The sequence below is a fragment of the Balaenoptera physalus genome (genome assembly GCF_965194825.1).
Source record: "Balaenoptera physalus genome assembly, chromosome: 1".
In the NCBI taxonomy this organism is placed as follows: Eukaryota; Metazoa; Chordata; class Mammalia; order Artiodactyla; family Balaenopteridae; genus Balaenoptera; species Balaenoptera physalus.
Genome location: NC_138882.1, coordinates 51,805,440 through 51,877,528, shown reverse-complemented (window position 1 = coordinate 51,877,528; position 72,089 = coordinate 51,805,440). Strand labels below are relative to the sequence as shown.

General features: G+C 38.9%; 1 protein-coding gene and 1 pseudogene across 9 annotated transcripts in view; one reads left to right on the top strand and one right to left on the bottom strand.

The window, feature by feature from the left end:
• Positions 1–145, bottom strand: part of LOC309662780 (transcription elongation factor A protein-like 8 pseudogene) — a 3,306-nt pseudogene extending 3,161 nt beyond the window's left edge. Inside the window, exon 1 of the transcript in view lies at positions 1–145. This exon is cut by the window's left edge and continues 3,161 nt beyond it. The product of the transcript in view is annotated as a transcription elongation factor A protein-like 8 pseudogene (transcript).
• Positions 146–11,641: 11,496 nt separating this feature from the next.
• SOAT1 (sterol O-acyltransferase 1) lies at positions 11,642–70,932 on the top strand. 8 transcript variants are annotated; one of them, XM_082465532.1, is made up of 18 exons: positions 11,646–11,876; positions 16,457–16,563; positions 23,841–23,969; positions 24,421–24,476; positions 39,189–39,248; positions 57,368–57,516; positions 58,694–58,753; positions 59,479–59,586; positions 60,476–60,758; positions 61,499–61,577; positions 62,147–62,228; positions 62,533–62,578; positions 63,283–63,412; positions 65,025–65,122; positions 66,250–66,348; positions 67,386–67,521; positions 68,136–68,281; positions 69,791–70,932. In XM_082465532.1, the coding sequence occupies exons 2-18, from the start codon at positions 16,536–16,538 to the stop codon at positions 69,845–69,847; spliced, it is 1,746 nt and encodes a 581-aa protein (XP_082321658.1). In that variant the 5' UTR covers positions 11,646–11,876; positions 16,457–16,535; the 3' UTR covers positions 69,848–70,932. The 8 variants fall into 8 exon arrangements, with proteins under 8 accessions (XP_082321652.1, XP_082321658.1, XP_082321656.1 ...); XM_082465526.1 differs by lacking the exons at positions 16,457–16,563; positions 24,421–24,476 and adding an exon at positions 23,321–23,492 and having other exon boundaries at positions 11,642–11,876; positions 39,190–39,248; XM_082465525.1 differs by lacking the exon at positions 24,421–24,476 and having other exon boundaries at positions 11,649–11,876; positions 39,190–39,248.
• The last annotated feature ends 1,157 nt before the right edge of the window (positions 70,933–72,089 follow it).

The following is a 72,089-nucleotide window of genomic DNA, read 5'->3' as shown; positions in this document are numbered from 1 at the left end:
AATCCCCCTTGATCCTGGTGTGTGATCCCTTTAATGTATTGTTGGATTCAGTTTGCTAATACTTTGTTGAGGATTTTTGCATCTATGTTCATCAGTGATATTGGCCTGTAATTTTTGTGTGTGTGTATGTGTGATATCTTTGTCTGGTTTTGCTATCAGGATGGCCTTGTAGAATGAGTTTGGAAGTGTTCCCTCCTCTGCAATTTTTTGGAAGAGTTTGAGAAGGACAAATGTTAACTCTTCTCTAAATGTTTGATAGAATTTGCCTGTGAAGCCATCTGGTCCTGGACTTCTGTTTGTTGGGAGTTTTAAAATCACAGTTTCAGTGTCAGTACTTGTGATTGATCTGTTCATATTTTCTATTTCTTCCTGGTTAAGTCTTGGGAGATTGTACATTTCTACGGCTTTGTCCATTTCTTCTAGACTGTCCATTTTATTGGCATATAATTGTTCATAGTCTTTTATGATCCTTTGTAACCTTATGCCATAATATCTTTTATAACCTAATCTAATGACATTTGATCACTTCTGCCATGTTCTGTTGATTACACAGATTTACTCTGGTACAATATGAGAGGAATTACATAAGACTCTGAGTACCAGGAGGTGAGAATCATTTGGGGCCATCTTGGAGGCAAGGTACCACATAACAGTAACCATGTAATTATTATCTGGATGTATAAAAATGTATGCTTTTTGTAATTTAGTAATACAATCAGACTTCTAAATCTAATAAAGGCTAGTTTCAAAGTACTTACCCTAATCATCATGTTTAATGGCAAAACATTAAAAGCATTCTCTTTCAAACCAGGAAAAAGACAGAAATGCCCACTTTCCCCACTCTACTCACCATTGTATTATAGGCCTTAGCCAGTGTAATAAGGCAAGACAAGGAAAGAATTTGAAAGGAAGACATGACTCTGTAATGCTTTGGTGATGATATGATTCCTACATGAAAAACTGAGAAAGAATCTATGACAGTTAATGAGAGCAGTTAGTAAAACTTATAGATATAAGATTATACCAGCAGCAAAAAAGAACATTTATTTTAAAATGATAGCCTTACTGTAGCAACAAAAACTGTTAAATAATCTGGAAAAAACGTGCAAGATCTTAGTGCAGAAATTTATAAAAGCTTATTGAAAGACATTAAGGAAGACTAAATAAATAGGGAGATATAGCCTATTCTTGAATAAGAAAAATCAGGCAAGAGGGTCATGCCCTACTAGATTGAAAAACATCTTAACATTCAGCTGTAATTATTGAAACAATGTGGTATTGACAAAAAGATTAGTAAGTCAATGGAACTGACAAGAAAGCACAGAAACAGACCATGCTTTGGGAACTTGACATACAATAGAGTTTTCAGTTGAGAAAAGATGCTCTATTGGACCTATTTAAAGTTTTTTCCTCATATCAAACAAAAATAAATTCCACGTGGATGATTAAAGACTTAAATATGAAAAACAAAACTTGTAAAACTTCTAAAATAAATTACAGAAAACCTTCTTTGTGATCCCATGGTGAAAGAATTTAAGACAGAAAAAGGTGAAACCATAAAAGAAAATATTGCTACTTTCTGTCCATCAAAATACACTATAAAAAGAGTGGAAAATGCAATAAACAACCTAGAAGAGACTTGTATATAACTGACAAAGTATTAGTACTCATAATATGTTTAAATTCTACAGAGAAAATCTAATGGAAGTACAAGCAAAAGCCTTGATGTTATGAAAGAAAAAACACAAATGGCCACTAAATATATGAAAATGCTCAAAGTCCCTGGTAATCAGAGAAATTCAATCTAAAACTATAATCATATTTCATATGTGTACCGTACAGGCAAAACATAAAGGGTGATGAAGATGTAGAACAACAGGTACTTGCATTCACCACCAGTGAAAGTTGGTACAACAATTTTGGAAGACAATTTGGTATTTTTCTGGTGTTCTATTGCTGCATACAAGCCACCCCAAATTTAGTGACTTAAAATAACATTCCACAGTTTCTATGGGTCAGCAAATTGGAAGGGGCTTGGCTGGGCAGCTCTGGAATCATTCATTCAGTTCCAGTGGGTCATCTGGGAGTTGGGGCCACTAGGAACTGGCTGGAATCATTCTTCATGTTGTCTCAGCGTCCCTCCTTGGGACCTCTCCACTTGGGCAGCTAGACTGAGCTCATAGCATGGTGGCCTCAGGCCTCTGGTTGGTCAGAGTCCTTATAAGGAAGCTAAAGTCTTTTAGGAGCAAGTATTTGAGCTAACAAAATAGAAGGTGTATGGCCCTTTATGAACTAGCTTTGAAAGTCACACAGAGTAACTTCCGCCATTCTCTATTGACTGAAAGTTACAAAAGCTCACCCACTATCAAAGAAAGGGGACATAGACTCCACGTCTTGATGGGAGATATGTCAAAGTCACATTGTAAAAAGAGCATTTGGACGGAAGATATTTTTGTTGCTATCTTTAGAAAATATTATGTGCCATAGGCACTATTTACTAAAATTTAATTCATTCCTGGATATTTACCTTACAGAAATTCCTTCCCATATGCATCTGGAGACACAACACTTCGTAATTACAAAAAACTGAAAACAACATGGCCAGCAACACTGGAATGGATAAATATACAGCAATACTCTTCATAAGTGAAAGTGAATGAACTCTAACCACATATATTGATATGAAAGAATCACAAAAACAATGTGGAACTGAAAAGGCAAATTGTAGAATATATACATCATTTATATCAAGGTCACAAACAAGTAAAGCTATTTATACTACTTTATGTTATATTGTTTAGGAATATCTACATTTGTGGTAAACTAGTAAGTTATAGAGAAAAGCAAAGGAATGAGTAACATAAAATTCAGGATAGTGGTTTCCTGGAGGGAAAACAAGCAGAAGGAGAATAGTCTGGGAGGGGTATACTGGGAGCTTTAAGGTTCTGGGCTGTTTTATTTCTTAAGCTGAGTGGTAGTTACTTACTGTTCAGTTTAATAATAAACTATTAAGTTTTGAATTTGAATTAGGTTTGAAAACAGAACAGTTTAATAATAATATTTAAAATATATGTATATATTCGTGACAATTCTCACAAAATTCCAAAAATATGTATTTATATAAAGGGCTTTGCCACATGTATAATGAACCTCCTTTCCCAAGAAAGTATATTAGCCAAGTTCAGAAATAGGAAACTTGTTTTCTCCTCTGATAATAGACATTTGAAACATTATTTTTACATAGCACCATTGATATGATAGACTGGTATGCAAAGTTTGCATTCATTTTAAAGATAAAACATGAGATTTCAAAGACATTGAGTGGGGATATGGGGACAAACGCTTAAATTTCTTGATGAATGGGACATTTGAGTTTATTCTTTCTCTGTAAGGAGATATTTTGGCAGAAACGTTTTGAGAAGCTCTGAGTCTCCTGGCCAACTTGATTACTCATTATTTCCTGAACACAACCTGTATCTTTTTTTTTTTTTTTTTTCATCCTGTATCTTCTGACTTCATGCTTTGGCTCCTGCCAAACCTTTCAAGTCACAAAATTTACTTGGTAAAATAGAGGAGGTAAAAAGCCAACTTGTTCTTTTCCAGAACCAGGACGATTCGATCTACATTCTGTGTTCCTACAGAAGGGAAACAATCCTCTAACATTTGTGCAAATCTGCCTTATGACCTAAAATTTGAAGACCTGGATCCATTGTTTCATACTGACTCTGCAACTGTACAAACTCAGCCAATAAGGGCGATTGTTTCCAGCTGATAGCAGTTTGGTGAAATTAATTGTTGCTTGACATTATTTTTGTTATTTAAAATTCATTCAGCCCTGACAACCTATTAGGGAATCTTAGTCAAATTTCTAACAGATGGCTATTTACTATATTGCTAAAACCACCACAATTATTTCTTGAATTTTTACTGGTAATTTCTGCAGAGTTAGATTCCAGTGGAAATTAAAGGTGGACTGTTAGAACATTGCATAGAGGATCTTATATAGTTCCAGAGAGTGGCTTTTCATCCCTGAGTATGAAGTTTAATGTGCTCCTATGTCTTCTTCTAAAACAATATACCGAAAGACATGTCTCATTACCACACATTGCCCAGCCCGACTCTGAGTCAGTGAACCTCTCACCTCCATAGATTGTTCATTGTGTCAAAGGATGTACATTAGTGAAGCAAACTGGGTAAACTTGCTCTCTATTGCATATGCTTTAGAAGTCTTGAAGGCAAAAGTCTTGACTCTTCACACCTATCACTCCTGTCTATTTTTGGATTTCTTAAATCCATGATTTCTCAAGAAATCTCTTGAGGTGTACCTATGTGATTCAGTTAAATTCAAAATCTATTTATTGTTTCCTATACTTACGGTGTTACACACTACACAGGGGAATCAAGAATGGGTAAGACCATCTCTGTTCTTCAGGAACAATAGAGAATTTTGTGTGTGTGTATGTGTGTATGTTTGTGTTTGTGTGTGTATACAGGAAGTTGAAGCAGGTGGTTAAAAAGTATATAGATAACTGTAAATAAGGCAGGTCACACATGCTATTTGTAGGCCCACCAATAACATGTGTGGGATTGAGAACCAAAGAATAAATTGAGGCCCACGTGCCTTATGTTTAAGTCTTTAAAAGTTATAAATCAAGTTCACACAGGACTATCAAATAAAATATATCTTCTTATATCAACAAACAAACCTTTATAACAATCAAATGGGAAAATATATCTAAAGCTATAACTTTTGTATGACTGAAAGAGAAGTAAAATGTCAAATATTACAATTTAAATATTATTGCATGTGTCTAGATTTTGGGCTGATGATCCAATGATATTTGGATGGGGAATAAAATTAAAACATATGTAATTCATATATTATCATGTATTTATTTCATAACTTTTATCTTGCCATCATCAACAAAATCATTAATTATGTTATTATCATTAAGATTTTCATTTTTTGTGCACTATCTACAGTAATGATTCAAAGTATTAGTATACAAAATGTAGTAGAATTTAAAGTGTACAAAAATTGAATGTGTTGAATATATTTTCATTAGGAAAGTACATGTAAAATGTAAAATAAAAATTATTTTAATATATGTCTTAAAAGTTATTTCATTTATAAAATATTATATTAAAATTAAATGGAAAAATTAAATATAATTAATACCAATATTTTAAGTCATATTATTTAAATAAAGCTGGCATTTAAAAATGTTTTTCTTTTTGTCTGATGTATTACATGTAGTGAAGTACACAGACCTTAAGTATATAGTTAGAAGAACTTTTACATTTGTGAATACCCATGTAATCATCACCCAGATCAAGACACTGAATATTTCTAACACAGCAGCAGGCTCCCTCATGCCTTCTCTCAACTGATAAGTTGGCAAAAGGTAACCACCATTCGGACCTCTATATTAGTTTTTTCTGTATTTAAAAATTACTTTATTTAGATATAATTCACATACCATAAAATTCACCCACTTAAAGTGTACAATTCAATAGTTTTTAGTGTAGTCACAGAGTTGCGCAACCATCACTACAATCAATCTTAGAACACTTCCATCACCCCCAAAAGAAACTGTATCTCTTAGCAGTCACTCCCAATTTCCACTCAATTCTCCCAGCTCTGGGTAACTACCAATGTTCTTTCTGTCTCTACAGATTTACCTATCCTGGACGTTCCATATGGATGGAATCATATAATATGTGGTCTTCTGTGACAATCTTATTTCCCCTTAGCATAATATTTTCAAGTTTTATCCACGTTGAAACATACGTCAGTACTTCATTTCTGTTTATGGATGAATCATATTCAATTATATGGATATACTATGTTTTATTTATTCATTCATTAGTTGATAAGCATTTAGTTTGTTTCCACTTCTTGGTTATTACGAATAATGCTGCTATGAATACTTTGCACAAGTTTTTGTGTGGACAGATGTTTCTCTTGGATATATACCTAGGAGTGGAATTGCTGGGTCATATGGCAATTATATGCTGAACTGCTAGGCTGTTTTGCAAAGTGGTTGCACCACTTAAATATTTTTACTGTAAAGTCTGTTTTATCCGATATTAATATAGCCACTCCAGCTTTCTTATGATTGCTTTTTGAATGATACATGTTTTTCCATTCTTTTAATTTCAACCTCTGTGTATCTTTGAATCTAAACTGCTCCTATAGATAGCATATAGATGGATTTTGTTTATTAATATATTCTGTTCAATTCATTCACACAATGTTATTACTATCGATATAGTTGAATTTATGTCTGCCATTATAATTTTTGTTTTCTGTGTCTCATGTCTTTTTTGTTCATCTCTTCCTACTTTACTCTTTTTTTCTTTAATTGAATATTCCTTAGTGTAACATTTAAATTTCTTTAATGATTTTTTCCCTATATTTTTTTGGAGTTATTTTCTTAGTGGTTTCTCTAGGCCTTACCACATTGTCTTAACTGACCAGAATCTTCCTCAGATTTATACCAACTTAGTCCCAGTAAGATAAAAAAAAATCATCTGGTGATTCAGGAAATCTTGAGGGTGTTTTCTTACGTGTGTATATTACCTGAACTATTATTACATCTATGGCAGTGTCTAAAATGTAATACTTTGCTATTTAGAGCTAGAGGCAGTCTATCGAGTCAAGCTGCAGTCTACTTAACAGGGATAGGTGGCACTCTTCCTTGTATATAAAGAAATCTGTTTGTAGAAAAACAAGTGATGTCAGCATGCAAGATGACTGAATCACTAAGAGAAGGAATGAAGTTGTGTCTGACCTCTCATTAGTTTGGGATCTGCCCACAATCTTATATTTCAGTTGGCTTCGTTAACTCATTCAATGTATTTTTCAGGTGGCTCTTACATATTTTGCTGGATGCTTCCAGAATACATAAAAAAGAGAGGAGTCCAACTCTCCAAGAGTTTTCCGGGACATACCAATCAAGGTTGTCCTGATTTACACTCTTGCCTCATACTGACTTAGTCACAAAACCTTAACTCCGGATGAGTCTATGTTTTCACTACGCCTGAGTGCCAATGGAGAAATTACACATATTTGAAATGGGATAAAGATTTGTTGCTTGTTTGGTATCATTAAGGGAGATGTGACCCTTTGAAGAACTGAGATGTTGGACTTCCCTGGCTGAACAGTGGTTAAGAATTCGCCTGCCAATGCAGGGGACACTGGTTCGATCTCTGGTCTGGGAAGATCCCACGTGCCACGGAGCAACTAAGCCCATGTGCTACAACTACTGAGCCTGCGCTCTAGAGACTGCAAGCCACAACTACTGAAGCCCGCATGCCTAGAGCCGGTGCTCCGCAACAAGAGAAGCCACTGCAATGAGAAGCTTGCGCACCACAATGAAGAGTAGTCCCCACTCGCCACAACTAGAGAAAGCCAGCAGGCAGCAACAAAGACCCAGTGCAGCCAAAAATAAAATTAATTAATTAATTAATTAATTAAAAAAAAAAAAACCAAAACCTTTCTTAAAAAAAAAAAAAGAACTGAGATGTTTGTATTTTAAAACCCAATTTGGTTCCTGTTCAGTTTCCCGTTCTGGCTCCCTGTAGACCCCAGTGTCTTCTTGTGATATGGCTCAGTCCCCAGGCTCAGGCCACTGTTCTCTTCCTTCCCCACATCAAAGTTTAGCTGCATCCCTGGGTGGTAGGACTTTAGATGGCTTTTATCTTTGTGCTTTTCTGTACTTGATTTTATTTTCTGCAGTAAGTATGCATTATTGACACAACCAGCAAAAAACGTTAGAGCTATTTTTATTGTAAAATTAAACAAATCTTGATTGCTTCTTGTTCAGTTTCTTTAGGTCTCAGTTGGAGATGGACTAGTGCAGCTTAAATATTAACCCGAGTACAGCTTATTCGTCCTTCTCCAGGAAGCATTTTCTTACTTCAGTCAGCATTAACTCCAGCCACCCAGCCTGCTATGCTGAAAATCCTGGATACATCCTGAACCACCACATCCAAACACTCTCTAATTCTGTTAATTGTCTGTTTAAATCTCTCTCAAATATGCCCACCCGACTTGCTACTGCCCTAGTTTAGGCACTTATCATCTCTCATCCATAGTACTGTAATGCCCTTCTAACTGGTCTCTCCACCTTCAGTTTCATTTCCTCTAGTACAGTACAGTCTCTTAAATCATGACTCTTCCCTACTTAACATCCTTTACTGGCTCCCCGCTGTCTATGGGAGTCTGAGTCAGAATGTCTCAGCATGGTCTACACATTTCTTTTTTTTTTTAAGTTTTTATTTTATATTGGAGTATAGTTGATTAACAATGTTGTGTTGGTTTCAGGTGTACAACAAGGTGATTCAGTCATCCCTATACATGTATCTATTCTTTTTCAAATTCTTTTCCCATTTCTTTTTTTTTTAATTTTTTTTATTTTAAAATTTATTTATTTATTTTTGGCTGTGTTGGGTCTTCGTTTCTGTGCTCAGGCTTTCTCTAGTTGCGGCGAGCGGGGGCTACTCTTCATCGCGGTGCGCGGGCTTCTCATTGTTGTGGCTTCTCTTGTTGTGGAGCACAGGCTCTACACGCGCAGGCTCAGTAATTGTGGCTCACGGGCTTAGTTGCTCCGCGGCATGTGGGATCTTCCCGGACCAGGGCTCGAACCCGTGTCCTCTGCATTGGCGGGCAGATTCTTAACCACTGCGCCACCAGGGAAACCCCTTTTCCCATTTCTTAAGCCCTGACACCAACTTTATCTCTCGCCACTTCTCGGTAAGTAACCTACACTTCAACAATACTCAACTACTTTCCAGTCTCTTGCATAGTTCTGGCTCTAGTTCTGGCTCCCTCTTGCCTTGTTAGCCTTTGATCTTGTTTTTCTTTTGCTTAGAATGTCCCTCCTCCCTTGCCTGCCAATTAAACTTCTCTTTCTTCCTACTGGTTCAGAAAGCTAGAGTCAGGTAGACTTCCACCATTCAACCTTCCCTCTCCTAGAGTAGCAGGCTGTGATAATCATTCCATCTGCTCCTACTGAATCCAGAAGATAACAACATCAAAAATAATGATAAACCTCAGTGTAGAAAAGTGTAAAATAACTGTTGATATTTATTGAGCACTTCTATATGCCAGTGTCTGTACTTGGAGCTCTGTAGGCATTGACTCATTGCATCCTTACAGTGACCCTGTAAGGTAGGCACTTAAAAAAAATTTTTTTTTAATTTTAATTTTAATTTTTTTATATCTTTACTGGAGTATAATTGCTTTACAATGGTGTGTTAGTTTCTGCTGTATAACAAAGTGAATCGGCTATATGTACACATATATCCCCATAGCCCCTCCGTCTTGCGTCTCCCTCCCACCCTCCCTATCCCACCCCTCTAGGTGGTCACAAAGCACCGAGCTGATCTCCCTGTGCTATGTGGCTGCTTCCCACTATCTATTTTACATTTGGTAGTGTATATATGTCCATGCCACTCTCTCACTTCGTCCCAGCTTCCTTTCCCCACCCCCCCACCCCCACCACCAAGGTAGGCACTTTTATTATCCCTTCTTATTATAATACTTGTCCTACTTGTCTTGAAATGGCTAACTTATTATCAATCTCCCCAATAGACAGTTGTTTTTATTCATCTTTAGATTCCTAGCAACTAATGTAAGTTCCGTACATGTGGTTTTTGGAGTGTGATAAAGCCAACATTCATATTTAACCAAGCCTTGATCCCAAGGAGTGAATGATGTGAGATTTTCAGGTCAGTGGTGGGAGAGGCTTGGAGTTTGGGCAGAGGCATTTAGGGTCCCTCCAGTCATATTAAATGATCTTTCCCCTTGAACTAAATGGAATCCTCCTACTTGCTTAAGAAAACCACCTGGGAGTCACCTTGTTTACCACCTTTCTTCACACCTGCACCCCAGGAAAATATCCTGAGATCCTTCAACTTCTGTTTCTATAGCAACCACCCTAATCCAGGTCACCATCATATATCACATGGATTTGTCCAATAGCTCTCTATCATTCTCTGGCTTCTCCCTGTTCCATTTCTAACCCCCTGCAAGTCATTCTCTACAAAACAGGTTGACTTAAAAAACAAGACAAGACATAACTTAACAAACAAAAAATCCAAACAACAGGATTAGCCTTCTGCTTAACTTGCCAACCTCAGTCTCATACCCTCCACACAAGGTGTTTCAGGCCTCCTGGCCTTCTGTTCCTCAAACAAGCCAACGTTGTTCAGCATCAGCACTTCCGCACCCATGTCCCCGGTCTAGAATGCTCTTCTTCCCCATAATTGGCATAGCTGGCTCCTTCTCCTCATTTAAGGCTTAGTTCAGATCATTTCCTCAAAAAGTCCTTTCTTGACCACTCTGTTTTGTTTTCGTCTTAACACATCACTACCTGCTATTATTTTATTTACTTTTTAAAAAAATTTATCTTTTCCACTAGAAACAGAAGCATCTGAGTGCTGGGCTTCTGTAATATTCACTCCTGTATCCCTAGCACCAAGAACAAAACATAATATTTTTTGAATGAATAAACAAAACAAGGGAAAAAAACGAGTCTTTTTAGTGTGTGTATATAGTGGTGAGCAGTCTTAAAGAAAGGAGTCCCTGTGTCCCTACTGCTCTTAAACTGGTAGGAGGGGAGAGGTGATGTATCAGATCCTATTGTCATCCAGGTGGCAGAATTAGCAATTACAACTGTAGAAGAGGTAAACTGGCTGCGCCCGCCAATGACTGCCAGTCCTGAATTGACTGAACGCTGAAGCCAGGTTCTGCTTCAGGGTGAACAATGCTGGGTGCTCTGGGCGGCCAGGGGAACTTATACAAATCTCCTTGTTAAAAGGTCCACCGAGAGTAGTCAGTTTAGGTAACCTTGATCCATTCGTTCAGGGAAGCCTGACCAGGTCATGGGTGGCCATCTCAAACTGATAGTGTAGGGTTGGATTGACTAGACAGGCTAGGTTAGCTCGTACTGGTTTGCAGGCTGAGAGTGTGGCCCTTCAGTCCCTGTTGCCCACATCATTCCCTTTTCACCTACCTTTACTCTAAATTTACCTACATATTGGCCTTCATAAAATCTAAGCGATCTAAACAGATACAATCTAATTGTATCTAATCTGTGTCCTAATCTCTCTGCATCATTATTTTCTCTTTAATTGTGAAGCCCCCTTTTAAATTACTTCATTGCCCCGGTATTTCACTTACCTTACTGTCTCCTTATCTAGTTCGCTGAAGGACACAGTTAAGAACAATTTTCAAAGCATTAAAGCATCCCATGACAAACGCTTCTGGCTAGCGCTTCTAGTTGTCCTAGGGGGTCAGTTCAAACTGCAATAATCCACAGTTCTATAGGCGGATTCTGCGAGTCTCTGGAAGAGGCACCAGACTCGTCAGTCCTGCGCTACCATGCAGGGCTCCTTTTCGGACAGGCAGCAAGTTGCCTCGGTCCCATTTCTGCAGAACATTGGATCGCTGGGGTAGAAATGGAAAGCAAGGTACTGTCGCGGGAATCAAGGTCTGCTTGCGCAAAGTTTCCCACTTACTGGGCCAAGGCCAGCTAGGGGCTCTCGCCCTGGGAACCCCGCGCACTCGGGAAGGGGCCGGGGCGGCCGTGGGCGGTGGGCGGAGCCTGACGGTGGGCGGGACCACCAATGAAAGCCTCAGCTGGCGCTGGCCGTGCGCATGACGCTGCGTAGCGGGCTGCGAGGCTGGGGGCGGAGGGGCTGGGGAGTTGGGCGCGTTATATTCGTTTGCTGTTGGGCTGGCGGCGTTGCCGGCCTGGGGCAGCCGGGGATCGAGCGGTCAGGAGCCGACCTTCCTGCTAGCCGCGCTGTGACGGCTTTTCGGCTTTGCCCTCCTTGCTGAGGTCCCCGCTGCCAGGCTCCGGCCCCAGGTAATGCCCATGCTCCCCAGTCCCCTCCTCACTTCCTGCCAGGGTCCACCAGCCTCTGCCGGAGAAGGGGAGAGAAGTGGCGGCTGCAACTCCGGCGGCGCGGGGGCCTGGCCTTGTCCTGGGCTGAGGTGGGGGTGGGGGGAGGCTCTGCGAGTCCTGGGCAGTTTGGGGGATGGGGCGGGCGGGAAAGTTACCTTCGGGCGCCGGTATGGCTGGCAGCCTTTTAAACCTTGGAGGTTTGTTTGGTGTCCCCCCAAATCCTGTGACATCTCTCAAGCCAGTAGTAAAGAAAGTTATGAATTAGAATACATTTTATTCCTTAAAAAGCGAAACCAAAAGCGCCCTCAGGGTGTCAGCTTCTGACTGATTTTAGGGGGAAAAAGTGTGAAGGGATAGGTGGTACTTCAAGACATCGAAATCTGGGTACCAAAACCTTTAATCAATTCATATTTTATTTTGAAGTATTAGGATGTGATTAAGTTTCTGTCATTCTTAAATGTTAATAGCCATGCAGTTTAAATGATATGTATATTTAGAAGTTATTTGTAAGCGAGAAACAACTATAAGCCCTCTTTTCCATGTTTATATATGAAGTTTACTGGTCACTTAGTATTTAGGTGGGTGCTATCTGTTTAAACTAATTTTTTTCCAGAGTCCCTTGAATTTGAGTAGAATTCTACTCGAAGCATTCTTCTTTTTTTCCCCTTTAAGGTGGGCGGTATCGATGTTAGGGAAGTTGTGTGTTGTCTAGGCTTGAGGATGGATTTTGGAAGGAGCTCTGATGCTTGCAAGAGTAATCCTTTAAAAATGCACGTGTCTCATTGCATCATGTGCTGAGAACTCTCAAGATTTCACATTTTTAGGATAAAGGTCAAAACACTGCTGCCACTCTTATCTCCAGTTCAGTTTGAGCTCTCTGGGCTCAAGCCACACCGGTTTTATTTTTGTTCTTCTAAGAAAGCCTCTTTCTCTTTACTATCTCCTGGTCTTTAGGGGTTTCCTTCAGCTCTAATTCGCTCATTTCCTCTAATATCAGCCCAAATATCACTTCTTCAGGAAACCCATCCTGTGGGGGGTTAAACCCTCCTAGCACTCTATTTTTATTAGCTGCAGTTAATCATCGATTGTAATGAGCTGCTGCAGTTAATCATCGGTTGTAATGAGCTGCTGCAGTTACTTAGATGCTTTGTTTCTTCTACTAGCATGTAAATTTCATGAAGGCTGGGCTAGACCATCTTATTTAGGTCTTAGTTCTCAAAGTCTGGCCCAGCACCTGGCACAATGAAAGAATGAATGAGTTGGAGGACAGAGGAGGGAACTTTTTTTTTTTTAATGATTGCTTTTATTTATTTATTTAATTTTTGGCTTCATTGGGTCTTCGTTGCTGTGCGTGGGCTTTCCCTAGTTGGGTCGAGCAGGGGCTACTCTTAGTTGCGGTGCACGGGCTTCTCATTGCGGTGGCTTCTCTTGCTGCGGAGCACGGGCTCTAGGCACGCGGGCTCAGTAGTTGTGGCGCACGGGCTTAGTTGCTCCTCGGCATGTGGGATCTCCCCGAACCAGGAATCGAACCAGTGTCCCCTGCATTGGCAGGCGGATTCTTAACCACTACGCCACCAGGGAAGTCCCAAGGAGGGAACTTTTGAATGAAAAATATTAGCTAGAGATTACCTGTTTCCTTTGGGAAGGAAAAGGGAAAATTTTTTAACAAAAGCCAGTTAACAAAATTTATTTTTGGAATTTATCACATAGGATAAATGATTATAGTGACCATACAGATGTAAATGAGAATTTGTGTTCTTTAGTTTTGCTAATTGATTAATGACCCAGTTCTTTGATATGTAAATATAGGGTTGTACTAGGGCAAACCTTTATCTGGAAAGAAGAAAGGGAACGTTTATGTTTTGAATTGTATCTGTAAAGTGTTTCTCTTTACCCCTACTGAACCTGGGAGTGATGTAGCAAAGTCTTCACCTAGAGTAGGTGTTCAGTGTTGCTTTGTTTTATAGATTTAAAGGTGCTTTTGAAAGCTTTATTAATAAGGAACACTGCAGGCAGGCTAAAGTGAACACTTCTTTCCAACGTGATTCATTTCAGTGGTTCAATCCAATTCTTTTTGTTTCACTTTCTTAAGGCAAGTTAGATACTACCACACTGAACATTCCAAAACCAGTGAACTGGTTGGATTCTTAAGAAATAATTGTTCAGTGTGTTGTATTTTTAAAATAGCTAGTCAGCTTTATGCCACTTTGGGTGTAAATGTCTCTACTGCCACTTACTGTCATGTGACTTTGAGTTTAGTAATGTTTCCGAATCTTTTGCATCTTTTAAAATGGAAATTTTAAATGAGGAATGTGATGCACTGACCCTGGCGCCCAGCATTGTAAATGTCACTGGCATGATAAACATGAGTGCCTATTTCCTTTATTGCTGGACCTCTTGTGAGACTAGTCTTATGATCATGATTTTCACTTCCTCAACTCATTTTGCAACCCAATTCAATATGTTTCTTTATCCTTCTTCCTGAAACTAACTATGCATGTAAATTGTAGCTATTAATGTCCCCAAATTGTGAAATATTCAGTGCCCCACGCTATTTTTTTTTTTTTCCTCCTGTATTTTTTTTGGTCCTACCTGAATTTTCCATGATGTTGACCATAGGTTACCTCTTGTATCTTCTAACTTGATTTGGAACATTGCTTGGTCCTGGTTCTCCTCTAATCTTTCCTAGGCCTTGCTTTTTTACGGTTCTTTAATTGCCTTGTAATATTGGGAAAATGTTAACCACTTCTAAAATGGGATAATAGTGGGAATTCCCTGGTGGTCCAGTGGTTAGGACTCTCACTGCTGTGGCCTGGGTTCAATCCCTGGTCAGGGAACTAAGATCCCGCAAGCCATGTGGCGTGGCCAAAAGAAAAAAAGGGATAATGGTATCTGCCACATAGATTGTTGTGAGGATTAAATGAGCCAAAGTAAGTACTAGGCAAATGTTAGTTTTATTTCCTAAGTAATCTCTTCTCTTGACTTATGGTCTCTCCCTGAGACTTCCTTCCTGTGCTTGGCCTTAGCTGCTGCCTATACACCGATGAATCCCACATCTCTCTCTTTAGTCCAGATTTGTATATTCATTTGCCTGTTGGCCGTCATCACTTGGCTGACTCACAGGTGTATCATATTGAACCTATCTACTCATTTCTCCTGTAGTTACTTAGCTTAATGGCACACCTGTAGGCTTAGTTAGGAAACTTGCTTGGGATCTGTATTTCCAACTGCCTTCTGGATGTAGGCACCTGGATATCTCATAGATGCCTCAGCTTAATGTTTGTAAATTTATCTGATCTCTCTTATCTCTTCTTCATGAAATCATTTGTCCATTTAAGAAATACATGTCATTTGAGCCTTACTTTAGGCCTTTATCATTTGTGAGATCTCATTGTTCTCCCTGTGATCCAGGAGGGCAAAATTTCCCCCTTTACCCCTCTTGAGTTCTCTTTTTTTTTCCCCCCAGTATTTGCTTTTTTATTCTGATAAAATATATATATCATAAAATTAACCTTTTTAAAAACAATTTTATTCTATACTGGAGTATAGTTGATTGAACCCCTCTTGAATTCTTGATACAAGGTAGATTAACAGGAGAAAAAAGAATCTTTGATTCATGTGCATGGAGGTCTCATAGAAACAAGACCTAAGAAGTGGCCAAAGTAGGCAGCTTTTATATGTTTTAGACCAACAATAAATTAGAGAGGAATTGACAGGACAAAGAAGCTTAGGTTTGGGTGCTTAATTAGTAAGGAACTTAAGCAAAGTTTGGGCTTGGGTAGTAAATTAGCAAAGAAGTGGCAGGTGTTTCCTTATACAGGCCTCTGGGCCTTGAGCTCCCTATCTCTGGTGATAAGGATGTCTTTCTACCTCCCATTGCAGGAAGGGCACCTTTTACATGGGAGATTTATTTCCTGCTTTCAGGGAGACAGAGAGGAGGGTCAAAGTCTCCCCCTTGCAACCGCTGTTTCTTCAAAATAGTCAGTATGCCACTGAGGCATATCGTGCGGCAGCCCGCCCTGGGCCCCAGCACTGTCAATAGCACATCCTCCACACTGCTGCCTGAGTTCTTACTAAAAGACAAATATCAAGTCAGACAGATACCAAGTCACCCTCTGTTTAAAAGCCTCTATCAACTCCTTGTTTGTGTGTTAAGTTCCAAACTCCTTAGAATTGCCCCTAAGGGCCCTTGACCTTTTGTCCTTGCCCTTCCATTTACCCTGTGCTCCAGCCTTTTCCTTCTCTTCCTTTAAGATTTAACCTGGATTTTACCTACTTCAGGAAACCTTTCCTAATTGCCCCTAAACTCTATTGGGCATCAGGCCTGTATTCCCTTCATAATGTACATACATCTCAATTACTGTTCTGTAATACTCCTATAATTATGTTTTTATATCTTTCTCTCACTAGTTTTTCATTCCTTGAGGGCTCAGACTGGTTTAATCATCTTTGTATCCCAGGACCTGGCATGTAGTAGACTTCAATAAAATGTTTGAAATAATGGATCTGTCACCAAGGTCTGCACATGTTCATGTTTTCAGAGTGCTCTTCATCTGGTTCTGTTTTGATGCCTGGCAAACTCCTGTGTCTTCTTTGCACTATGGCTCTAATGTCACCTCCATGAGGACTTATTCAACTTCTCTAAATGGTTGGTTATGCCTTCTCTTGACACCGTGTGTGCGTAAGTGTGTGAGAACAGTTAATGGGGTAGACCTCTGTATTATTTACAATACATCTAACATCATTGTAGAAAGAGGTGCTTAAAATACATGGGTTTTCAGATAATTGACATGTACCTTTTAAGTGTCAAAACTTGAAAAAATTGTTTTTCAAGGCAAATGAAATTTTTTTTCCTTGCCTTCTATTTTTAAAGTACCATAGCCTTTTACAAGATGTGCCAGGATCATTAAAGCATGAACTTCAGGGGAGTTCCCTGGTAGTCTAGTGGTTAGGATTCCAGGCTTTCACTGCTTGGCCCAGGTTCAATCCCTGGTAGGGGAACTAAGATCCTGCAAGCCGCGTGGCACGGCCCAAAAAACCAAAACCCGAAAAACAAAAAAGACAACATGAATTCAGCTAAGGTCAGCAGGTCTGCTTTTTTTTTTTTTTTTCCTTTTCTTTTTCTTTTTTAGCTGCGTCGGGTCTTAGTTGCAGCACGGGGGCTCTTTCATTGCCGCACTTGGGCTTCTCTCTAGTGGCCCACGGGCTCCAGAGCGCATGGGCTCTGTAGTTGTGGCGGCGTGGGCTTAGTTGCCCTGCAGCATGTGGGATCTTAGTTCCCCAACCATGGATCGAACCCATGTCCCCTGCATTGGGGGGCAGATTCTTAACCACTGGACCACCAGGGAAGTCCCTGCAGGTCTGCTTTGATACAATGATGTGTTGGGAGACTCATAAGAAACATAAGCCCTTTAACCCTACATGAAAAGACCTATGCTTGCTTTCTCTTTTTTAAAGTTGATTCCTACTTTTAAAGTTTTCTTTCTTTACTGTTGTCTATAATTATGCTTCTGGTTGTCACTACTTTTTTCTGTGTGAATTGGGGACAGGATTACCTACCTCACAGGGTTATTGTTAAGTTTAAAGGAGGTAATGTACACAAAGATCTTATCAGGAAGTGTAGCCAGTGGTAAGTACCCATTAAAAGGAACTTACCAGCAATTCTAATAATGTTTGTTCTAATTATTTGAATTGTTTCAGGAGAAAAATCTCTCAAGTTTGAGAGATTTTCCAGGGAAGTAAAAGTCATGGCATTTGTTAGCAAACTGTTTTTCAAAGTCTGTTAGACAGCCTGAGTTTATAATTGGGTCCAGAATGGCAGATGCTGATGAAAAGCCTTAAGCTCTAGAACGGATCATTTTTATGTACATCCGTACAACTTAAACCCCAAACTGGGGTCTATATTTATCTTTTAGTGTTAACAGGTAAAGTTAGAAATGAACATGAGTTCCAACTCTCATACTATCCTCTTGATGATTGTTTCATGAATATGTGAAGGGAAGTTGTTTTATTTCCTTACTGTGTGTGAAAATGCTTGATAACTATTCGTTCATTCATGTATTAAGTACAGACTGTTTCAGGCAAAGTTCTAGATAGTTGGATAAAATGGTGAACAAGACAAAATTCTACTTTTCATGGGGATTAGTCTTGTGGGGTAGACAATTAGAACTATAATGTATTGGGAAATAAGTGCACTGAAGGAAAATAAAGCAGGGTAAGGGATAAGACTAACAGGGTGTGAGAGTGTTTATTTTAGTTGGGATAGATAGGGGAGTCCCTGGGGAGGGGACATTTGAGAACTTGAATGAAGTGAGGGGGAAATCCTTGAGGGAGGGTGTCTGGGGGAGATAATCCAGATAGAGGAAATAGCGGGCACCTTTAAGTGGGAGTGAACTTGGCTTGACCAAGAGACAGTAGAAGGCCAAAGTAATGAGAATGAGCAATGAGAATTGTAGTCGGAAGTGGAGGGTTGGGAGGTGAATGGCAGATCATGGAGGAGTTACTAGACAGTGGTGAGGGCTTGGAACAGAATTCAGTGCCTGGAAGGATTTTGAGCCAGGGGAATGACCTGCTCAGATTTACCTTTTAAAAGGGTACTCTGGGCCCTGTGTGACCAGAAGGGAGAAGATGAGGAGAGACCAGTTAGGCTACTACAGTGAGAGGTGACGGCGGCTTAGACTGTGGTGAAGGTGATGGATATGAAAAGTTTAGAATGGGATATATATTTTGAAGGCAGAGTAAAATGGACTTGCTGTTGGATTGAGTAAGGGAAAGTAAAGAATCAAGGATAACCTCGGGTTTTTTGTTTTTAATCTGGGCAAAGACTGACTGCTAGTTCCATTAACTGAATTAGGAAAGACTGAAGAATGGAATTGGAGCGAACATCAGTAATTCAGTTTGGTCATGTTAAAGTTTGAGATGCCTGTAAGACATCTACCTACATAAAGGTGTCCGGTGGGCCTTTGGATAGGAGTCTGGAGCTCAGGGAAGTCTGGACCTGCTGAGGAAAGGAGGGTATCACAGTAAGTGAACTGGTGGTGATCAGAGGGTTAGACGCTAGAAATTAAAATTATGGACATGGTGCAGTTGTTGGTAACAGTAAGTTCTAGGGGAAGATGTGACTGGGACATAAGAACAGATTTGTGGAGAAAGGAAGAAGTCAAGGAGCTTGGAGGCCAGGAGGTTGGATCTATGTACATAGATGTTGAAGTGAAAGAAGTGTGGAAGAATTGGTGGAAGGGAGAAAGGGGGAGTGAGTGAGGTGTTCACATCCTCAGTAAAGGAGAGGAGTGATCAGGAAGACAGAACATACAACAAAGAGAAGTATCAGGTGTAATAATCTGGCTGAGGTATTTAAGGAAGGGAACGAGGAACGGTGACCTGGAAGTAAGAGGAAACGAGGAGGATAACTTCCCCTCCTGTGTTAATAGGAGGGCAAGAAAAAACTATGGTACACCTCACATATAAGGGCAGTGATCCATGTCAGCACCTAGAAACCACTTAGAATTAATTACAGTTTGAATTTTTGACTTTGCAACAGTTAAAGTAGTCTGCCTAGCTAGTGTCTAGATTGGTAAGGGGGTGGATTCAGTCTTGAATGAGTGGTCAGAAAGTTCAGGTCTCCTTCATCTCACCTGGATGATTGCAGGAGTCTGCTGGGAGGATGACTGCCAGGGTGTCCCTTTCTTTCGCTCTTGCCCTCCTTGTGGTCTGCTCTCCACACAGAGGCCAAAGTGACCCGTCTGTGTAGAGAAGGAACAGTTGAACTGAGCATTACTGTAATTTCCCTCCATTTTCTGCCGCAACAGCCGTGTGCTGTTACTGACACGCATGGCAGGAGGAGCTCAATTCAGACATCATCTCATAATCTTACGATTTACATGCTATGAGGATTTGGTCAAAATTGAGGTGAGGCATAAGTAATAGTTATCCTTCCTAACATCTGTATGTGTGACAATAACAAAATTTGTTAATGCTTTCTTGGAAGCCACGTGGTGTTTGAGCTGCATTCGAGAAAGTGTATAACTATGGAACTTTATTTACCCTCATCTAGCACATATTAAGAGCAAACACAAGTAGAATTTGAGGGATGATATGACTTTGTGTCATTTAGCATACAGGGCATAGATATGTAGGGATCAGATTCACTTAATTTTTTAAGCTAGGTTGTTAATAGAATATTGGCACTCTAGTGTGTATTATCTTGGTGTGTGTGTGTGCAGTAGTATTTTAAACTTTCTAGATGAAGAAACAGGTTGAGAGGTTGGAGGATTTACCTGAGGATGCAATATGATGGAGCAGAGACGTTAACTTACCTCTTGGTGTTGTGATACCAAATCTTGTGCTTTCCCCGCTGTGTTATGGTTCTCTCTTCCTGCTAATGGAGGAAATTGAGGCCAAATAGCATAGACTATGACATAAAGCTTTTTATGCAGAGTTAGTGTTTTCTTCTTTGGCTCACTTCTAAAATGTCGATGGATCTATGGCAGTGTAATTGTGCAAACTCAGTACCTGTGCTTTAGCTTTTGAAGTCAGGTTTTATTCTGTAAACTAGGTTGATGGTTCCCAATCTCATCACCAAGGACTCCTTTTAATTTTTTCATTATTCTACAGGGTACCCAGGCTTAGATTTTTTGTTTTTTTCCTTTTTGCCTGTTTAACAGCATTTGTTTGTCAAACTTGGTTTAAATTTTTTTTTAACCTCTTTTTTTCACCTTTTAATCAGCAAGAGAGAACTGATTTCTCACTGAGTTGATACAGTCTCAGCCAAAAGCAAAGTAACATTGTTTTAGTTAGCCGGTATTGCTTGCTTAATGTGATAAATGTATAATTGTTTATTTCAGTTACTGAAATATTCAAAGTAGCTTTTGCATACCCTTAGTCTAGGGGGCCCCCGCACCCCCAATTAAGAAGGATTGTTGTAGATCTTATTGTTGAGTAGGAGGTATAAAGCTGTTAACAGTGAAGATGATGCTCATTGGCGTTCTCCCAGCATATATTTTCCTCTTGATTCTCTGAGTTTAGAGAACTTATTACTCAGAATAATTGGTTGTGGTATTAACTGGTACATCACTTTCTGTACTAATATATACCCATCATATTCCAGATATGCCCCACTAGATTTTGGGAATTCAAAGAGAAGATACCATTTAGTCCCTGTCTTTAAGAAGCTTATGCTGAGTGTAAGAGGCAGATAGTATTGCTCACTGAGTATCTTAGTGTGACAGGATGTACAGGGTGCAGTGGGACCACAGAGGAGGGTGAGGTGAGAGATGGTGGTCAAAGAAACCTTAGCAGAGGAGGTGAGTCAAGGCCATCTGGTGATTACAGTGTAGGCTGTGGAATCCAGTAGTTCTGGTTTTGAATCCCTGTTCTGCAGTTGGAGAATTATATGATTTGGAGCAAATTAAATCACCTCCCTAACCTATATTTTTCTCACTTGTAAAATGAGCTAATGCCTACCTCTGAAACTGTAAAGGTTGAATAAGAAAATTTAAAGGATTTAGCAACACAGTGCCTAGTAGGGACAAAACAGCTGCTCATTAAGTCAAAACTGTTGTTATTACTGCTGCTGCTGGGACTGTTTCTTTGAATGGTGAGTAAGATTAGCTAGAAAGGGCAGAGGAGAAACAGCTTTCTAGAGACAGGAAAGAGTGTATGGGAAGACATGGTGACCAAAGACAATATTGGGGGGAATAAAATAGTAGTACCTACTTTAAAGATTATATAGAGATTAAAATAATCATACATGTAAAACACATAAGCACTCAGAAGTAGAGTCCCTATTTTTAATTCCACACTATTAACTCCTGTATAATTCCTTTTTGAAACATCTTGGTTCTTTTTGCATCTTTTCTTTTTCTGTTTTTGTCCCTGATTTCTTTTCTACTTCTTGTTGTCTTACTTGAGGGCATCCCTCAGCTTAGTTGTCAGTTCTCACTTGTCTCATCTTTTCTTTTGGAGAATTAGATGTTCTTCTGGCTTCCTCTCTCACTGTTACACAAATGATTTAAAAATTTACTGGTTGCCCTGACCTCTTTCCTAGGTTCCTCTTTTTAATTGGATCTTATTGGTCTCCTAAAATTTCTACTTGATATAGTCATTTACTATTCCATAATTCTGTTTCATTTGATTTCGGAAAAAAATAGAAGGAAACTGATCTAGATTTGTCAGATTTTTACTTTGCCAAGCAGTGATATTTAAGAAAACAATCAAGCTCACCGTGTACTCCATTTCATACAGAAAAGGAATTTAAACATAACCATTTAAAAAGACCATAATCTTAGAATTTTAAAAATAATGTAGTGAGTACTTCATTATGTTTTGCTTCAGACTACTGAAAACTTCTACAAAGTAAAACACTGCTTTGGAGTAAACCTTGTACTGTCCTGATATTGATCTGCCTAAAATTTGATTTTGATCATATTTTTCAGTGCGTAAAATGTCTCACTACTGCCTAACTGAAAAAATCCTAATTTGTTAGGCCTTTACAGTTTGACCCCAGTTCTTTTTTTCAAGTCTTTCTCCCTCACCACTTTTCTGTTACCAACTTAAAAAAAAAAAAAAATCCAAATAGTGGGTGGTGTTTGTAGTTTGGATCTGACCCAGGTTCAAATCTGACCCTGCCATTAGCTTTGTGGACTTGGGCAAGTTACTGTAATGAGAAGAAGCAAACAGCCCTTGGTGTCCTGGAGCTGCCCTGGTGCAGCCAGCTAGGCCTTGGTGTTGCTGTGACCTAGCCTGGAACTTAAGAGCTAGATCTTCTGGGTATTCTGTTCAGCACAAACGGTTTCACTGAACATCAGCGTCACACAAAGCCATTCTTTGAATATGATGGGTCAAGACAAGAATAAGGCCATGTTATAATCATGTCTTAACACAGGTAAAGACGTGAATGTTGCCCAAGTCACAAAATATCCAACATTCCCCTCTCCAGGCTACTGGGAATGATTGTTGATACTTTACCAGTTACAGCTCTAGCCTCCCTCTAGTCTGCCTCCCCACAGAGATTTGTTGGTATACCCAATCATCAAATTGTCCTCGCTTTCTGCCAGCACTCAAGCCAGAGTGAACCCCTGCTTCTTTGGGCTCTCCCCCAAAATCACTTAGTCAAATCCAAATCCTAAATAAGTCCTCTCTAATATTCTCTCACCAAGATGCCCCACGGTTTCCCATGATGTGCGTTCCTGATAAACTCAACTTGTTCAGCCATTGGTATGTTCCTGGTGTGTGGGTGGAAGGCATTGGCAGTAACTACCTGGAGCCTTATTTTTTCTCATATATGAGCCAGGAGTAATAACAGGTTTTTTGCAGAGTTCTGAATATTAGATGAGAAAACTTAAAGCACCTAGCAGAGTCCTGGTAGTTAGTAATTACTCAACAAAAGCTTGTTTCTTGTCCTCTAGTGAAGTAGTCTGATCAGTCATGGTCCCCTGAACAGGGCTTACAAGGACCTTGTTTTCATCCTTTCTCACCCATGAAGTGCTCCATTCTCGTCCTTCAAGACTCAGGTCACATACCTTCTGTTCTGTGAAACCTTTGCACCTCTTAATGATCTCTTCTGTCTCTGCACTTCAGGTATGTATTGTTTTTACCATTGACTTGACTATTGATTGTGCTCTACCTTGTGGCATCTTTGTACTTAACTTTTATTTAATTCTTAATTTTTCACGTACTTATGCCTTGTTTGTTCAACTAAATTATTCTTTAAGAATGGGGGCTGTGTTTTGAAACCAGCCAATTACTTTATAAAGACCAATTTCTTCGTATTTGTTATAGTATCTTGTACTCGGAAAATGCTTAAATGTGATTAAAGTAAAACAAAAGGAAGAGAATATATCATTTGTTGCCTCCCCTAAAAATATGGTGATATTGTGAAATTTGCCTAAGCCAGATACTTAAAGCTTTTTATATCTTCTTTTCTAGACAACACGATGGTGGGCGAAGAGAAGACGTCTGTAAAAAAACGGCTGTCAAAGTCCAGTAAACATGCTGAGGAAAAGGAAGAAGGCCAGAGAGACTGTACAGAGGAGTCCCAAGAGACACCTAGTAACGGTGAGGCTTTTACTGTTTCTGAGGTGAATTAATGAAATAGGCAACAAATTCAGTGTTCTAGAACAAGGATTGCCATCTCTTTAGCTCTCTTATAAATGGATATGCTGGTAGGCACTGTAAAGTGCAGGGGAGAAAAATAAATTGATTAAGAGAATAGAAAGGAACAATTTGGTTTAGTTGCCAGTCACAGGTGCTTTAGATACTGCTGGTGGCACTGGTGTGTAAATTGCTGCACCTCTCATAGAGGTGAGCTTTATTGATGTAAGTGGAGTTTGCAATGTATGTTTTAATTTAGTTTTATATATCTGGTAACGAAGAAACTAGAAAGTAAGCCCTTTTAAATTAATTCACTGAACATTTTTGGGGTACCTACTATGTTTTAGACATCATTCATTCATTTATTCATTCCTTCAACTACCTAACCTGTCAGTAATTATTGGTGTCCTGCTAGGTGTTGGGGCTACGGCAGTGATCGATACAGATGTGTTTGCCCTCATGGAGCTCCAAGTTAAGTGAATGAGAACCCCTCTCCCGCCATTAGCATAATTAGATTATTGTAAATAAGTGCTACTAATTACTCTTTTAATAGGTGTAATGAGCATAAGGAGAGTAATTAGCAGGGTACCTAACCTAGTTAGTTCAGTACTAGGTTATAAATCTTGGGGGAGTTTTGTTAGTTCTCATGTCCAAGTTTGCTTAACATGAATACAAAGAAGACTATGACACAGTACTTGTTAAGGTCAAGGTTTGTGCTTAAGACTGATAGACCTGTAAACACAACTCCAACTGATGTCATCTATTGCATCAGGCTATTTATTTTTGCAGTGACATTTGTATAGGTTTGATTTCAATGAGGATTTGAAATTTGAGGCTTGTTTGGTTAACAAATAGGTGTGGAACTTTTTGAGACTTCTTTCATAAAGAAAAGCTTTTGCTTTTCCTACTTAAATTTAATTGTAAATTAAATACAGCAGCTGGATCCAGGAATATAAATGTTGCTGGTTAAGTTTGCATAATGTAGTTTATTGATTGTTGGACTCTTAATTAGCTATTTATGAAATATTTATATTGGCATATGGACTAGTTTTAGTGTGATATAAAATGTGAAATTTGTGCAAAAGGGTAAGCCAGCATTGGGTAGAAACTTTCCCCTTCCATGATTTAGGGACTGGGTGCTAATTCACATCGTCTTTTTATTGAAACTTTCCGTTACCAGATATGATTTTCTCACTATGTCCCATTTTTTAAAGAAAAGCTTTTAGACTATTCTGATTTCTACATGTTTTCAGTACTCCTTATGGCCTCAGTTCATTAAGTTTTAATCATTCCAGGTTTTAATGCAGATAATAAAAATTGAATTGTTTAGCCTAAAACAAGAAGTCTGACCTCCTCCTTGGTTTGATGTAAGTAACGCTGATCTGAAAATTGCATGTGTTTCTCCACTTACTTTAACATTGGTTCACTTTGGGGGAGTAAGCAGATGGGTAAAATGTGACCTTTGAGTAGTGAGGGCTTAAAGGACACCACACCATGCCAGTCATCGTGGCCTACCAGCCAGGCCCAGGGGCATCTGCACCACCTGGGGGCCTGTTAGAAATGCCCCACCTCACACTTAATTGAATAAAAATTTCATTTTAATAAGTTCTCAGGGGATTCATATGCAGGTTAAAGTTTGAGACACAGCTCTGAGAGTGGCAGTTCTCAATTGGGATGTGTATTAGTCAGAGTTCTCCAGAGAAGCAGAACCAATAGGATATATATAGATATAGAAAAAGATTTATTATGAAGGGTTGGCTCAGATGGAGGCCGAGAAGTCCCACAGTTTACTGTTTATGTGCTGGAGGCCCACGTACTTCTGAGTACCTTGGCTTTCACCTCTTGGCTACTATGAATACTGCTGCTGCTATGAACACAGGTATTCAAATATCTCTTCAAGGCTCTGCTTTCCATTCTTCTGGATCTATACCCAGAAGTAGGATTGCTGGATTCTGTGGTAGTTCTATTTTTAATTTTTTGAGGAACTGACACACTGTTTTTGCTTGCAGCTGCACCATTTTACAGTTTCACCAGTGGCACACAAGGGTTCCAATTTAACCACATCCTCACCAGTGCTTGTTATTTTCTGTTTTTGTTGTTGGTGGTTGGTTTGTCTTTTTAATAGTAGCCATCCTAATGGGTGATACCTCACTGTGGTTTTGATTTGCGTTTCCCTAATGATTAGTGGTGTTGAGCACTTTTTCACATACCTGTTGGCCATTTGTATATCTTCCTTGGAGAAATATCTATTCATATCCTTTGGCCATTTTGTTTTGTTGGGTTATATGCTTTTTTGTTGTTGAGTTGTAGGAATTTTATAATATTATAATATTCTGGATATTAACCCTTCATCAGATATGACTTGCAGATGTTTTCTGCCATTCCATAGGTTGCTTTTTCACTTTGTTGACTGTGTTCTTTGCACAGAAGTTTTTAAGTTTGATATGATTCCATTTGTCTATTTTTGTGTTTATTGCCTGTGCTTCTGGTATCCAGGAATCTTTGCTAAGCCCAGTGTCATGAAGGTTTTGTCCTATGTTTTCTTCTAGTTTTAGAGTTTTGGGTCTTACATTTAGGTTAATAATCCATTTCGAGTTATTTTTTATATTGTATAAGTTAAGGGTTCAACTTCTTTCTTGGGCATGTGGATATCCACATCAGTTTTGGGAGTATTGCCATATGTGGTAGGCTGGAAAATGCCCCCTCCCCCAAAAGGTCCTAAAACCTGGAACCTGTGAATGCTGCTTTACATGGCAGGAAAAGGGGGCAGAGGGGTCTTTGATATAATTAAGTTGGGAATCTTGAGATGAGATTATCTTGAATATCCACCTGGGCCCTGAATGCAGTCCTGTATATTATAAGTGGGAGGCTGAGGGAGATTTGATGACACACAGAGGAGAAGGTGATTTGAAGATGGAGCAGAGAGAGATTTGTAGATACTGGCTTTGAAGATTGGAGTGCAATGGCCAAAAGCCAAGGAATGCTGCTAGCTACCAGAAGCTGCAGAGCCAGGACTGGATTCTATCTCGAGCCTCCAAAGGGAGTGGAGCCCTGCTGTGACACCTTGATTTCAGCTTGGCCTCCAGAACTGAGAGAGAATTTCGGTTGTTTTAATCCACCAAGTTTGTGGTAATTTGTTACAGCAGGTGCAAGAAACTAATACACTATCTTAACAATATTAAGTCTTTCAGCCCATGAACATGGGACGTCTTTCAATTTACAGACATACCTCGGAGATATTGCGGGTTCAGTTCGAGACCACCGCAATAAAATGAATATCACGATAAAGTGAGTCCACATGAATTTTTTGGTTTCCCAGTGCATATAAAAGTTATGTTTATGCTATACTATAAACTATTAAGTGTGCATTATGTCTAAAAAAAAGACAGTGTACATACCTTAATTAAAAAATACTTTATTGTTAAAAGAATGCTGACCATCACCTGAGTCTTCCTCAAGTTGTAATCAATCTTTTTGCAATAGTAACATCAGAGATCACTGATCACAGATCACCATAACAAATATAATAATGAAAAGTTTGAAGTACTGTGAGAATTACCAAACTATGACAGAGACATGAAGTGAGCAGATGCTGTTTGAAAAATGGTGTCGGTAGCTTTGCTCAGTGCACTGTTGCTACAAACCTTCAATTTGTAAAAACAAAAAACAAAAAAATCCTGCAATATCTTCAAAGTGCAATAAAACGAGGTATGCCTGTATTTAGGTCTTCTTTGATTTCTTTCAACAATGTTTTATAGTTTTAAGTTGATAAGTTTTACACTTTTTTTGTTAAATTTATTTCTAAATAATTTTGTTCCTTTTGCTGCTGTTGTAAGTGGAATTTTCTTAATTTCATTTTCCAATCATTTGTGGCTAATGTGTAGAAATGCAGCTGGTTTTTGTATATTGATATTGTATCCTGAAACCTTGCTGAGCTCTTTTATTAGCTCTAAGAGTTTTGTGTGTGTGTGTTTTGTAGTATTTTCTATATACAGGATCATGCCATCTGCACATAAGAATTCGTTTTATTTCTTCATTTTCAATCAACATGCCTTTTATTTCATTTTCTTGCCTAATTACCCTTGCTAGCATTTCCAGTAAAATGTTGAACAGAATTGGCAAGAGTGGACATTGGGCATTCTTGTGTTGTTTCTGATCTTAGGGAGAAAACTTTCAGTTTCTCTGTTAATTATGTTAGCTGTGGATTTTTGTAGGTGCCCTTTATCAGGTTGGGGACATTCTCTACCTTTCTCTTAATTTACAGGTAGTGCCTATTCTTGACTACCGTTTATTTTGCTGCATTGTTCATTTGATAGCTAATTAATGAGTAAATATGATAATAACCGCTAACAGTTTATCATGTGCCAGGCACTGTTTTAAGTGTTTAACAAATATTAACTTGATTAATATACTTCTAATTCTATTCAATTTCAGTGTTCTTTGAGATATGTACATAAGTATTTGAACAGAGAGAACAACTTGCCTTTTGTAAAAATTGAGAGTCCCTTGGCAAAAATATATGAAAAAAAGTTAATATCATTGTTATTCTGTAATTTAGCCCCTTCATCCAATTTATGCATCTAATCATAAAACTGGCCAGTCCACATAGAGCTTTGATCCACTGAGTAGGTTGAGAACACATTTTTTTTTTCCTTAGAATAAAAGCAAAACATGTTTGTTTTAGAAAGTGCAGGTGAACAAAAGTTCAAGTGTTTATGATTTTTCCTTGGCTACATTCCTAGAAATTGTTTTTAGGTCATAAGATTTTTTGGGTAGGTATTCCCAAATTGCCCTCTGGAAATACTGCACTCCCAGTAGCCATATGAGAGTGCCTGTTTCTTCAACCTTTCTTCAGTCATGGATGATGTGACTTTTTGAATAAACTCTATGGCATTTTGAGAGATGACAGATTCCACTTTACTTGAAAAAGATTTTGTAAAATGAGACATAATTAAAAGCAGCAATAAAGTTATTGAATATTAATTAGTACCTTTTGTAGTTTTTTTTTTTAAACTTTTTTTTTAAAATTAATTTATTTATATATATTTTTTATTTTTGGCTGTGTTGGGTCTTCGTTTCTGTGCGAGGGCTTTCTCCAGTTGCGGTGAGCGGGGGCCACTCTTCATTGCGGTGCGCGGGCCTCTCACGGTCGCGGCCTCTCCCGTTGCGGAGCACAGGCTCCAGACGCGCAGGCTCAGTATTTGTGGCTCACGGGCTTAGTCGCTCCGCGGCATGGGGGATCTTCCCAGACCAGGGCTCGAACCCGTGTCCCCTGCATTGGCAGGCAGATTCCCAACCACTGCGCCACCAGGGAAGCCCCCTTTTGTAGTTTTTAAGGTCAAAAGAATGAGTTTGGATATCTTGGTTCATTTTAGGAAGATTAGTTAAAAGAAATGGGAGTTACTAGCTGATAATTTTCTTTGATAACTTAAAAAAATTTTTTTTTAATTTATTTTATTTATTTTATTTTTGGCTGTGTTGGGTCTTTGTTGCTGCACGCGGGCTTCCTCTAGTTGTGGCGAGCGGGAGCTACTCTTCCTTGCAGTGCATGTGCTTCTCATTGCAGTGGCTTCTCTTGTTGCGGGGCACGGGAACTAGGTGTGCGGGCTTCAGTAGTTGTGCCTCACGGGCTCTAGAGCGCAGGCTCAGTAGTTGTGGCGCACGGGCGTAGTTGTGGCACACAGGCTTAGCTGCTCCACGGCATGTGGGATCTTCCCGGACCAGGGATTGAACCCATGTCGCCTTCATTGGCAGGTGGATTCTTAACCACTGCTCCACCAGGGAAGCCCTGGGTTTTTTAAGATTCAAATATTTGATCCATCTGAAATTTATTTTGAATAATAAGTGAGCTAGGGCTCTAATTTGACAGTTTTTCAAAATGGCCAGCCAGTTGTTTCAACATTATCTATTAAATCTCCTTTTCTGTATGATATTTATATACTGACGCTCATTTCTAGTTCAGATTCCTTTCTCTGTAGCAGTGTAGACATGTGATTAGTAGACAATTTCGAAAGGTTTTTGAGGTCGGTGGAGCAATAGAGGATTTAGATGTATTATACCTTTTTTTAAAAAATTTATTTTTGGCTGTGTTGGGTCTTTGTTGCTGTGCACGGATTTTCTCTAGTTGCAGCGAGTGGGGGCTACTCCTCGTTGCTGTGCACAGGCTTGTCATCGCAGTGGCTTCTCTTGTTGCGGAGCCTGAGCTCTAGGCGCGCAGGCTTCAGTAGTTGTGGCACACGGGCTTAGTTGCTCCGTGGCACGTGGTGTCTTCCTGGACCAGGGATCGAACCTGTGTCCCCAGCATTGGCAGGCGGATTCTTAACCACTGCACCCCTAGGGAAGTCCCTATAGATGGATTATACTTTTTTTTTTTATCTCCCCTTTTGCTTCTAAGGTTGATAAATGATTGATTCTTTCAAGGACTACTCCTAAACCCAACCATCCTTAGACATAAAGGTGGCTTTCACATGACTCTTTTGGATTACTTATATCTCTACGGAGAGCAAGGTGAAGCTGGGATGAAGATCTTCTAAGACATGGTCAATGAGAGTTTTTTAGAAAATAATCAGGGTTTTAAAATGAGTTTGAACTTCTCTAGGCAGTAAAAACCTGCTAGTCAGTGCCTACGCATTAGCTAATTCTGTACTTACCACAAGGAGACAAAGAAAATGCTAGTTAAAAGAAGTGAAACTTGAAAAATGGTGATTCATCACTGCCTAGTACTTCTTAGTCATCTTTAGGAATTTAGTCACTATAAGTAGGCCTTGATTTTTAAAATTTTAATTAATTAATTAATTTTTAAATTTTGTATTGAAGTACAGTTGATTTACAATGGTGTGTTTCTGGTGTACAGCAAAGTGGTTCAGTTATATATATGTATATTCTTTTTCATATTCTTTTCTATTATGATTTATTACAGGATATTGAATATAGTTCCCTTTGGTATACAGTAGGACCTTGTTTATCTTTTTTTTTTTTTTCTTATTTTTAAAAAATTCTTGGCCGCACTGCACAGCTTGCAGGATCTTAGTTCCCCAACCAGTGATTGAACCTGGGCCTACACCAGTGAAAGCCCCAAGTCCTAACCACTGGACCTCCAGGGAATTCCCTATCTTTTTTATATATAATTGTTTGTGTCTGCTAATCCCAAACTCCTGATTTATCCCTCCCTAACCCCCTTTCCCCTTTGGTAACCAGAAGTTTGTTCTCTATGTCTGTGAGTCTGTTTCTGTTTTGTAAATAAGTTCATTTGTATCACATTTTAGATTCTACGTATAAGTGATATATGATATCATCCCACACAGCTTGCAGGATCTCAGTTCACTGACCGGGGATTGAACCCAGGGCCTGTCATTGAAAGCCTGGAATCCGTACCACTAGGCCACCAGGGAACTCCTTGCAGCAAGTTTAATGAGGATGAGGATTTAGAAATTTGGAGGCCATAGTGACTCCAGAAAAGGAAGAGTTGCAGAAACATGATGGGGATGAATTGCTAGTGAGAAAGTGAAGATAGGAAGTACAAACCACTTTTCTAGGACATTTTATATTAAAAGGAAAAGAACAGCATGAGTTGGGTCTTGAAAGATAAGAGGTTCATTGGAAAGGGCTGTTGTTTGTTTCCAAAGGACATTGTTTCCAAAATTTTAGTTATTTATAATTTTGCCATTATCTCTGTACCATATTTTTTATTATGTAATTTAAAGAAAATTTCACTAAAAAGAAGAATCTTCATCCTAAGCAATAAATTCTATGAAGTGATAGTTTGTTTCAGTTACATATTTGTTTCCAAAACGTTAAGTAAATATGTAATACTTCACAGATAAATTTTGAATACCACTTATGACTTCCATATCATAATTTCAGAAAAGTTTTAAAGACTACGTTGGTGCTAAATGTAATGTGGACAATATAAATGGCTCAGTGTGTTGAATGATTTGAGCAGTTTCTCAAAGGATATATAAAGGATCAAGGCAATATAGTTTAAAGGGGTAGTCTTGAAAAAGAGATGGGCTACCCCTTCCTCTGACAAAGGAACAGTGGAGAAGAGGATTAAAGATAGCGAAAATAAAGATAGAAGACATTTCAGGAGTTGGTCCCCAAAGTGATCAACTGAAGGTTGCTTTGTAAGGCTGGGACTTGAAGGTGGAAAATGTTTGGAACTACACTTGGGAGGAATGTTATAGAAATTCATCAAGAGGCAGAGACAAAGATTTCATTTTTATTGCAAGCCTGGTTAACGCTAGACAGCCAGTTTATAGTGGGCCCATTTTCTGTATTATATTTCTGCAGTGCATGGCAGTTTGAAATCAGAGAAAGCAGATAGCAGGCAATATCTGGGATTGGGATGTGGCTGGGTGGATCCAGGAAATTGGTGGCGTTGATGAGGGAAGGATAGAAATAATGACAAAGGGTTAGTGACTCTAGGCTGGGTAAGAAAACTGGGAAAGCAAATGAATAATTTCCATCAGAAGGAACACCGTTTCCCTGTGCCTCTCTTTAGAGCAGTGAAATCTTTCCTAGAAATTGCCCAACAGACTTCTCATGTCTCATTGGCCAGAGCTAGATTACAAGTTACGCTGTCTTCCTTTTACCTCTTTACGCTTTTCTACCCTACTTAGAGTCCAGAGCATCAGCCTCCCCGGGCACAATCAAATGGCTTCCATGCCCTCTGGTTTCTGGTAGGGCTCGGTCATGGTTGAGGTGGGTGGCATTGATAGGAGGTCCAAGGGCAGAGAGTAAGGTGTGTGTTTATAACATAGGTTCTCTCTGGGCTGGGTAACCATCTCTTCTGTCTAATAGTTCTCTCCAGGGAGTTCTCTTTGGGTTTCCTAAACCATTTCCCTCCTTTGCCCTTTCAGGATAGTAACAGCTTTCCTGTTGCTTGTTACTAGCCCTAGAATGCTACACCATCCTTTGTTGCTTTTCTTAAATTTGCCCACACATTTATAAAATAGTCCCTTTACATTCTTCTCAGTAAACCTGAGCGGGCCATCTCTGACTGGTGCTCATGCAAAGGGAATGAAACACATGCCCTTGTGGCGGAAGCAACCAGCGTTGTTCACCACAGTCACGTGAGATTATAAAAAATAATTGTGCATACCTGTCAGTTTTGTCAGCCAGACTCACAGTAAATTCAGCCATCTAGAACAGGAGTTGTCATACACAGCCACTTCCATTCATTTATGGCTGTAGTGCTTTTGGACCATATGGCCCCCAAAGCCTGAAATACATACTCTCTGGCCCATTGCAGAAAAAAATTGCTGACCCCTGATTTAGAACTACACTGTTCAGTCTGGTCCGGTTGAGCACTTGAACTGTGGCTAGTCTGAATTGAGAGAACACCAAAGTTGTAAAATACATACCACTTTGCACCTGTTTTTAAGACTCACTTTGCACCTGTTTTACTTTTTCATGTGGCTCCCAGGAAATTTTAAATTACATAACGTGGTTGACATTATGTTTCTGTTGGGCAGCACTGATCTAGAAAGTAACTGGTAACCTAGAAAGTAAGGAGTTAAAAGCTGCCCTTAGGCAAAAGCCTGTATTAAGTACAGTATTGTAAAGCAAAGAGAGCTTGGCACCTAGAGGCATTTTATCAGTTGAGACAGCTCAAATATTGACTTCCTCTGCAAAAGCTCTCTCCACCCTGATGATCCCACAGCCCTTTTGTGTATTGTAGTTATCAGTGTTTGCATACTTCTATTGAGATGCTAAAGGAGGAGTTTGGAATACATGCCTAGTACCCCATATATATTGGGTTCTCAGAGGGTTTTTATTTAGTGAGTGAGTATATAATTGAATGAATAAGTGCGTTACTAATTTAATAAGCTTGGTTATTTATCTTTTCCTTCTGGGTAACATTGGCAGTAAATTTGGCATAGTAGTGTAAATATAGGATTATTACAGGAATCAGATTTGGTGAAGAGCCGTGAAGAAGCAACCCTAGTAGAAAGGCACAACTTTCTGGAGCTGTTTAGTGTGGGCTCCATTGCTCTCATTTCAGTTCTACTAAAGGTGTCACTATAATAGCACAGTGCAATAAATGATCTTTTATTCGACATAAAGATTATGTACAGTGTCTCTCTCTCTCTCTCTTTTTTTTTTTTTTTTTTTTTTAAGGTGGTAAAGCATGTAATAATTTTCGGAAAGTCTTTATCAAAACTGGTTCAAATTAGATTTTTGATACTTCAAGGAGTAAATTTTTAAATACTCAATTCAATGTTGTAGACTTTACAAGTGTGAGGTAGTGTTCATGAAGATAAATGTCGCAAGCCTGACTTCTTAGAGATAAGAGGGTTAGGAAAAAACAAAATCTAGAGTAGTTTTCTTTAAGGATTTATCTTTGGGTCTACTAATAGTTATTATCAGTTAATGATCAGTTATCAGTTAGTGATATTAATAGATCTAGGCAGGTATTTCAGAAATTGCATGACCCTCAGTCCTGGCTTATCACTATTTCAGGGTCAATGTTTTAGAAATTTAGAAGCCTTGAGTTGACTTATGTGGTTGGGTGTCTGTACATAGTTCTTTATTTCATTTTATTTTATTTTTTAAATTTTATTTATTTATTTATGACTGTGTTGGGTCTTCGTTTCTGCGCGAGGGCTCTCTCTAGTTGCGGCAAGCGGGGGCCACTCCTCATCGCGGTGCGCGGGCCTCCCACCATCGCGGCCTCTCTTGTTGCGGAGCACAGGCTCCAGACGCGCAGGCTCAGCAATCGTGGCTCACGGGCCCAGCCGCTCCGCAGCACGTGGGATCCTCCCAGATCAGGGCTCGAACCCACGTCCCCTGCATTAGCAGGCAGACCCTCAACCACTGCGCCACCAGGGAAGCCCCCAAGTTCTTTATTTTTTAATTTTAATTTTATTTTTATATATTAAAAATTTTTTTTTGATTTATTTATTTTTGGCTGTGTTGGGTCTTCGTTGCTGTGCGCGGGCTGCTCATTGCAGTGGCTTCTCTTGTTGTGGAGCATGGGCTCTAGGTGCACGGGCTTCAGTATTTGTGGCATGCGGGCTCAGTAGTTGTGGCGCAGGGGCTTAGTTGCTCTGCGGCTTGTGGGATCTTCCCAGACCAGAGATGGAACCCATGTCCCCTGCATTGGCAGGCGGATTCTTTTTTAAACTTTTTTTTTTTTTTTTTTTTTAGAGAGGGGTTGTTTGTTTATTTGTTTATTTATTTATGGCTGTGTTGGGTCTTAGTTTCTGTGCGAGGGCTTTCTCTAGTTGTGGTAAGCGGGGGCCGCTCTTCATCGCAGCGCGTGGGCCTCTCACTATCGCGGCTTCTCTTATTGCGGAGCACAGGCTCCAGACGCGCAGGCTCAGTAATTGTGGCTCACGGGCCCAGCTGCTCCGCGGCACGTGGGATCTTCCCAGACCAGGGCTCGAACCCGTGTCCCCTGCATTGGCAGGCGGATTCTCAACCACTGCGCCACCAGGGAAGCCTGGCAGGCGGATTCTTAACCATTGTGCCACCAGGGAAGTCCCTGTATATAGTTCTTTAAATCACTGGATGTTAGCTTTTAGGGCATTATTCTTTTGATTTTTATGACATTTAAGTTTTGGTGGGTAGCAAGAAAGTAATTTTGAATATTGTGTGAGGTTAGTTTTAAGGTGAAAGAAAATGAATTGAATTGGATTTTTAATATATTTTTCTTCGACTTTATATAACTTTACTGTCACTTGGAGCGGGGCCTTTAGAGATTCTAGTCTAAGTGAGAAAAAACTCTTTCCCTGCTTTCCAGTCCCTGCCTCCTCAAAGCCAGTTTGAATGGTGGTTAGGTTGTTTATGGATAGACAGATTCCTTTTGGAAATGATGCACAAGTAGTGAGAATTAATCTTTGGCGTCTTCTTCCCCATCCCCCTATGGTAATTAGTTGAAGGTAAGAAGTTTCTGTATTCATTTATTTATGAAGTAAATAGCTTATTTATGAATCCATGGTCTGATCATAGATAGTAGAGAACTAAATAAAAGTATTTCTACAGTTGATAGAAAAATCAAATGGATATTTGTTTTACCTTCATATTTCTTACCTAATAAGTTACCAATTTGGGAATATTTTCAAAATTTATCCTCTCCTATCCATTCTCAGCGCTATTGTTTTGGCTTATGGCGACATCATTTCTTGTCAGGATTTATTGCATTTCTCTTTTTTTTTTTTTTAAATTAATTAATTTATTTATTTTTGGCTGTGTTGGGTCTTCGTTTCTGTGCGAGGGCTTTCTCCAGTTGCGGCAAGCGGGGGCCACTCTTCACTGTGGTGCGCGGGCCTCTCACTGCCGCGGCCTCTCCTGTAGCGGAGCACAAGCTCCAGATGCGCAGGCTCAGTAGTTGTGGCTCACGGGCCCAGTCGCTCCGTGGCATGTGGGATCCTCCCAAACCAGGGCTCGAACCCATGTCCGCTGCATTAGCAGGCAGACTCTCAACCACTGCGCCACCAGGGAAGCCCTGCATTTCTCTTATGTGGTGATTTCTTCCTCTCCTGCCAGAGAGTGGGATTTTCCAATATCAGATCAGTTACTCTTCTGCTTAAAATTCTTAGTTTCCTCAAAGCCCTTGTTGTGATACACACAGGCTCTCCATGATATGACCTCTAGCCTCCTTCCCAGTCATAAACTTCACTGTTATCAACAGTTGAAGATATTATTTCACTGTTTGCTGGCTTCTATTGTTGGTGTTGATGGGTCAGACAGCATAATGGCAGTTCTCTTGAAGGTGATGTTTTCTTTCTGGGTGCTTTTAAGAGTCTTTTTGTTTTGTGTTTTGTTTTTAAATAAACCTCTGTGTTACACAGTTTCACTATGATATATCTTTACCCTGCTTGGGATTCTTTGATCTTCCTTTGAGGATTGGCTTTTTTTAACACTTCCAGAAAGTTCTCAGCCATTATTACTTCAAATTTTTCCTCTCCTTATAGAGCTTTTATTAGGTGCATTTTGGACCTTCACATGCCTTTTTTCCAAGTAGAATATTGTGAAACGATATAAAGAATCAAAATGTCCAATAGAGGATTAAATAAATTCTATTTCAGCCATAAAAATAGAATAGTAGACCCATAAAAATGATGTGGAAGAATATGTAATGATATACAAAGATATTAACAATATGTTAAATGAAAACAGGTTACCAAACAGTATTCATAATGACTCTGTTTTTATAATATGTTTATTTATAATATTATATTTAATATTATTATTTAATATTTGCCAAAGTAAAAGGACAAATAATATTTACCAAAATGTTAATATTAGTTACTTAAACATCATAGGATAATGAGCGATCTTGTTAGATCTATTTTTGGGGGCTTGGATTTTTAATTTTCTTTTTTTTAAAAAAATAAATGTATTTATTTATTTATTTTTATTTTTGGCTGCGTTGGGTCTTCATTGCTGCGCACGGGCTTTCTCTAGTTGCAGCAAGTGGGGGTTCGTTGCAGTGCGCGGGCTTCTCATTGCGGTGGCTTTTCTTGTTGCGGAACACGGGCTCTTGGTGTGCAGGCTTCAGTAGTTGTGGCACGCGGGCTTCAGTAGTTGTGGCTCACGGTCTTAGTTGCTCCACGGCATGTGGGATCTTCTCGGCCCAGGGCTCGAACCCATGTCCCCTGCATTGGCAGGCGGGTTCTTAACCACTGCGCCACCAAGGAAGCCCCTTTAATTTTCTATAAATGGGAGGGAGGAGTCTGTTTTCATTTCTCTTGTGTATTTACCTAGTGGTGGAATTTCTGGGTTATATGGTACCTCTGTGTTTACCTTTTGAGGAACTTCCAGACTTTTTCAAAAGCATTGTGTCATTTTACATTCTCACCAGCAATGTAGGAGGGTTTTAATTTCTCCATGTTCTGGTCAAAGCTTTTTTCTCCTCACTTAAAAAACTCTGTTTTGGGACTTCCCTGGTGGCGCAGTGGTTAAGAATCCTCCTGCCAATGCAGGGGATGCGGGTTCGATCCCTGCTCCGGGAAGATCCCACAACTTCTCAGTTGCTCCCAGATCTCCGGAGCAACTGAGCCCGTGGGCCACAACTACTGAGACTGTGCTCTAGAGCCCATGAGCCACAACTGCTGAGCCCACGCACTGCAACTACTGAAGCCTGCGCACTCTAGGGCCCGCGTGCTGCAACTACTGAAGCCCGTGCGCCTAGAGCCTGTGCTCTGCAGCAAGAGAAGCCACCGCAATGAGAAGCCCCGTGCACCACAATGAAGGGTAGCTCCTGCTCACCACAACTAGAGAAAGCCCACACGCAGCAACGAAGATCCAACGCAAACAAAAAAATTAAAAATTAAAAAAATAGTAAATAATAAACTCTGTTTTATTTGTACCAAGCTTATAAACATCATTGTTACAAGTGTTTATTAACACTCTCTAATTGTATTACAGAAAAGCTATCACATCCAATCCCTGAAATAATGCTCTTCTCAAAATTTCCTGCTTGTACAGCTCTTTTTCTAGCTTTATTGAGATAATTGACACATAACATTGTATTAGCTTAAGGTGTACAATGGCCAGCACTTATGTGTTTTTGATTATAACCATCCTAGTGAGTATGAAGTGATATTTCTTTGTGGTTTTGATTTGCATTTCCCTGATAGCCAGTGATATTGAGCATCTTTTCAGATGGTATTGACCATTTGTATATCTTTTTGGAGACATGTCTTTTCAGATACTTAAGTTGGACTATTCATCTTTGCCATTGAGTTGTAAGAGTTCTTCACATATTCTGGATGCAGGTTCCAGATCAGAGTTGCAAGTGTTTTTCCCCGTTTTGTGTCTTTTTACTTCTTTGGAGCAGAAACTTTTTTTTTAAATTTTTGACGAAGTCCAATTTATTTAATTTTTCTATTGTTGCTTGTATATTTTACTACTCATAGTTGCAGGATCCATTCACAGAAACTAATTTCCTGTACTGTCAGAATTTCCTATACGGTCAGCATCCTATGATTAATATAGTTGTAAGTACTGTGTGTACATATAGTAGTTCTGTTTTTTTTCAACTTAGCATTTTTATGTATAAATTTCCTTCTATTTATATTGTCCGTGCTTCATTTTTAAGAGTTGTGTCATGTTTTGTGGTTGTACCATAGTTTACATAGTTGTCATTTTTTGCTTGTTTTTCAACTTCACGATTTAAATAATGCTGATAGGTAACTATCTCCATCAACTTAAAAGTTATACTTTTTTCTTTCCTTAGGTCGGATTGATTTAAAACAGCTGATAGCAAAGAAGATACAGTTGACAGCAGAGGCAGAGGTAAGTAACTCCCTCTTCCAGAAACAAAAATGTAGAGTTTTAGGGTAAAGAGTTTTATTCAGTACAATTTTTAATGCTAAACTGTTTAAAGAGTTATTTACCTTTCTTATCAGTCGACATGAAACAGGAAAATAAGGTCTGCCATCTCGTCATCCTACATAAGAACCAGATTGTTTTTTGGTTTTTTTCTGTACTATCATCCATCACTCTCATTTTCTGGCTTTTACCAGTAAAACTCAATTTTAGCAAACATGATACAGTTGAATGCTTGTGTAAGTGCTTGTGTAGGTGCTTTATGAAAGTATCTGTCATGTTTCATAGTAAATAATAGGCGTTCAATAAACATTGAATCTGAATTTAGAAGTAGATTCCCTGTTACGGATGTAGAAGAAATAGAAATATCAACTCACAAACAACATCAAGACATTTCAGGGAATTCCTGGCGGTCCAGCAGTTAGGACTCGACGCTTTCACTGCGGTGGCCCGAGTCCAGTCCCTGGTCGGGAAACTAAGATCCTGCAAGCTGTGCGGCGCAGCCAAAAAATAAATAAATAGCAGACATTTCAAGCAGGGCAAACAGTTCTACAAGTTAGAATTCAGCAGTGCCCTCAGGAAATTCTGGAGGACAAAGAACACTTAAAAAAAACAAAAAAAACCTGGGACTTCCCTGGTGGCACAGTGGTTAGGAGTTCTCCTGCCAATGCAGGGGACACAGGTTCGTGCCCTGATCTGGAAGATCCCACATGTCGCGGAGCAACTAAGCCCCGTGTGCCACAGCTACTGAGCCTGCGCTCTACAGCCCACGAGCCACAACTACTGAAGCCTGCACCACGCCTAGAGCCCGTGCTCCGCAATGGGAGAGGCCACCACAGTGAGAGGCCCACACACTGCAGTGAGGAGTGACCCCCACTTGCCGCAACTAGAGAGAGCCCGCACGCAGCGACGAGGACCCAACGCAGCCAAAAATAAATAAAGAAAATAAATAATTTTATATATAAAAAAAATCTAATACTCTGTGTGCCGAATATAAGTTGACTTCAAATCCAAGCCAGCCTCTCTTTTTCCCAATAAGATCACTTTCAAAATTTCTAAGGTTTCTAAGAGTCTTTGAAATACACCATGTCTATTATTCTTTTTAAAAATTTATTTCGGTAAACGGTTTCCTCCAAGCATATGAATAACTTGTATTAACATAGGCTTAGTGGAAATGCTTGGGTTTTGGAGTCAGACAGACCCACCTCTATACCCTACCTTGTGAACTTAGGCTATTTGCTTATCAGTTTATTCATTCACTGACACTGTTTTGAACACCTTCTACATGTCAGGCTCTGTTATTAGCACTGGGATACATAACTAATCAAAATAAAGGGCCCTTTCTTCAGGAAGCTCACATTCTAACACAGGAGATTAGTCAGTAAATAAACCTGAAAAGCAAATGACTTATATGGTCAAAAATACATAAGTGCTCAGCAAAAGAAAAAAAATTATTGGCCAACTTGAATATATAAACATCCAGTGATGTGGATGAAATAGCCCTGTTTTTATTAATTTAGTTACGTATGCATGCATGCATATATGCATTTATATAGAATACTTTAAATTTAGATATTTTTATCCTGTTTCATAAAACAGTATATGCAAGATTGTTTGCATTCACTTTGATATTAGTGTCTTTGTAATTGTGAGAGCTAGTTTTTAAGTTATTTCCAGTCCTGGGGTATTTTCACTGTCATCTCGTTTGTTGGAGATCCAGCACTTTTTGAGTCCAGGGATGGTGCTCTCACTAGACATTTTACTACAAGTACCTATTTGCTTAACATTGCGATATCTCCTCCCCTTCCCCTCCCCCCCAGTTCTGGAGGTATATATGTGTTTTCTACAATATAAGCACTTTACATTGCTTTATAAAGTGGTATTCAAAAGATATATTGACTATACTTGAAACTGAGAGTCTAGACTCCTAGTTAATAGTGTGTTACATTTTATTTTTCCTGATTCCATTAGGTTACCTGTGTAAGCCTTTAAAACTACAATGATCAAGGCCATTTCTGGTGAATGTCTTTTCCAGTTACTAATTTGTTGTCCCATTATAAGAGATTGAAGACTTGATTATTTGGTAACTTGGACTTCTCTGATGGATAATTTATAATTTTGGCTAACAAAAGAAAACTATTTAGTATGCAGGCATATGTGCTATTTTTAAGGGCCCATTCTTGCAAATTTAGTCATTACAATAAAGAAATTTTGTTTTTATGGCTTACCAGAATATTCCTGACCTTTATTCCTCTAGACGGGCTGGACACCTTCCATTCCTTTTCAGATTCCCTTTCTGTTCCTCTCTTGCTCCTTGTCCCCTTCCCAGAAAGAACACAAAGCCCTTACTGTGCTCTGCTTGTGAGGGAAAGTTTCACATTCGTGAAAGCACAGTCCATCCCTGCTGTCATTGCTATTTATTTTAAAAATCTGAGGTGGGAGGGGAATTTAAAAAAAATATAGCATCAGTAACCCAAAGAGGAAAGGGAATGTGGAATGAGAAGTAAAAGGGGAGGGGAGGGGGGGAATGGAGGGAATGTTTCAAGGATTTAAGTTGAAACTTTGTTTTTAAAGAGAGTATTCTACTTCTCTACTTTATATATTAATCAGTGAATAATATTATATTCTGTAGTTTGGTCAGTTGGAAAGATTTGAAGGAGAGAGAAAGAAATGGATGAAGTAAGGGAACAGAAGCTGAGGGAAAGGTGGAGGTTGGTTTAGCTAGTATTATTTATTACTCTGTGTTGTGCAAGACTTGTTCCCGGTTATTGAAGGAGGGCATGGCTTGAACAGAGGTATGGAGGAAAGAAACTTAAACTGTGTCTTGGAAGTTACACTTGATTAGCATCTGTGCCCCTGGTGGAGCATGATAGAAAGAAAAATAAAATTTGGGCTAGATTGTAAGGCATTTTTTTCCTACCTTCATGCCCTTGTTCATGAAGCTCTTTCTACTTGAAATTTCCTTTAACTTCCTACCTTCACCAATCAAAATATTGTATATCCTTCAAATTCTCACTCAAATGCTGCTGCTTCTAAAGTTTTCTAAATACCCCAGCTTGAAATGATGTCCTCCCTTTTACACTTCTAAGGTCTTAGCAATACTAAGACCTTAATACTCTGTTTGTTATACACTGCTTGTTCTGAATGAATCACCAAAATTCCTTTGGTGAACTTATGGACGATTTGACTTAGGAGTGTTTTAATTGGCAATTTGGTATCTGAAGAGATTGAACATCTTGCCACTGTTAATTAATTGCAGTGTTTTTGAGGGAGATACATTAGGAATGCTATACTGATATCAAAGTTGAAGATACAGAGTTTGGAGACAATGAGACCAGATTGGAAGCTACTGTAATATTTTAGTATTCTAGACTGAGTAAATAGGGGCAGGGAGGAGAAGGGAACTACATTTAGAAGTCCTGTTATGGGCTAGGCCTTATACTAGGTAGGTGCTTTATGTATGCAATCTTATTTACTTAAATTATCCCATTCATAACAGTGATGTCTAACTGGTTATGTGTTTTTGTTTGCTTTGTTAATAACATTTACTGTTACGAAATGACCATTGAGGTGGCAGGTACGTGAATATTGTTCAGAGCCATGAAATTTACTTGTTCTTTTCCCTTGTGGGATTTTAGAAATAATTTTAGAGACAAATGAAAATAAACAATCTTTCTAATCATTGGTAATTTGGTGTCATGTTCCAACCCAGTTGGACACTCTTACCCTAATGTTTAAAGTAAGAACACTGGACTAGTTATCTCCGGGGTACCCTTCAGCTCTAACGGTCTGTGTCATCATTGTGTAGCTAACTTAAACTTTTGCTCCTAATTCTCTACTTCCTGTTGTAAAGGGAATAGATAGACTATAGCTCTTACTGGGCAACTCTTTCGGCTCCATGGCACTAGAGTTGTCAGATAAAATACAGTATGCCTAGATAAATTTGAATTTCAGGCAAACCACAGATAGTTTGTTGGTCATCATGCAATATTCGGGACATACCTAGACTAAAAAAGTTAGTTGTTTATCAAATTCAAATTTAACCAACTGTCCTAAATATATATATTGAGGGGGGGTCTCCTATATTTTTATTTGCTAAATATGGCAACTTACAAAGAATTCAGTGAAAATTTATATATACAGATAGAGGAGCTCCTATTAAGGAGAAAGGTGTGAAGAAGGTTGTCAAGTACTGAGCAAGCTCTTTGGTCCTAAGGGAAGAGAAATGAGAGAGGTGATGACATTAGTGGGTTGAACTGACTGAATTTTTTTTTTTTAATTTATTTATTTATTTTTGGCTGTGTTGGGTCTTCGTTCCCGTGCGAGGGCTTTCCCTAGTTGCGGCAAGCGGGGGCCACTCTTCATCGCGGTGCGCGGGCCTCTCACCATCGCGGCCTCTCTTGTTGCGGAGCACAGGCTCCAGACGCGCAGGCTCAGCAATTGTGGCTCACGGGCCCAGCCGCTCCGCGGCATGCGGGATCCTCCCAGACCAGGGCCCGAACCCGTGTCCCCTGCATTGGCAGGCAGACTCCCAACCACTGCGCCACCAGGGAAGCCCGATTGAATTTTTTAAGGTCACTTCTAGGTCTAAATGCTGTCATAAAAAAACTTTGAAGTACTTAATTAAAAAAAAAATGTGGTGCTAGTGGGGTCATACAATACTATGTATGACCTTTTGAAATCCTTAGAATTGTGTTGTAACAAGCCTTTAAAGGTCTTGGAACAGTCCAAGGAGATTCAAATGATTAGGTTCCAACCAGCTACATCAGAGCTACATTCTCTACATTAGTAGAGAAATTAGCTTTAACATTGTTTTATATTTTTTCTATTGGTTGCAGATACCAGAAACCTACTTTGCCTTATTTAAGCATAAAAGGAAGTGTATTTGAAAGATTAATGTATCTCACAGAATCCTAGGAGAAGTTGAACACGCTCAGGCTTTGGAAAGGATATTTATTTTAATGGCAAGAGTTCAGCTATTTCTGAATTTTTCAGTTAATAAGGTTTCCAGTCACGCTTTCTAAGCTCAGAGTTTCAGGTCTATGAGAGAGAGAATTGAATTTTGTTCAGAAGGGCAGGGCCATATAGTACAGCCCTAACCTGGACATGGGGTGCCTGTCCTCACCTTTGAGGACAGTTTCCAGAGGAAAGTGAGTATGTTGAGAAAAGAGGATATCTTTACTATCGATGTTTGTAGAACTTTTATTAATGTACACAATTTTATAGAGGAAATGTTAGATCTAATGTGAAAATTGAAGAGATGAAAAATTACTTTCTGCTTCTTAAAAATACATATTTATATTTCACTTGCTTCTTATATAGCATTTCTAGTGTTGTTTTTCATATCAGTATCTAGTGCAGTTGCCTGACCATTAAATGAGCGATCTGTAATGAGTACGACTCAAATGGCATGTCTGCAAACGAGGCCTCCTCTTCATGGCTTATCACTTGTTCAAGTAAACTAAAGAAGTTTTTGGATAGTGCCAACTTATTTGATTTGTTGGCAGACTGCTGGAAAGACAAGTCTAAGTGTTTTCTGCCCAGAAATTCTTTGATCATTTGTATAAGTTGAGATTAGCTTGTGCCGTAATAGCAACGCAAGATGAACACAAATAATTGTGGCTTAAACAAGATAGAAGTGCATTTTCCTCTTGTGTCAATGATCCAGAGGTGAGAGGTCCACAGCTGGTATGGTGACTCTGGTCCTCAGCGACTCCTCCTTCTACCTCCCTGCCTCACCATTTGTAGGCTGTGATTTGTCTTCTCATTGTCCAAGTGGCTTCAGCCATTTCATCTGAGTTTCAAAGAGCAGAACTGATGTAGGGGAAGAAAGGCGGCAAGGAACAGGTACCAGCTGTCTTTTAAGGAAGTTTTTCTGGAGGTTTTGTCAAACCGATTCTGCCTGTATCTCATTGGCAAGAACTTAGTCACCTGGCCACACCTAGGTGCAAAGGGAGACTGGGAAATTTATTTATTCTGGGCATTTAGATGCCCAGGTAAAAATTAGGGGTTCTAGTACTAAGGAAGGGGGTGGGAAATGATAGGTTGACAATTAACAGTCACTATAATAACTATCCAACTATCCATTGTAGTTTACTACCCCTGATCTTCTGGTCAAATCTTATCTTCTTTTGGCAGTGTAAGTGTGACTACATTCTTCTATTTCCCTTTCTGCCTTTTCTCATTTTACTTAAATACATAAATAAATGTATTAGTCTCCAGTCTGCTTTGATGAACTTTGGGAAGGTCAGTTCATTGTTCTTTATGATTTCATCACTTATTTACAAAATGAAGAAATGTACCTGCCGCATTCCCCCCTACGAATGTTCAGTCATTTAGTTCCATGAACAACACTTACTTGGTTCCTTTGTCTGTCAGGCACTACATTAGGTGCTGAGATTTTGAAGACGTCGTTTCTGTTCTCATGCTAGCCGAGAATACTATGTATAAAATGGATAAGCAAGGGGAACAGCAATTGAGTTAGATACCTTTAAATTGTTCATTGAAAGCTCTAAGGTGATGTCACTGTTAATTGGTATTCTTGGTAAGAAATTACATGATTTTAGAGCTCTATTGAAGATCTTACAGGTGATGGTTACTCTCTGTTTTGTAATGTCTCTGGAAACAAGAAAACACTGTGCTGTGTAGTGTAATTCACTTGGCAGCTTTTTTTTTTCCATAGTGCCAAACAAAGATCAGTGACATCTTAGATTAGATAAGGTACCTTCTTTTAGAAAAAAAGTGCAAGGTTTAAAAGATTTTATTTTAATGTTTTGATACCATATCACAACAGGAGGATTGTTTGAAGAACAGGAGGAATATATTTTCTTAATTAATGTAGGTTTTTTTTTTTCTGATTATAGAATTAATATAGGCTCATTGCAGAAAATTTATGAGACAAAGTATAAAAAGGAAACACCACCCATATGCCCACCACTTGGAGATAATATTTTGGTTTATTTTCTCCAGTAATTTGTTTTCCTTCTTATATCGTATGCACAGATCCAAGTAGACACATGCAGGCATCTGTGTCAGATACATTAGCAAAATCAGCATCCATTTATATATTCAGTTGTATATTTTTCTTAACATCATTTTGTGGCTTTTTTTGTGTTAAAATATTCTTTGAAAATGTGATTTTTAAAAAATTATTTCATGATAGTCATTTGTACGGATGCATCATTTGGTAACTACTGGGAATGTAATATTTTTACTCCTTTCTTGTTTTCTAGCATTTAATAATGGCTAATGAAGTGAAGGAGGTAGGCAGTGATGATGAGAAACTGTAATATATACCATTTGGATAGTTAAGATGCAGGAGCTACCTAAGTAGATTAAGGTAAATAAATGTGTTTCAGCTCAGTTTAGACTGATAACAATATGATATCAAGAATATTGTAGTCTAACTTAAGTTGGAAAATAGCCCAGGATGAATTTTATTTTAAATAAAAAGGGATTAAAATTCAGAGCTCTGATTTGATTAGTTCCTGGTTTATCTTGAACCTTTGGCTTCCTGTATTAAGGATTATGTAACAGTTACACTCAAGACTTTTTTTGACTATGTAGAAGGAATTTATTACAATGCACCATTTAGGACTTTAAACCTCTTCTACACTGATGCCTTCAGATGAAATGTTTGTAACAGAACTAAGCTAAACAACACCTGTTTACTGGATTACCTACCATTTTCAGGCTACATGTATGTACATCATTGACTTTTTAGGTTTTACTTTTTTGGCTTATGGCGCTAATCATATAGAAGCTATTTTATATAAAGTACAGTGGAAAGCAATATAATGTAATGCGAACTCTGAGGTCAGATAGACTGGAGTTCTGATCCTAGTTCTATAGCCTACAAGTGGTGACCTTGGGTAAGTCACATCACTTGACTTGTTCACGCTTAGATCTCTCATATGTAAAATCGGAATTCTATTGCCTACTTCAAAGACTGTTTTTTTTTTTGTTTTTTTTTAATTTATGGCTGTGTCGGGTCTTCGTTTCTGTGCGAGGGCTTTCTCCAGTTGTGGCAAGTGGGGGCCACTCTTCATCGCGGTGCGCGGGCCTCTCATCATCGCGGCCTCTCTTGTTGCGGAGCACGGGCTCCAGACGCACAGGCTCAGTAGTTGTGGCTCACGGCCCAGTCGCTCCGCGGCATGTGGGATCTTCCCAGACCAGGGCTCGAACCCGTGTGCCCTGCATTGGCAGGCAGATTCTCAACCACTGCGCCACCAGGGAAGCCCTCAAAGACTGTTTTAAGACTAGAAATAATATTTAAAAGCCCCTAAGAGAGTATCTAGCATAAAGCAGTCATTCAGTTATTAACAGCCATTATCAACAATAACAACAGTAGTGATTTTTAGTCCCTTTCCCTTTATAGTTTCCACAAAGAAGTCAGGGCTACGTAGTTTTGTTTTGTTTTAGATATCTACTTTCTGCTTCATAACAGATATCGAATAAAGCAAGCAGTGGTATGAGTAGGGGTTTCGGGGGCAGGAGTTGATATCAAAAGCTGTCTGGAAATATACTTAACACGTACAGTCTTGGCAGTTGTTTTGCTGAGAGGTGACTGTAGAGTGGTTAACAAATAGACATGGTTTTAAAGTCAGGTGGGGGAGGTGGACATTAAGACACCAAAAAATAGAAATATAAAGCATTTCAGATTGTATTAAGTGCAATGATGGAAAAGAATAAGATGCAGTATATGTTAGAGTGAATTGTTAGGGGAGCCCTCTCTTGGGGATTCAATTTAAACGCTGTATTACCTGTTCTGTTGTGTTACTTGCTTTGCCCGAAAAGGTCAGGTTTCTGGTTCCATGCCACTGTGAGGTTAAAAGATTCTCTGTGCAAAGCCAGGTGGTGAATCAGAGAAACAAGTAATTCATGAACTAGTGATATGACCTTGTGAAGTCAGAGTATAATTTTTATTTTTTAATTTTTTTTATTTACTAGATCACCAGTTTATTATAAAAGGATATAATAGCTCAGGAACAGCCAGGTGGAAGAGGTGCACAGGGCAAGTATGGGGAAAGGGTGCGGAGCTTCCATGCTCTCTGAGTGAGCCATTCTCCCTGCGTCACCATGGGTTCACCAACCCGGAAGTTCCACAGTATAATATTTTATACTCTCTACTCAGAGTGTACATGTTTATTTTGTGTTTCTTTCTCTCAGCCTACTTTTTAATTTTTTCATGCCTCTGTAAGGGTTACTTTATCCGTAAACGACCCTGCTCTTTTCTCATTTTAAGACTCAGTCCAAAGTAACCTCTGTTTGGAAGGCTTTTTAGAATCGTTCTCTTTCTGAAGTGCAAATCTGAATATGTTTATAAACCTTGTGCTTAAAACATCATTGGTTTTCAGTTGCCCTTAGGATAAAATGAAAAATTCTTAAAATGGGGGAATTCCTTGGTGGTCCAGTGGTTAGGACTTCTCCTTGCTTTCACTGCTGAGGACCCAGGTTCAATCCCTGATTGGGGGAACTTCCCTGGTGGTCAGGTGGGTAAGACTCCATGCTCCCAATGCAGGGGTCCCGGGTTCAATCCCTGGTCGGGGAACTAGATCCCACATGCATGCCACAGCTAAGGAGTCCACATGCTGCAACTGAAGATCCCGTGTGCTGCAACTAAGACACGGTGTGGCCTAAATAAATAAATAAATAAATAAATAAATCCCCGGTTGGGGAACTAAGATCCCGCAAGCCGAGTGACATGGCAAAAAAAAAAAAAAAAAAAAAACAACCTTAAAAGATCTGTCATGAACTATAGACCCTATTTGCTTCTCCAGCCTCGTCTCTGATCACTCGTGCGTGCCTTCACTGCGTTCCAACCGTAGAATCTTTGCTTCTTGGTGGTTGTTCCCCATTCTTAGAATCTTAGAGGTTGTTTCCTTTAGCTGCTTGTTTTAAAAATGAGGTTCTTTGATAGATTATCTAAGCACCTTGCTTATCTAGTTTCTAGTTAACTGCCTGCCTCCTTCCTTCTGTTGTCCTTCTGTCCATCTGTTGTGCTGGGACAATCATGTAGTCCATGGGCTGGATGAAATTAATGTTAACAGAGATGAGATTGAGAAGATAAGTAAATTAGAAAGCCTATAAGCTTATCTCCTTTTCAGGTTACTGATAGACATTTTCAGGTTACTGATAGACATTTCTAGACAGATTTATTGTGGTCACGTTTTGAAGTTCTAATTAACACAAGTTTCATGCAATAGAAGAACTCAGAAGAAGGCAGAAGTGGAGCACTTCTTGTACTGTGTTTTCCTATATTCCCTCTTACAAAGGGAATGACAGTAATAAGCAGTCACTCTTTATTTCTGTCAGTACTTGGATACATGAAAGGAGGAGGTTAAGGAAACTTAATAGTGTCCACAATAGAGTTCTTCCTTGTGTTCCATTGGTAGCAGCTTCAATCAACTTTAATTCCTCAGAGAAAGAGGACAAAGGCATCGTTGATGAAAAAAATTAGTAAGTCCTTCTAAGAAAGAAGTGGACAATCTTATTCACGCCAAATTGAGGATTATAACCTGGGAACAGCCTCTCAGAAATTTCCAAGAACTGTTCTGCCTATGAGAGGTCATAGACAGTTATATTAAGTTTTTGAGATAGAGGGCTGTACATTAAATGACAGATTATTGACAGTTGACACAATCCAGATCTAGAGGTACAAAGCAGGTAGTAGGTCATGGTCTTTGGGGCCCCTTACAAGATTAAGAAGGAAGGTTATCGCCTAAGGAGTTGTGACCCTTGATGAGATTAAGAAAGAATGTTATCTGCTAAGGAGGTTTGGTTAATGCACATGCACAATACACACTAAAGGGGGGAGGGAGGAGGTCCAAACAGGCAAAGGAAAATATTATGTTTAAATCTTTCTCGTCTTGCCATAAAATGTGAATTTTATATCATCAGCATTAAGAAATGCCTTCATGCTGTTGTTGTCAAACCCAAGTTTGTGTGCCTGGTGCAGTGTGAAACCAAACAACCAAAACATCAGAGTTTGGAGCAGAGAAAAGTTATTGCAAGGACCAAGCAAGTGTTACCCGAAAAACTGGGTTCACTTCTTGGTGGGTGTCAAGCCAAAAGACACAACCAAGGCAAAGAGTGGGAGAAGGATTTATTACTTGGAGAACACTGGGGATCTTTCCCAAAGCATTGTCTCCCCAACAGCAAAATTGGGGAAGTTTTAAGACAAGGGTACATGCATATTCATAGAGGGGCTTGAGCTGAGAAACATAGAATTGGGCCAAAAGTCCACAGAGTCTAAGCTTTAGTTGAAGTCATGAGGGTCAACATCGTTACTCCATCCTCCACCCGCGTGAGGGCCTTAGTTCCTGCTGAACTCAAAGATATTATGTATATCCCTTGAGGAGGAACTAGGACTATTGTTTCTTAACTCCTTTTCTTTTGTTCTGCATTCCCTTACTTCCCTTAAGATCATTAATTATGAGATCTGTTCAAGGGCAAGCATTGTGACCAGGCTTAGATCACAATATTACTTAGGCCAAAAATGGCTTCTCATATGTCAAGAAAGCCATGCCTAGTTTTCTTTCTCTGGGGACCCCCTACCCTATTTGCTTACACAAGGAGAATGAGTGGCTCATGCTCAGAAGACATGAACTCTGGGTGGTTTTCAGGGAAGAGTTTTTAAAGGCAACATTTGGGGTGGCGGCTGTAGGGTGTATGACTTTCTTCTGATTGGTTGGTGGTGAGGTAACAGTGTGCTGTTCCAGGAATCTCAAATCAACCTTCTGGTTGAGACCAGTCTGGGGTCTGAGCCTGCAGTTCCCATCTTCCACCTGGAATTGTTCCTGTAGAACAATTCGAAGATATGTATCAGATTGTTATGTATATCCCTTGAGGAGGAACTAGGACTCTGTTCTATTGTTGAACTATCTTTCTTGACTGCTTTTCCTTTGTTTCTGCATTCCCTAATTAGTAACTGCATGAATCTGCCCTTTAGAACTCTGGGAAGGTCTAGGAGGCTCAAGCTTTTTTCCTACAAACAAGAAACAGGAAACACAGAAAGGCTTTTATACCTGGAAGGGCCATGCAGGTTCCTGCTCAGTTTCACTGTCCACTGAAAGAACAACTCAAAAGGTAAAAGTTGTGAGTTAAGTTTTTATTCAGGAACCTTATTCAGGAACCTCATAGCCCAAGAAATAGCCTCTTAGTGGCTCTGAGGAGACTGTTCAAAAGAGGCAGGAGAGGGCTTCCCTGGTGGCGCAGTGGTTGAGAGTCCGCCTGCTGATGCAGGAGACACCGGTTCGAGCCCTGGTCTGGGAAGATCCCACATGCCGCAGAGCAACTAGGCCCGTGTGTCACAACTACTGAGTCTGCGCGTGTGGAGCCTGTGCTCCGCAACAAGAGAGGCCGTGACAGTGAGAGACCCGCGCACCGCGATGAAGAGTGGCCCCCGGTCGCCGCAACTAGAGAAAGCCCTCGCACAGAAACGAAGACCCAACACAGCCAAAAATAAATAAAAATAAATAAATAAATTAATTAATTAATTAATAATAAAAAAAAAAAGAGGCAGGAGAGGAGCCAGGATATATATGAGATTTTTGCCTGGGAAAAACATGTGGTCAAGCATAGGAGGATTACTGCTAATCACAAAGAATAGACATCTCAAATTAGTGATTTTAGTACTTTTCTATGTACAGGAAGATGCAAGAATCTGGGGCCATTTGAAAATTTTCCTTAGATGTGCAATTTACTGTCTAGGGGTCAGTATATCCAAAGCATGGAATGCTTCCTTGTTTTCTCCATCCTGAATTCCCCTCAAGGGTGGGTGACTGCAGTGGCAGTGGTTTGATCCTTGTAGAACTGGAATGGTGGGCAACATTCTTTGCTTACAGTAGGAGTTTTGGAGTATGGGGAGAAAAAGAAGGGGAAAAGAGAATGGTTTGATTGATGAGGAGGGTGAGGATAAGGAGGTTGCTGTAGGCTGTGGAAATTGCAAGTTTTGGGGCATGTACGGCAACGGCTCATCTGTGGGCGAGTAGTAAGGCACGAGCTTGTGCCGTGAGAAGTTGAGTATTTTTCATTTGAGTTGGGTAGATAAATATCAGCTTTTACTGATATTTTTATAACATTCATTATGGCTTGTTTTTTTCCCATGCTTCTGGTCTACTTAACCCGATACTTAATTGGGAAGGGTGCTAGTTCCAGAGTATGAGGAATCCTAGTTAAAAGATTCCAGGCTTCTTTTTTAATGTTGAATAAAATTTCAATGCACTAATGTGAATAGTGGGTAAAGTGTTAAGACCTTACATGGTTTCGCCCCTCTCCTGCCACCCTCCCCTTCTTTTCTGACCTCAACTCTTATCACTCTTTTGCTTCAACTATAATGTCCTGTTTCCTTGCTATTACTCAAACATTTCAAGGGTGTTCCTGCCTCAGGGCTTTTTACCCTTAACGCTTCTTTCTTCTGGTACTTTTCCCACAGGTATTGACTAACTTGCCCTCTTACATTCTTCAGATCTTATCAAACGTCATCTTATTTTTGAGGCTTTCTCTGACCTCTCTATGAAAAATAGCACCCTCTTTCCCCCAGTCCCTTCTCTTTCTTTCTTTCCCTAACACCATCTGGCATACTGTATGTCCTGTTTACCCCCACTGGAGTTTTAAGTTCCATGAGGGCAGGCACTAGGTTTTGTTCATTGTTGGATCTCCAGTGCCTGCAGCAGTGCCCAGAACTACACCTAGCACTTAGTGGAATGAACGAATTCTTTCCCTTCTTCTCTTTTAGTATATTTCTACGTGAGACAGCGTTTTTGTACCTGAAAAATACCTTCATTTATTAAGCAGTCCAATGCTAGAACTTAATGAGAAAATAGCCCACCCCCCGCTCCTTTTTTTGTTTGAGTGTCACTTTTTTGGGTGTTTGTTTTGTTTTTGGTTAGGGAAGCACTGTAACAGGGAAGAGCCAATTTTGACTCCACATTGGATCTGTTTCTTTTACTTTAACCTTTGCTTTTCGTTGCTTTTGTTATTATACATAATGGCCTGACTCAGGGAACCCTGCCCCTCTGCCTGAATGTTAAACTAAAGTTCCTATGTTCAGCTCTTAGGGAGACAATCTGACCCTGCCCACCTGTAAATGGCTACAGAAAAGAAGAAATTAACACGTCCCCTCCTTTTTTGCAAGATAAATGGCCTTATTACTTTACTTCCTCACCTCCTCCTCCTTTCTGTTCTATAAAAGAAACTGGCATCCAGACCCCGATAAGATGGTTTTTTGGAAACCCTAGTCCTCCATCTTCTCGGTCTGCCGGCTTTCCGAATAAAGTCGTATTCTTTGCCTCAACACCTCCTCTCCCGATTTATTGGCCTGTTGTGCGGTAAGCAGAGTGAGCTTGGACTCGGTAACAGCATCATGCCTATTGAAAAATTTCAGAATGAAGATGGGCATATAATTGAAACAAGCAAAAGGAACTAAAATAAAATACTATTTGATAACCTTAATATGAACAAATAATTTTATAAAACTCTTTATTTCTTCCAGGGAACATAGGTTCTATATGTTTTTGTCCTTAAAACCAGGCAGCATCATTCACATTTTCTGTTTGGCTAATACTTTCCTCTCTTGGGTTTTCATCATATTGTCTCCTCCTACCACTTTTTAGTTAATCTTAAGTCCTACTTACTGAGATCCTTAAAGGTTTCAGCTTGACATCCAGCTCAAAAAAGGCATTTCCAGTCATCTCCGGTTTGCTTTCTTTGCTAAACTTTTATATTTTCTTTGAGTCTTTTCATTAATGGTTCTATTTCTCAGGTGACATTTAGGTAGTCTACTGTGTATTGTTCATTTGTGTATATCTCGTATTTTTCATCTCCATCAGCTATTGTTACTGAACAAGGTTTGTGTGCCTGACACACAGTGAGGCCAAATAAACTGAAACATCGGAGTTTGTGTTACCGAGTCCAGGCTCACTCTGCTCGCCGCACAGCAGGCCAATAAATCAAGGAGACGAGGTGTTGAGGCAAGGAATAGCGACTTTATTTGGAAAGCCAGCAGACCGAGAAGATGGCGGACTAGGGTCGGCCCCCCCAAAACCATCTTATTCAGGGTCTGGATGCCAGTTTCTTTTATAGAAGAGATGGGGAGGAGATGAGGAAGTAAAGAAAAGGCCATTTATCTTGAGGAGGGGATGTGTTAATTTTGTCTTTCTGCAGCCATTCACAGGTGGGCAGGGTCAGAATGTTTCTCTGTGAGCTGAACAAAGGCCTTTTAGTTTAACAGACAGAGGGACAGGGGTTCCCGGTGGCAGGCCATTATGTATGCTTACAGCTATAGACAGTGATTATAATAACAAAAGCAACGAAACGCAAAGGTTAAAGTAAAAGAAACAGATCCAACCTGGAGTCACAGTTGGCTCTTCCTTGTTACAGTTTGGGGGTAGAAGTTTTTATAGGCAAAATTTGGGGTGAGGGCTGTAGGGTGTATGGCTTCCTTCTGATTGGTTGGTGGTGAGGTAACAGGGCGGTGCTCCAGGAATCTTGCACTCAGCCTAAAGTTGCCATCCTCCTTCTGGGTGGGGGCCTTTGTTGTGCAGAAGAGCTCAAAGATATTGTATATTCCTTGAGGAGGAGTCAGGACCCTGTCCCAAGGCTTGCACTATTGTTTCTTGACTGCTCTGCCCTTGTTTCTGCATCCCCTCCCTTCCCTGATAAACAGCTGTTTGAACCTTCCCTTTGGAACTCTGGGAAGGTCAAGGAGGCTGAATGAAGCCTATTTCCTACAAACAAGAAATGGGGAACACAGAAAGGCTTTTGTGCCCAGTTCTCACTGCCTGGGACCCCAAAAACATTTGGGAACTCTGGAAGGAAATAGTTTGAAAAACCTTCATATAGTTCCATTAGATACATTAATATTTTCAGGCTTTACTTTTTTTTTTTAATTAATTAATTTATTTATTTATTTATTTTTGGCTGTGTTGGGTCTTCGTTTCTGTGCGAGGGCTTTCTCCAGCTGTGGCGAGCGGGGGTCACTCTTCATCGCGGTGCGCGGGCCTCTCACTGTCACGGCCTCTCCCGTTGCGGAGCACAGGCTCCAGATGCACAGGCTCGTAGTTGTGGCTCACGGGTTTAGTTGCTCCGCTGCATGTGGGATCTTCCCAGACCAGGGCTCGAACCCGTGTCCCCTGCATTGGCAGGCAGATTCTTAACCACTGCGCCGCCAGGGAAGCCCGAGGCTTTACTTTTAAAAGACTTGGCCAAGCTCTTGTTAAAACAGAGTCCAGAAAAACAAAAACAAAAACAGAATCCAGAAAAAAGGCTACTTCAGATATTTTAGGTTCAACCTAAATAATATAGTTAGAGGAGAGAGCATTTTTTTTTCTTGAAAAATTAGTAACACTTTGTTTTCCTTTGTGTAGATGAGTCCTGCCAATTTTAAAATACCACAATTTACAATTTGAGCATCCACAGTAGGTGGCCCATTATAATTTGAAGAAAAAAATTTTTTTTGCCTCATACTTTTCAAAAACTGTAAGTTTTAAAGTGTTAAAATGTATAACAATTCTGTGTTATAAAAGTGTGTGTTATAGTTAGATAACTATATAGCTGTGGAGGTAGGAATATACATTATTGTATAAATGTTGGTATCACAGAGAAATGACATGACTTAAAATATTCAATATAAACACTGGACACTTGGGGCTGAAGGGGTTGCTTGAGAAGAAAGGGGACTTAAAATTATATAATGGTGACATAATATTGATTTTTGTTTTCCGTATAAAAATTTGAAGAGAAAAAAAATAATGTCATTTTTAGCATTTCTGTTATTCTGTTTTCGTATATCATTCGTAGGAGTTCATTTAGTAGGTGATTACTTTGATTTATGCCTAAAAGTGTATACATGCTTTTTTTTAAAATTTATTTTATTTATTTTAATTTTTTTGGCTGCGTTGGGTCTTCGTTGCTGCGCGCGGGCTTTCTCTAGTTGCGGCAAACGGGGCTACTCTTTGTTGCGGTGCGCGGGCTTCTCATTGCAGTGGCTTCTCTTGTTGCGGAGTGTGGGCTCCAGGTGCATGGGCTTCAGTAGTTGTGGCTCGTGGGCTCTAGAGTGCAGGCTCAGCAGTTGTGGCACACGGGCATAGTTGCTCCGCGGCATGTGGGATCTTCCCGGACCAGGGCTTGAACCCGTGTCCCCTGTATTGGCAGGCGGATTCTTTTTTTTTTTTTTTTTTTTTTTTTTAAATTAATTAATTTATTTATTTTTGGCTGTGTTGGGTCTTCGTTTCTGTGAGGGCTTTCTCTAGTTGCAGCAAGCGGGGGCCACTCTTCATCGCGGTGCGCGGGCCTCTCACTGTCGTGGCCTCTCTTGTTGCGGAGCACAGGCTCCAGATGCGCAGGCTCAGTAGTTGTGGCTCACGGGCCTAGTTGCTCCGTGGCATGTGGGATCTTCCCAGACCAGGGCTCGAACCCGTGTCCCCTGCATTAGCAGGCAGATTCTCAACCACTGCGCCACCAGGGAAGCCCCTTTTTTTTTTTTTTTTTAAAGCAGATATTCATTTTTTTTCTTTTTTAAATTAATTAATTAATTAATTAATTAATTATTTTTGGTTGTGTTGGGTCTTCGTTTCTGTGCGAGGGCTTTCTCCAGTTGAGGCAAGCGGGGGCCGCTCTTCATTGCGGTGCGCGGGCCTCTCACTATCGTGGCCTCTCTTGTTGCAGAGCACAGGCTCCAGATGCGCAGGCTCAGTAGTTGTGGCTCATGGGCCTAGTTGCTCCGCAGCATGTGGGATCTTCCCAGACCAGGGCTCGAACCCGTGTCCCCTGCATCGGCAGGCAGATTCTCAACCACTGCGCCACTAGGGAAGCCCCGGCAGGCGGACTCTTAACCGCTGTGCCACCAGGGAAGTCCAAAGGGTATACATTCTTAAAAAGACAAATCATCATGTTGCTTTTTCAGTAGCAGTTTCTGAAACTACAGGTCAGCTGTAGAAATCACTTTTCTGTTTTTATTCCTGTGAATTCACTTATCATGGATTCCTTTTGATCCAGCTCTATTTAGGAGAACCCTTTAAAAAATGTCAACAACTCATAAGCTAGTTAGCTCCTAATGTTTTCCTTTATTTGTCTTAAAATTCTAGGAATTGAAGCCCTTTTTTATGAAGGAAGTTGGCAGTCACTTTGATGATTTTGTGACCAATCTCATTGAAAAATCTGCATCATTAGACAATGGTGGTTGTGCTCTCACATCCTTTTCTGTTCTTGAAGGAGAGAACAGCCACAGAGCTAAGTAAGTACGAGTAATAGTTTCTTTTAATGCACAAGTCTACTCTAGCACAGCTCAGTGGTCTCAATGTGGATTGCACTAAAAAAGCCTGGATTCACACCACACTACCTTTTTTATTAGCCATGTATTGCTATTTTAAACACTTGAAGGGTGGGTTTCTTCATCTTAATATGTGGATTATAACAAACATGCATACCTCATTTAAGACCATGCTGACTTATAAAATAACATAGCCAACACTTGTTGAATGCTTTACATTTAAACCAAACAATGACCCTGTGAGGCACATAATATAGCTGCATATTACAGGTTAGGAAACTGAAGCACGAAGCAGTTAAATGTTGTCCAAGATTACACAGTGGGGATTTGAACCCAGTGTCCGTGCTCTTCACTGTGTCTTATACTGCCTCTCTATTGTACTCTATACAGTACTTGTAATAAAGTACAGTGCAATTAGTATACGTTATTTTAATTGGTCAGTCATCCAGAGCAGTAGAGGGAAGGCTATCCAAGGCCAGTGTGTGCTAATTTGCCATTTTGTGCTTTCCTTGGTTTTATGCCTCTTTGGTCTCTGTCAGTCTCCTGTTCTGGAGAACTGTTTTGACCAGAATAGCTAACCATAGCAGAGGTGCTAATGGTAGTGCAAAAAGCCCTAAAGAAGGTGATAATGTTAGATGTTAAAATGTGAAGTTTTAGTAACTGGAGGTAACCTTTTAGATCAGGAGGCTGTTGGGGATTGTTGGAAGACCTTAGGGGAGGGTATCATAAACATCAGTGCAGTTTTGGAGGACAGACCAAAAATAGTATGCGAACTGAGTAAAGTATGGCTGGAGGCTTGTCCTTAGGGGTGTTTAGGAGAAGGAAGAGTGGTTGTCAGCCTGTGATTCCAGGAATGCATCTCCATAGGGGCTGGGCTGTGGGGTCTTTTTGAGTGCTGCTCTAGTTAGGTTTGCCTAACATCTCTTCCTTCCTAATCAGATATGTCTGCACCTACCTCACAGCATTGTTCAGAGGGAGCAAATGACAAAACATGCATAAAACCCTAACACAGTACCTGGATCATAGTGAGAAGGCAGTTAATATTATAAGCTGTAGTTGGTAATATTGCTTTTCTTATCCATAGGTTTAAATTTCTTGTAATACTTGAAGTACTCATATTTTAATTTTTTGCTCTTCCCAGAGATCTGAGAGCACCTCCAGAACATGGAAAGATTTTTGTTATAAGGCGATCTCTCTTAGAGTGAGTATTTTTAGTTGCTTTTGTTAATTATTTGAATTTTTAAAAATCAAACTATTCTGATGATTAGAATCACTGAGTACTCTATGAATGTTTAATAGGTTTGTTCTGTATTCATGTAATACACTGGTTTTGATACTTGTTTTTGTACATTTGCCATCTCTTGCTCCTCCTTTCTGATCTTTTGGTTCTGTATCTAGTTTCAAAGGAGTTGGAGATACGAATGGTTATTGGTCCTCTGATAAATTCCTTGAAGTTGTGCTGCTAGAACAGAAATTTTCTAATTAGGTAAACCACTTCAAGAGAGTTTCGGTGGTGCTGTCTTCTTGATACATAAATTTTTTTCATCTCTTCTTTGGCTAGCCAACTTTGAGACTTGATGGTTTTCTCAGATTTACTTGTTTTAGAACCCCGATTGTGTAGATTTTATGGGGAAAAAAAAATAGGCAATGTAAATTAATTGTGGCAACTTCATTTGTGAACTGAAAATTAAAGGTACATTTTGAGTAGGTAATGAATATTTCTTTTGAAATGCTGTCTGAGTTGATTATTTATCATTGATTTCTTCATTAGAATACTGATATTCATGAGTAATGTTCTGTGATTACTGTTTGAGATGTTTTTGGAGTGTGGATTAAGCATCTTCTGAACTGCTTTGAAGTAAAGTCTTTAATATATGGTGTTTTAAAATTAAATATCGATTAATTTTCTTTGAACTACATTTACAGTGAGCTGTTTGAGGTGGACCACATCAGAACGATATATCACATGTTCATTGCCCTCCTCATTCTCTTCATTCTCAGCACACTTGTAGTAGATTACATTGATGAAGGAAGGTAAGACAGTATTGTATACCTGTTTGCTTAGTTGATGCATGGGGTGTTGGGAGTTTTCACTATATTTAAATTTTGAAAAAAGATGATTTGGTTAAATTGCTTCAGAAAATCCCAAAGCAGCTGATTTGAGGGTGAGAGTTCTCTCTCCTGAAAAGTACAACTAAAAAGAATATTAAAAGTTTTATGACTTTTATTTTTAAAATGGTCTATTTTAACAGACCATCTTAGTAGTTTCTAGGTAATTTTCCTAAATGAGAGAATATTGTATATATGACTTACCAGTTTTTCTGCTATGGGTATGCATTTTAGGTTGTTTCTAAAAGTAGGTAGTTTATTGGAATTTAACGTTTGAAAAACATGGTATTTTTAATATAAAAATCAAATTATAACTAAAAATGACAGTGTGATAATCATACATTGAATTATGTGCTTTATTAGTAAATTAAAATTTGAGATAATCATAATAGTATATTAGATTTTCGAATTGTACTATTTCATTCTGCGAAATCATCTTTTGTACATAAATGATTGCTATTTAAACATTTAAATATTTTAAATATTTAAATATTTCCCATAGCATATTTTAGACTTTAAAATGTATTAATGTCAGAATCTAATCTTTGAGAAGTTCAGAGTCTTGTTATCTTAGGTTAGTAGTTTAGGTATCTTATGTTCAAAGACCATATTATCCTAGAGCTTTTAGAAAATAGATAAATAAGTTATGAAGCTGAGGCTTAGGAGCACAAGTGTTACATCCATGACTTCTGTGTATTAGTGTTGTTGTGTCTCCTAAAGTTGAAAGTTTTGGGTCTGAAAGTTTTTAACTTTATAAATCAGTGCGTATTAAAAATCCACTTCTGAGTTCTTTCTCTGTGCTTTTTTTCCCCAGGCTAGTGCTTGAGTTCAATCTCATGTCTTATGCTTTTGGCAAACTTACTGTTGCTATGTGGACGTGGTGCACCATGTTCTTATGTACACTTACAGTTCCCTATTTCCTGTTTCAACACTGGGCCAGAGGCTATCACAGGAGTTCTCATCCAGTAGTCCATTCTGTCTTGCATTGCTTCCTTTTTGTGGTCTTCCAGATTGGAGTTCTAGGTTTGGGACCACTTTATGTTGTATTAGTGTATACACTACCACCAGCTTCCCGATTCATTGTTATACTCGAACAGGTAAGGTTTTGAGTGTTACTCAATACAATGCTATGCTTAGTTAATAATAATAATAATAACAATAATAATTGTTATTTTTTGTTGTATTAGTTGGATAAATTTTCATATCTGGTTCTTTGTGCTATTATCTATAAAATTAAAGTGTTAAACTACATCATCTTGTCTTTTAAAATTCGTTCTAGCTTCAGTGTTCTCTGATTCTTGATAATTGAAATAAATTACATTGAACTGTTCCGGATGAATTCAAATTTTGTTCTTGAACACTTTGTGTAGAAGCCATCTAAAGTATAAAATACTTTTGTAATTAAAAACTCTACTTTTGAAGTGTCAGATTCATTGTTTTGTCATATAGCCATCTAAAAGATTTATTTTGTTTGTACGCCCTTCAGAATTTTCTGACTTTTATTGGCTATCTTTAATGCTCGGTTTGGCTGTCTCTAATGCTCTGTTTGACTGATGGAGAGGACCATTTCAGTAGACCTTCTTTGAACAGGCTTTTAATTTCTTAATTTGTAATATACCTGTAACAGATGGTGCTGTTAGTTGCAAAATAATTTGAGTAATAACATGTCTCTCTTTAGAGTTTGTTTTTCATTTGTTTTAGTCCATAAAAGTCAGTTTGAGTTGGTATATACAAAATTAAGTTCTTTGTGTGTTTATAATCTAGTGCTGTTCTGTGGTTGCTTATAGGAGACAAGTCAATGAAAGAAAATTCATCTTTTTTCCCCCCTCCTTTGTAGATTCGTTTTATAATGAAGGCCCACTCATTTGTCAGAGAGAATGTGCCTCGGGTACTCAATTCAGCCAAGGAGAAATCAAGTATGTAATTCCATAAGTCAAAGGATTATTCACAGAGTATTTCAACCTTTGGTGTTTACTGGAATGGCATATTACATTCTGTAGACATTATGTTTGATTTTAAATACAAGGATCCAAAAAAAAAAAAAAAAACTGTTGGGAGAGGAGGAAAAAATATATATATATGATCTGTATTGATTTGGAAGACCTTCTCACTGTTTCCTGATTGTTCCTGTTTTACCTTTGGTCCCCAAAATTTAAAACATTGATCATTAGACTCTTGCAACTTTTGCGTTATTTGTATAGAATGTTAATAGAGTCATTACACCCCGTGTGCTTACTTTTCTTGAATTGCTGCTTCAAACTCTAGAAGTTACGTCTAAGTCACAGGAGTAACTTAGTTTAGAGGGATTGGTAATATTCAATTAATTTAGGAATAAGAAGTCATCATTTTGGGAGAGCAGGAAGAAACAACATGAGCTAAGGAGAGGTAGCTTTTTGTCTTCCCTATTCTGTGCTTATTTTCCTCTTTCAGTTTTGCTGAAAGAAATTGAAGAGCCTCCAGTCTAAGCATAGTTTTCCTTTTCCAGGCACTGTTCCAGTACCCACAGTCAATCAGTACTTGTACTTCTTATTTGCTCCTACCCTCATCTACCGTGACAACTATCCCAGGTAATGGCATTATGAAGCAGAAATGGGGTAGCACCAGGAGTGTGCCAGGAAGGAGGTGGGGTAGGTAGACCAGTTCATGTAGTGCTACAGAGCAGTTAGAATGGGTTTTAATTTTCTTGCTGGCATGGGAAACCCCAGATCATGATTCTAGCAATCTGATTTGATTTCAGTCATTCTTGACAGAATTATACAAGTTCTTCCTATGTCAAAAATGATGTTCTGTGTGGAAAGATACTGTGAGGACCTTTTTTAAAGTTCATTTATTTTCTTTATTTAGAAAGTAATTTTGTTTCTTCCGTTTTAGGACTCCCACTGTAAGATGGGGTTATGTGGCTATGCAGTTTGCACAGGTGAATTTTTTTTAAGTGCCTAAGGTTTGTTGGATGGTGGGAGATGGGGATTTGAATATAATAATAATTTAATATATTTAAAGTATTGTTTAATTCATGTCTCCTGGGAGCTCTAGAACTCTTACTGAAGTCTTTAAACTATTCCTAGTTCAGTAAATGGTGTTTGCTTTGCCAATACATCAAAAGTAATTTTCTACAATTAAAAAAAAATTTTTTTTTAAGTAAAATAATTCCGTTTGGTTACTTCAGTATGCATCTACATTAATTTCCCCCTCCCTTTCTGTTTTTTATTTTATTTTTGGATGTATATCTGTGTGGATGTGGTCTGACACTCCCTCAACCCCTTATCAGAATCATAAATCCCAGAAGATCCCATTTTAAAATCTTGTGTCAATCAAATACCCATTTATGAAATAGGTTCTTTTGTTATGAGTTTCATGTAGCAGGAAAGAGAGATTCCAGAGTCTGATCTTTCAGAAATGCCATTTGGTAAAGGGTTGGGAATAGGTATGGTAGAAATTAGGCTTGAGTACTATCTCTGAAGGATTACAGTTCGGAAATCTTACATACTAGTGTTAAATGGAATATATATGTAAATGTTAGTTTACAGGTCACATATATATGTTCTTTTGAAGGAAAAAAAATTACTTTTCATCTTTCCTGATCCAGCTGTCTTTATTATAATTATCTTTGTTATGTTCCAGGTTTTTGGTTGCTTTTTTTATGTGTACTACGTCTTTGAAAGGCTCTGCACCCCCTTGTTTCGGAATATCAAACAGGAGCCCTTCAGCGCTCGTGTTCTGGTCTTATGTATATTTAACTCCATCTTGCCAGGTAACATATGGGTACTGGTTAATTTGGCTATTCATAAAGTTGCAAGGAAAATAGAAAGCCATTGCGTGTGAGCACCTTTGATTTACCTGCTTTTTGCTATAAACTCATCTACGCATCTGTACCCATCTTTAACCTCTTTCCGTCTATCTGACAGATGAAGCATCCTTTCAGTCCCTGGCCAATCTTTCCATTTGTCTTCTTTCACGCAAGTTTTGCTTCTCTGACTGTGGATAGTCTGTATTCATGCTTTATCTTCCCGTTCACTCTTCAGTCACTGTAATCTTGCTCCTAATCAGACCAGGTCATTGAAATGGCCTTTATTAAGATCTCTAATCTCCTCCAGTAGTTGGCTTAGCCCTTATTCTGTTTGATCTCCATGAAGTATTGGGTGCTGTTGACCACATTTTGAAGTCTGTCTTGCCACTCTCTTATTCTCCTGTCTTTCTGGCCATACCATACATAACAGTGAACCAGACACACATACTCTTTATCCTCTGGAAGCTTGCAGTTTAATTACATTTAGTTTCCTTTACTTACTCTTTCTCTTTTCTCTACCCATTAAATGTTGGTATTGTTTTCTGCCATCACGTTCTTTTCTTCCTCTCCCTCTCTCCCAGACATCTGCTAGTAATCCTCCATGATTGCCCCTCAAGATTTACTCCAATAAATTCTTTTATCTGTCCCTCTGATGGGATATGTGTTACATATGTGTGTCTTCCTCACTAAGCTGCAAATTCCATAAGCTCAAGGATTGTGTCTTATAGCCAGTCATAGTCTCTCCTAACATTGTCTTATACATAGTAGACTAATATTTTTTGAAAAAACAAGTGAATGAAAAGGATGGGCATGTAAATTGATATTTTAAAATATAGTGTAATATATAATATACTAAGGTGCTGTTGAACTTTGTCTCATAGTGGAGATGACATTTAACATTGGGTATTGAAAAATAAATAGTCGTTTGCCGGGCAGAGAGGTGGTGGAAAGTTGCTTCCAGGTAGTGGGATGGATTCAAAGGTATGGAGTATTTGGGAATGGCAGAAGTCCAGTTGCTGATGATGTTTGCTACATTGGGAGTAGAGGCAGAGATAAGTTAACCTTGTCACTATTGACATTTTGGGCTGGATAATTCTTTGTTTGGGGGGCTGTCATGTGCATTGTAGGATATTAGCCACATCCTGGCCTCTAACAACTAGATATCATAGCACAAGGCCCACTTCTTGAATTGTGATAACCAAAAATGTCTCCAGAATTGCCAGCCATCTCCTGGGGGCAAAATCTCCCCCAGTTTTAAACAGCTAGTTTAGAGGAATACACGGCCAGATTTTAAAGGGCTTTTTACTACCAAGTTAAGCCATACATCTAGGCATTTCCATTAAAAACAGGCTGGGTCATTTTTGTCTATAGAACCCACTTGGAAGAAAGTTATTTCTTTATTAGGTTAAAATAATTAACTTTCAAAATACACTGTATCATTTCTGGAATGGGTAAGCTGGAATAATAACTTTAATTTTACAAAATAATTCCAGCTAAGCAAATGATGACATATAATTAACTGATCGGTATGTGAGCTATTTGGAAAGAGTCTTAATATTGTTCATCTTATTTTTAGCTGTGCTGATACTGTTCCTTAGTTTTTTTGCCTTTTTGCACTGCTGGCTCAATGCCTTTGCTGAGATGTTACGCTTTGGTGACAGGATGTTTTATAAGGTAATGTGTACTTGGACTCATCTTCCTTTTCACATTTTATTTGTGTCCTCATTGTTAAGTATTTGAGCGTTGTTGGCTACTAGCTTTTTAACATAAACGTTGTGAAATCATTTTCTTCCACAGTTTTTACCAATATTAAGTCTGAAATTCTATTACTGATTTAAGTGGCGTAGTCTTGTCTTTTCTTCTACCTCTAAATCTGCTCCCTTAGTACTGCATTTGGTTCCTACTGGATCCTGTATTGGGGATTACAGTGGGAAAGCAGGTGTCCAGAGGGCATTCTGAGACTTTGCTGACTTTTTATTCATTTGAAATCGGCCGTCTGGTGCTGTAGGAGTGATCTCAGCAAATTATTCTATTTAAGATTGTTGAACAGTTCATGAAGGAAATAACTTCTCCCTCCTTTATTTTGAAAGGCATTAATTCTGCTTCAGATAGTATTCTTACACTTCCAAAGTTGGAATTAAGTTGTAGAGTAGAGGCAGAGTGGTTCACAGTGTTCTGTAATCCCACCTAAAGCCCTCTAGAACTTTGTCTGTCTGTTCATGTTTTGGCAACACTCCCAGCCTACCCCTCCTTTCTCAAAGAAGCAGCGAGTGCGGGTTGCAAATTTTATATGTCTTATTCCATTGGTCTGATCTTAGAGTAAGAAACAGGATATATATATAAAGGAGCACCAGGACTTGGAGGAAGCCACCATCTCACTCGTGGTGCAACTTAAATTTTGCCGTTTATGATACCAGCAAACTGCTCTTGAGGGTTATTATACTACCTAAGTCTGTGTGACCTTAGAATCTCTCATTGTGTTTTAGCAAGGTACGGGGGATTTACTGATTGTAATTTAGATGAACATTAGATTTAATGATAATGTTGTGTATCTTCCATCATAACTTGTGTGATAAAGAGATAGTGAACCTGGGAACTTAATCATCCACAGAACTAGGATTAATGTCACACTGAACACAAATAATGCCTTCAAAATGCCTTTGAAGATTTTTCTGACGTCAGTGTATGGACTAACAATTTATCATAACACGCTCTAGGTGTTATATTATGTGTGTATATTCTCTGGGAGTAGGTTTTGCTTTGGTTTTGTGTATATGTATACCTTTGCTTTTTTTCCTTAGGATTGGTGGAACTCCACATCATACGCTAACTATTACAGGACCTGGAATGTGGTGGTCCATGACTGGCTATATTACTATGCTTACAAGGACTTTCTCTGGGTAAGCAGCAAGATTTAGTTAATGTTGTTTAAGAAATGGAGATTCTTTTCCAGAAAAGTATTACTATTGTGCAGCTGGAGGAAGTTATACTTAGTTGTCTTCAATTCTCTTGTGAGCCATTAATGTCTAAGAAACCTTCTGCTCTGAATAGCACTGAGACCAGTATCTACAGTTACTAGGGCTAAGACGATGTTTTTGCTCTGGATTTTTATTTTACATGACTACAAAGTAAGAATGCGTGCAGGCATTTGGAGAAGTTGAAATGATCCACCAGTAATGGATCATTTTGTTGGAGTCTCATTGCCAACAAATAACCTCCCCTAGCTTTTTCCATTTGTTTTTTTGTTTTTCTTCCTTTGTTAGAAGTGGAGAAACCACCTATGTTCTGATTTACAACTCTCCGATATAGATTATTAATATATGTCTTTGAGACATTCTTTAGAGCAGAACTTTAGACTGAAGAAATGTACTCTTGAGTCTCATGGTTGATTAACGTTGGTATCTCTGGATTGCAGGTTTGAATTGTTAAATAAGGGCACTATTTGGCTAAATGACAGTGTGTTGTGGTGCAAATAACACAGTATTCTAATGTTCTTTCATTTATAAATGTAATTTGACTTATGGATGAGGCAAGTCCCTTGTTTCTAAATCTTAGTTTTGTTACCTGTAAAAATGGTACCTGCCCAATCTACCATACAGTGCTACTCTAGATTTGATGTGTCCGTTTATAAATGAAAACTATGTTTTGTCAACCATAGTGAGTTACAAATATAAGTTATTAATGTTTTTGAAAATATGCTCGATCTTTCAACATTAATGGTTTTGAAAATGCCTCATTTAGTAAAGTAAGGATTTTTAAGCATAGATGTTTTTGTCATTATTTTAGTACATTGGATTACTCCGAGTAGACTTAGAAAATCAAATATGAATATAATTAAATAGGTGCCTTTAGTATGTGTTAATTATAAGTCTTATGTAGTTCATCTTTAATTACTTACTTTCTGAAAATTGCCTCTAATATTTTCCTTTTACCCTAGTTTTTCACAAAGAAGTTCAGGTCAGCTGCCATGTTAGCTGTCTTTGCTGTGTCTGCTGTAGTGCACGAATATGCCTTGGCTGTTTGCTTGAACTTTTTCTATCCCGTGCTTTTTGTGCTCTTCATGTTCTTTGGAAGTAAGTATCTTGGCATCTCATGAGTACTGAGTATCATGCTAAAAGAGAAATTTAGAAAATAAAATATAAAGTCAATGTAGAAAACTAGATAGTAAATAGTAATACCATTTCAAGGCAATGTTGTTTATCTGATGGTAAGAACATTAATTTTGAGTAATTATGTACAACTCTGTTGCAAGATGCTTACACTTTGATGTAGAGAAATGAACTAAATAACCTCTTGAAGACTATTGATAACACTGACTTGGTAGCTCATAAAAACTATAAACAACCTCACCATTCTTAAACTCTGTTCAGTGTTCACCCTCTGAAAAAAACTAACCCTTTTTTGGGTGGGGTGGAGAGGGACGAGTTAGAATATGAATGCGTCCATGAAATATGTTTTCACCTGTTCTGAATACTGACTGATTTCCAAATAATCACTGATTAATAAATTTCAACAGTGAAGCTTCATTTTTACTTATGGGACCAATGGCCAGAATAGAACGTGTATATACACAGTTGATGCTGTTTATGATAACTAAATGATTGTAGCAGATATCTGAGGGCCCTCATCTCCTGGTAGATTTTGTTTTGATGACTATATGTATTTCTTGTTGTTTTCCTAACTTTAGTGGCTTTCAACTTCATTGCCAATGATAGTCGGAAAAGGCCAATTTGGAATGTTCTGATGTGGACTTCCCTTTTCGCGGGCAATGGAGTCCTCCTGTGCTTTTATTCTCAAGAGTGGTATGCACGTCAACACTGCCCCTTGAAAAATGTGAGTCATCAATCAGGCTGGAGTGGTGAAGTAACCTATTTGTCCCCTGATTGTGAGGGTTGGTGGGCAGTGTTAAGGAGAAGGGAGTAGTGGAGATGGTGATAAATGAATGTTAAGGGGAGGGAAATGTGGAGTAAAAGCAGTAACTTATCTTACTGCACTGTCCTTGAACTTTTTCTTTTCTTTGGTTTTCTTCCCATTGAACTCTCCTAGTTCTTGGTTCTCTCTCTCTTTTTTTTCTCTTGATCTGATTTTTCTTTAGCTCCTTCTAATATTCTTCCTGTGCCCTGAAAATGTAGGTCTTCTCCAAGGTTTTCCCAGTGGCATGTGTATCCACCCCCAGGCCCAAATACACATCTTTTACCTCTTCCTTCCCGAAGTAATAAACTCTATAAAAATGTCCAGCTAGACTCATATGCCTAGGAGCCCATTTCCCTTTTTTTGTTGTTGTTTTCTTGTTTGTAATTTTGTAAGAGCCTCATTCTTAGAGCTTTAGCTTTCGGCTGCTTACAGAAAACTCCCAAATATTTGGGGTGGGGGGCTTCTTGATACATCTGCTTGGGTATTTCTCACAGATACCTATAACTGAAGATGTTCAAAATCAAATTAATCAGTTTCTCTCCCAAAGCTTCTACTGTCCACCCTGATTTTGCTATGCTGCCCTCACATCCCCTCCTTATTTCCTATGAGTCCCCTTTGTGCATTTGAACTAACTGCTCTGGACTCTGGACTCTGTCTCTGGTCACTCTGCTCTTTGCACTCAGATTTCACCTGTCAGATTTTATCAAGATCTGATTTGGATGCAATGTCGTCCATGAAGCTTATTTATTTATTTATTTATTTATTTGGTTGGTTGGTTGGTTGCACTGGGTCTTAGTTGCGGCTCACCGGCTCCTTACTTCTGGCATGCGAACTCTTAGTTGCGGCGTGCATGTGGGATCTAGTTCCCTGACCAGGGATCGAACCTGGGCCCCCTGCATGGAGTCTTAACCACTGCACCACGAGGGAAGTCCCCATGAAGCTATTTAAAATTCCTGCTCTAGTCTCTTTTCTATTTCTGAACGTTCATAGTATTTCATCTGTTCCTCATTTAGATAATTCAGTAATTTAAGCTTTGTATTATAGTAATTTGTGTATATTATCATCCTTAACCTACCACCATTTAGATTTTGGGCTACTAAAAGTAGGACTGTGCTAAAACAAAATGCAAGATACAGAAAAAAAGGTAGTGCCTATTTGGAATTTGGTCAGGAGTCCATGCAGTTGTGCAGAGTTTATTGGACTTAGCTTCACGTAAAGCTTCTAAATCAAGTAAATCTGTGCTATAGATAAAAATGATGAACATCTTTTGAATTAGTGAGCTGCTTATAGCTTAAAGGTTACTGAAATGCTGGGAGGCATTTTAGAGATGTGCCATGTGTAACATTAACACCCCCTATCTACCCCGTCTCTCATACATACAGTGCACACAAATAAACTACTCTTCCATTCTTTTTTTTCCCCTCGAAGCCCACATTTCTGGATTATATCCGGCCACGTTCCTGGACTTGTCGTTACGTGTTTTAGAAGCTTGGACTTTGTTTCCTTCCTTGACTGAAGATGGGGTATTCTACCTGATTTGGGGCCAGCATCTGTTTCCAGCCGTTACTGAAGTTATCTGTGTTATTTGGACCACTCCAGGCTTTACAGATGGCTCACTCCATTACTAGGTCACCTGAAGCTGAGCTGTTAGAAGTTTCCTGGAAGCCTGTACACTTTTAAGCAGTTCTTAATTTTTTCCTTTTTGGGAGAAGGGAGACTTGTAGCTGATATAATGACAGATTTTTTGCTGGGTCATATCAGCTTAAACCTCAGAAATGCTGTTTTGTTTCTTGATTCCATCTAATTAGAGACTAAACATCATGTTTTCTTGGCCACTGAATTACCCAAAACATTGATGAAGAAATCATTTAAGTACCTCTGGCTTAGAAATTTTTTCATGTGCGTTGTTGGAATGTCTGCTAATTGACCATGCAATTGGGAAAGAAAATAATGTGGAATGTTTTGCTATTTCTAGTAGAGAGAAAATATCTATTTTTCCAAAGATAATCTTGTTATATATCCTAATTTGTATTTTTTTTAAAGTTCAGTTCTATTTTTATCTTGTTTTTGCTATACACTGTAGGTCGTGATGTCTGTGAAGCAAAATTATCCCTTTCACTTTGAATTCTTGAGTTTGCATCCATAGTATTATATATTGAGGAGGACAGAAGTAGGAAGGGAAAAAGAAGTGGCACAGGACAAAGAAAAATATTTCCTCTTTTAAATTCTAAAGTAATTTTTAAAAACTTGCAGAGTCAATCATGTGTTTAAATTATTTTATTGTGGAACTTATGTGGAAGATACCTGAAAGTTTAAACAACAAAAGTTAATAACTTCTTTGAAGTTATTTAGAAGTAACCTTTGGTACAGTTATTTTATCTAATAAATACTGATGTGAATTATTTTTCAGACTAGTAAGTCTAACATAAGTATTAATCACCACCATTAATATTAAAGGGAATATTAAAGATCCAGAAGCTGGCTTCTGCATTTGCTCAATTATTATACTTTTAATGGTAGTGTACTTTAGTTGCAATAAATTAATAGGTGATCATTTTCAAGAAAATTTACTTTATTGTGTGATGTTCCATGTTATAAGATGCCTATAGCTAATACAGTGTGGTGTGTAGGAATTATTTTGGTTGTTTGAATGATATATGATTATGTTGGTAAAGACTGAGCTTTGGAAGGGTTTTTCGTTTTTTTTTTTAAACATCTTTATTGGAGTATAATTGCTTTACAATGGTGTGTTAGTTTCTGCTTTATAACAAAGTGAATCAGCTTTACATATACATATGTTCCCATATCTCTTCCCTCTTGTGTCTCCCTCCCTCCCACCCTCCCTATCCCACCCCTCTAGGTGGTCACAAACCACTGAGCTGATCTCCCTGTGCTATGCGGCTGCTTCCCACTAGCTATCTATTATACGTTTGGTGGTGTATATGTGTCCATGCCACTCTCTCACTTTGTCACAGCTTACCCTTCCCCCTCCCCATATCCTCAAGTCCATTCTCTAGTAGGTCTGTGTCTTTATTCCCGACTTACCCCTAGGTTCTTCATGACCTTTTTTTTCCCTTAGATTACATATGTATGTGTTAGCATACAGTATTTGTTTTTCTCTTTCTGACTTACTTCACTCTGTATGACAGACTCTAGGTCCATCCACCTCACTACAAATATCTCAATTTTGTTTCTTTTTATGGCTGAGTAATATTCCATTGTATATATGTGCCACATCTTCTTTATCCATTCATCTGTCGATGGACACTTAGGTTGCTTCCATGTCCTGGCTATTGTAAATAGTGATGCAATGAACATTGGGGTGCATGTGTCTTTTTGAATTATGGTTTTCTCAGGGTATATGCCCAGTAGTGGGATTGCTGGGTCGTATGGTAGTTCTATTTTTAGTTTTTTAAGGAACCTCCATACTGTTCTCCATAGTGGCTGTATCAATTTACATTCCCACCAACAGTGCGAGAGGGTTCCCTTTTCTCCACACCCTCTCCAGCATTTATTGTTTCTAGATTTTTTGATGATGGCCATTCTGACCAGTGTGAGATGATATCTCATTGTAGTTTTGATTTGCGTTTCTCTAATGATTAATGATGTTGAGCATTCTTTCATGTGTCTGTTGGCAATCTGTATATCTTCTTTGGAGAAATGTCTATTTAGGTCTTCTGCCTACTTTTGGATTGGGTTGTTTATTTTTTTGTTATTGAGCTGCATG

Coding starts and splice junctions, on each gene's coding strand:
- SOAT1 (XM_082465532.1), top strand. CDS start 16,536: ATGAGGACTTATTCAACTTCTCTAAATG. Junction 62,579..63,282: donor TGGCTATGCAGTTTGCACAG/GTGAATTTTTTT, acceptor GTTATGTTCCAG/GTTTTTGGTTGCTTTTTTTA. Junction 63,413..65,024: donor ATTTAACTCCATCTTGCCAG/GTAACATATGGG, acceptor TCTTATTTTTAG/CTGTGCTGATACTGTTCCTT.